Here is a 72,089-nt window from a genome sequence, read left to right as displayed (position 1 = left end):
ATTTAATAAACCTATTTAATAAGCCTATTTAATAAGCCTATTTAATAAGCCTATTTAATAAGTCTATTTAATAAGTCTATTTAATAAGCCTATTTAATAAGTATTTAATGAGCCTATTTAATAAGCCAATTTATTGAGCCTATTTAATAAGCCAATTTATTGAGCCTATTTAATTATCCTATTTAATAAGCCTATTTAATGAGTCTATTTTATAAGCCTATTTAATACGCCTATTTAATAAGCCTATTTAATAAGCCTAAGTTGCTGAATAAGCCTATTTAATAAGCCTAAGTTGCTGAAATAAGCCTATTTAATAAGTCTAAGTTGCTGAAATAAGGCTATTTAATAAGCCTAAGTTGGTGAAATAAGCCTATTTAATAAGCCTAAGTTGCTGAAATAAGGCTATTTAATAAGTATAAGTTACTGAAATAAGCCTATTTAATAAGTCTAAGTTGCTGAAATAAGCCTATTTAATAAGTTTAAGTTGCTGAAATAAGGCTATTTAATAAGTCTAAGTTGCTGAAATAAGCCTATTTAATCAGCGTAAGTTGCTAAAATAAGCCTATTTAATAAGCCCAAGTTGCTGAAATAAGCCTATTTAATAAGGCTATTTAATAAGCCTAAGTTGCTGAAAGAGCCTATTTAATAAGTCTATTTAATAAGCCTGTTTAATAAGCCTATTTAATAAGTATTTAATGAGCCTATTTAATAAGCCTAAGTTGCTGAAATAAGCCTATTTAATAAGTCTAAGTTGCTGAAATAACGCTATTTAATAAGCCTAAGTTGCTGAAATAAGCCTATTTAATAAGCCTAATTTGCTGAAATAAGGCTATTTAATAAGTATAAGTGGCTGAAATAAGCCTATTTAATAAGCCTATGTTGCTGAAATAAGTAAATTTAATAAGCATAAGTTGCTGAAATGAGCCTATTTAATCAGCGTAAGTTGCTGAAATAAGCCTATTTAATAAGCCTAAGTTACTGAAATAAGCCTATTTAATAAGTCTAAGTTGCTGAAATAAGGCTATTTAATAAGCTTAAGTTGCTGAAATGAGCCTATTTAATAAGCCTAAGTTGCTGAAATAAGGCTATTTAATAAGTCTAAGTTGCTGAAATAAGCCTATTTAATAAGCCTAAGTTGCTAAAATAAGCCTATTTAATGAGGCTATTTAATAAGTCTATTTAATAAGCCTATTTAATAAGCCTATTTAATAAGCCTATTTAATAAGCCTATTTAATAAATCTATTTAATAAGTCTATTTAATAAGCCTATTTAAAGAGTATTCAATGAGACTATTTATTAAGCCTATTTATTGAGCCTATTTAATAAGCCTATTTAATAAGCCTATTTAATAAGCCTATTTAATAAGCCTATTCATTAAGCCGATTTAATGAGCTTATTTAATAAGCCTATTTATTGAGCCTATTTAATAAGTCTATTTAATAAGCCTGTTTAATAAGCCTATTTAATAAGTATTTAATGAGGCTATTTAATAAGCCTAAGTTGCTGAATAAGCCTATTTAATAAGCCTGAGTTGCTGAAATAAGCCTATTTAATAAGCCTATTTAATAAGCCTAAGTTGCTGAATAAGCCTATTTAATAAGCCTAAGTTGCTGAAATAAGCCTATTTAATAAGTCTAAGTTGCTGAAATAACGCTATTTAATAAGCCTAAGTTGCTGAAAAAAGCCTATTTAATAAGCCTAAGTTGCTGAAATAAGGCTATTTAATAAGTCTAAGTTGCTGAAATAAGCCTATTTAATAAGCGTAAGTTGATGAAATAAGGCTATTTAATAAGTCTAAGTTGCTGGAATAAGCCTATTTAATAAGCCTAAGTTGCTGAAATAAGCCTATTTAATAGGCCTATCTAATACGTCTAAGTTGCAGAAATAAGCATATTTCATAAGCCTATTTAATGAGCCTAATTTGCTGAAATGTCTATTTAACTAGTCGATTTAATAAGTCTAAGTTGCTAAAATAAGCCTATTTAATAAGGCTATTTAATAAACCTAAGTTGGTGAAATAAGCCTATTTAATGAGCCTAATTTGCTGAAATAAGCCTATTTAATAAGCCTAAGTTTCTGAACTAAGCCTATTTAAAAAGGTCTATTTAATAAGTCTAAGTTGCTGAAATAAACCTATTTAAAAATGCTATTTAATACGCATAAGTTGCTGAAATAAACCTGATTAATAAGGCTATTTAATAAGCATAAGTTGCTGAAATAAGCCTATTTAATAAGCCTACGTTGCTGAAGTAAGCCTATATAAAAAGGTCTATTTAATAAGTCTAAGTTGCTTAAATAAACCTATTTAAAAATGCTATTTAATAAGCCTAAATTGCTGAAATAAACCTGTTTAATAAGGCTATTTAATAAGCATAAATTGCTGAAATAAGCCTATTTAATAAGCCCAAGTTGCTGAAATAAGCCTATTTAATAAGGCTATTTAATAAGCCTAAGTTGCTGAAATAAGCCTATTTAATAAGCGTAAGTTGATGAAATAAGGCTATTTAATAAGTCTAAGTTGCTGGAATAAGGCTATTTAATAAGCCTAAGTTGCTGAATAAGCCTATTTAATAAGTCTACGTTGCTGAAATAAGGCTATTTAATAAGCCTAAGTTTCTGAAATGAGCCTTTTTAATAAGCCTAAGTTGCTGAAATAAGGCTATTTAATAAGCCTATTTAATAAGCCTAAGTTGCTGAATAAGCCTATTTTTATTAAGCCTAAGTTGCTGAAATACGCCTATTTAATAAGCGCAAGTTGCTGAAATAAGCCTATTTAATAAGGCTATTTAATAAGCCTAAGTTGCTGAAATAAGCCTATTTAATAAGCGTAACTTGATGAAATAAGGCTATTTAATAAGTCTAAGTTGCTGGAAAAAGCCTATTTAATAAGCCTAAGTTGCTGAAATAAGCCTATTTAATAAATCTAAGTTGCTGAAATAAGCCTATTTAATAAGCCTAAGTTGCTAAAATAAGCCTATTTAATGAGGTTATTTAATAAGTCTATTTAATAAGCCTATTTAATAAGCCTATTTAATAAGCCTATTTAATAAGTATTTAATGAGCCTATTTAATAAGCCAATTTATTGAGCCTATTTAATAAGCCAATTTATTGAGCCTATTTAATTATCCTATTTAATAAGCCTATTTAATGAGTCTATTTTATAAGCCTATTTAATATGCCTATTTAATAAGCCTATTTAATAAGTATTTAATGAACTATTTAATAAGCCTAAGTTGCTGAATAAGCCTATTTAATTAGCCTAAGTTGCTGAAATAAGCCTATTTAATAAGCCTATTTAATAAGCCTAAGTTGCTGAATAAGCCTATTTAATAAGCCTAAGTTGCTGAAATAAGCCTATTTAATAAGTCTAAGTTGCTGAAATAAGGCTATTTAATAAGCCTAAGTTGGTGAAATAAGCCTATTTAATAAGCCTAAGTTGCTGAAATAAGGCTATTTAATAAGTCTAAGTTACTGAAATAAGCCTATTTAATAAGTCTAAGTTGCTGAAATAAGCCTATTTAATAAGTCTAAGTTGCTGAAATAAGGCTATTTAATAAGTCTAAGTTGCTGAAATAAGCCTATTTAATCAGCGTAAGTTGCTAAAATAAGCCTATTTAATAAGCCCAAGTTGCTGAAATAAGCCTATTTAATAAGGCTATTTAATAAGCCTAAGTTGCTGAAAGAGCCTATTTAATAAGTCTATTTAATAAGCCTGTTTAATAAGCCTATTTAATAAGTATTTAATGAGCCTATTTAATAAGCCTAAGTTGCTGAAATAAGCCTATTTAATAAGTCTAAGTTGCTGAAATAACGCTATTTAATAAGCCTAAGTTGCTGAAATAAGCCTATTTAATAAGCCTAAGTTGCTGAAATAAGGCTATTTAATAAGTATAAGTGGCTGAAATAAGCCTATTTAATAAGCCTATGTTGCTGAAATAAGTATATTTAATAAGCATAAGTTGCTGAAATGAGCCTATTTAATCAGCGTAAGTTGCTGAAATAAGCCTATTTAATAAACCTAAGTTACTGAAATAAGCCTATTTAATAAGTCTAAGTTGCTGAAATAAGGCTATTTAATAAGCTTAAGTTGCTGAAATTAGCCTATTTAATAAGCCTAAGTTGCTGAAATAAGGCTATTTAATAAGTCTAAGTTGCTGAAATAAGCCTATTTAATAAGCCTAAGTTGCTAAAATAAGCCTATTTAATGAGGCTATTTAATAAGTCTATTTAATAAGCCTATTTAATAAGCCTATTTAATAAGCCTATTTAATAAGCCTATTTAATAAATCTATTTAATAAGTCTATTTAATAAGCCTATTTAAAGAGTATTCAATGAGACTATTTATTAAGCCTATTTATTGAGCCTATTTAATAAGCCTATTTAATAAGCCTATTTAATAAGCCTATTTAATAAGCCTATTTATTAAGCCGATTTAATGAGCTTATTTAATAAGCCTATTTATTGAGCCTATTTAATAAGTCTATTTAATAAGCCTGTTTAATAAGCCTATTTAATAAGTATTTAATGAGGCTATTTAATAAGCCTAAGTTGCTGAATAAGCCTATTTAATAAGCCTGAGTTGCTGAAATAAGCCTATTTAATAAGCCTAAGTTGCTAAAATAAGCCTATTTAATGAGGTTATTTAATAAGTCTATTTAATAAGCCTATTTAATAAGCCTATTTAATAAGCCTATTTAATAAGCCTATTTAATAAATCTATTTAATAAGTCTATTTAATAAGCCTATTTAAAGATTATTCAATGAGCCTATTTATTAAGCCTATTTATTGAGCCTATTTAATAAGCCTATTTAATAAGCAAATTTAATAAACCTATTTAATAAGCCTATTTATTAAGCCGATTTAATGAGCCTATTTAATAAGCCTATTTATTGAGTCTATTTAATAAGTCTATTTAATAAGCCTGTTTAATAAGCCTATTTAATAAGTATTTAATGAGCCTATTTAATAAGCCTAAGTTGCTGAATAAGCCTATTTAATAAGCCTAAGTTGCTGAAATAAGTCTATTTAATAAGCCTATTTAATAAGCCTAAGTTGCTGAATAAGCCTATTTTTATTAAGCCTAAGTTGCTGAAATAAGCCTATTTAATAAGCCCAAGTTGCTGAAATAAGCCTATTTAATAAGGCTATTTAATAAGCCTAAGTTGCTGAAATAAGCATATTTAATAAGCGTAAGTTGATGAAATAAGGCTATTTAATAAGTCTAAGTTGCTGGAATAAGCCTATTTAATAAGCCTGAGTTGCTGAAATAAGCCTATTTAATAGGCCTATCTAATAAGTCTAAGTTGCAGAAATAAGCATATTTCATAAGCCTATTTAATGAGCCTAAGTTGCTGAAATGTCTATTTAATAAGTCGATTTAATAAGTCAAAGTTGCTAAAATAAGCCTATTTAATAAGGCTATTTAATAAGCCTAAGTTGCTGAAATAAGCCTATTTAATGAGGCTATTTAATGAGCCTAAGTTGCTGAAATAAGCCGATTTAATATGCCTAAGTTTCTGAACTAAGCCTATTTAAAAAGGTCTATTTAATAAGTCTAAGTTGCTGAAATAAGCCGATTTAATAAGGCTATTTAATAAGTCTAAGTTGCTGAAATAAACCTATTTAATAAGCCTAATTTGCTAAAATAAGCCTATTTAATGAGGCTATTTAATAAGTCCATTTAATAAGCCTATTTAACAAGCCTATTTAATACGCCTATTTAACAAGCCTATTTAATACGCCTATTTAATAAACCTATTTAATAAATATTTAATGAGCCTATTTATTCAGTCTATTTAATAAGCCTTTTTAATAAGCCTATTTAATAAGTCTATTTAATAAGCCTATTTAATAGGCCTATTTAATAAGTCTAAGTTGCTTAAATAAGCCTATTTAATAAGCCTAAGTTGCTGAATAAACCAATTTATTAAGTCTAAGTTGCTGAAATAAGCCGATTTAATACGCCCAAGTTGCTGAAATAAACCTGATTAATAAGGCTATTTAATAAGCGTAAGTTGCTGAAATAAGCCTATTTAATAAGCCTAAGTTGCTGAAATAAGCCTATTTAATAAGGCTATTTAATAAGTCTAAGTTGCTGAAATAAACCTATTTAATAAGCCTAATTTGCTAAAATAAGCCTATTTAATGAGGCTATTTAATAAGTCCATTTAATAAGCCTATTTAACAAGCCTATTTAATACGCCTATTTAACAAGCCTATTTAATACGCCTATTTAATAAACCTATTTAATAAATATTTAATGAGCCTATTTATTCAGTCTATTTAATAAGCCTTTTTAATAAGCCTATTTAATAAGTCTATTTAATAAGCCTATTTAATAGGCCTATTTAATAAGTCTAAGTTGCTTAAATAAGCCTATTTAATAAGCCTAAGTTGCTGAATAAACCAATTTATTAAGTCTAAGTTGCTGAAATAAGGCTATTTAATAGGCCTAAGTTGCTGAAATGAGCCTATTTAATAAGCCTAAGTTGCTGAAATAAGGCTATTCAATAAGCCTAAGTTGCTGAAATAAGCCTATTTAATAAACCTAAGTTGCTAAAATAAGCCTATTTAATGAGGCTATTTAATAAGTCTATTTAATAAACCTATTTAATAAGCCTATTTAATAAGCCTATTTAATAAGCCTATTTAATAAGTCTATTTAATAAGTCTATTTAATAAGCCTATTTAATAAGTATTTAATGAGCCTATTTAATAAGCCAATTTATTGAGCCTATTTAATAAGCCAATTTATTGAGCCTATTTAATTATCCTATTTAATAAGCCTATTTAATGAGTCTATTTTATAAGCCTATTTAATACGCCTATTTAATAAGCCTATTTAATAAGCCTAAGTTGCTGAATAAGCCTATTTAATAAGCCTAAGTTGCTGAAATAAGCCTATTTAATAAGTCTAAGTTGCTGAAATAAGGCTATTTAATAAGCCTAAGTTGGTGAAATAAGCCTATTTAATAAGCCTAAGTTGCTGAAATAAGGCTATTTAATAAGTCTAAGTTACTGAAATAAGCCTATTTAATAAGTCTAAGTTGCTGAAATAAGCCTATTTAATAAGTTTAAGTTGCTGAAATAAGGCTATTTAATAAGTCTAAGTTGCTGAAATAAGCCTATTTAATCAGCGTAAGTTGCTAAAATAAGCCTATTTAATAAGCCCAAGTTGCTGAAATAAGCCTATTTAATAAGGCTATTTAATAAGCCTAAGTTGCTGAAAGAGCCTATTTAATAAGTCTATTTAATAAGCCTGTTTAATAAGCCTATTTAATAAGTATTTAATGAGCCTATTTAATAAGCCTAAGTTGCTGAAATAAGCCTATTTAATAAGTCTAAGTTGCTGAAATAACGCTATTTAATAAGCCTAAGTTGCTGAAATAAGCCTATTTAATAAGCCTAATTTGCTGAAATAAGGCTATTTAATAAGTATAAGTGGCTGAAATAAGCCTATTTAATAAGCCTATGTTGCTGAAATAAGTATATTTAATAAGCATAAGTTGCTGAAATGAGCCTATTTAATCAGCGTAAGTTGCTGAAATAAGCCTATTTAATAAGCCTAAGTTACTGAAATAAGCCTATTTAATAAGTCTAAGTTGCTGAAATAAGGCTATTTAATAAGCTTAAGTTGCTGAAATGAGCCTATTTAATAAGCCTAAGTTGCTGAAATAAGGCTATTTAATAAGTCTAAGTTGCTGAAATAAGCCTATTTAATAAGCCTAAGTTGCTAAAATAAGCCTATTTAATGAGGCTATTTAATAAGTCTATTTAATAAGCCTATTTAATAAGCCTATTTAATAAGCCTATTTAATAAGCCTATTTAATAAATCTATTTAATAAGTCTATTTAATAAGCCTATTTAAAGAGTATTCAATGAGACTATTTATTAAGCCTATTTATTGAGCCTATTTAATAAGCCTATTTAATAAGCCTATTTAATAAGCCTATTTAATAAGCCTATTCATTAAGCCGATTTAATGAGCTTATTTAATAAGCCTATTTATTGAGCCTATTTAATAAGTCTATTTAATAAGCCTGTTTAATAAGCCTATTTAATAAGTATTTAATGAGGCTATTTAATAAGCCTAAGTTGCTGAATAAGCCTATTTAATAAGCCTGAGTTGCTGAAATAAGCCTATTTAATAAGCCTATTTAATAAGCCTAAGTTGCTGAATAAGCCTATTTAATAAGCCTAGTTGCTGAAATAAGCCTATTTAATAAGTCTAAGTTGCTGAAATAACGCTATTTAATAAGCCTAAGTTGCTGAAAAAAGCCTATTTAATAAGCCTAAGTTGCTGAAATAAGGCTATTTAATAAGTCTAAGTTGCTGAAATAAGCCTATTTAATAAGCGTAAGTTGATGAAATAAGGCTATTTAATAAGTCTAAGTTGCTGGAATAAGCCTATTTAATAAGCCTAAGTTGCTGAAATAAGCCTATTTAATAGGCCTATCTAATACGTCTAAGTTGCAGAAATAAGCATATTTCATAAGCCTATTTAATGAGCCTAATTTGCTGAAATGTCTATTTAACTAGTCGATTTAATAAGTCTAAGTTGCTAAAATAAGCCTATTTAATAAGGCTATTTAATAAACCTAAGTTGGTGAAATAAGCCTATTTAATGAGCCTAAGTTGCTGAAATAAGCCTATTTAATAAGCCTAAGTTTCTGAACTAAGCCTATTTAAAAAGGTCTATTTAATAAGTCTAAGTTGCTGAAATAAACCTATTTAAAAATGCTATTTAATACGCATAAGTTGCTGAAATAAACCTGATTAATAAGGCTATTTAATAAGCATAAGTTGCTGAAATAAGCCTATTTAATAAGCCTACGTTGCTGAAGTAAGCCTATATAAAAAGGTCTATTTAATAAGTCTAAGTTGCTTAAATAAACCTATTTAAAAATGCTATTTAATAAGCCTAAATTGCTGAAATAAACCTGTTTAATAAGGCTATTTAATAAGCATAAGTTGCTGAAATAAGCCTATTTAATAAGCCCAAGTTGCTGAAATAAGCCTATTTAATAAGGCTATTTAATAAGCCTAAGTTGCTGAAATAAGCCTATTTAATAAGCGTAAGTTGATGAAATAAGGCTATTTAATAAGTCTAAGTTGCTGGAATAAGGCTATTTAATAAGCCTAAGTTGCTGAATAAGCCTATTTAATAAGTCTACGTTGCTGAAATAAGGCTATTTAATAAGCCTAAGTTTCTGAAATGAGCCTTTTTAATAAGCCTAAGTTGCTGAAATAAGGCTATTTAATAAGCCTATTTAATAAGCCTAAGTTGCTGAATAAGCCTATTTTTATTAAGCCTAAGTTGCTGAAATACGCCTATTTAATAAGCGCAAGTTGCTGAAATAAGCCTATTTAATAAGGCTATTTAATAAGCCTAAGTTGCTGAAATAAGCCTATTTAATAAGCGTAACTTGATGAAATAAGGCTATTTAATAAGTCTAAGTTGCTGGAAAAAGCCTATTTAATAAGCCTAAGTTGCTGAAATAAGCCTATTTAATAAATCTAAGTTGCTGAAATAAGCCTATTTAATAAGCCTAAGTTGCTAAAATAAGCCTATTTAATGAGGTTATTTAATAAGTCTATTTAATAAGCCTATTTAATAAGCCTATTTAATAAGCCTATTTAATAAGTATTTAATGAGCCTATTTAATAAGCCAATTTATTGAGCCTATTTAATAAGCCAATTTATTGAGCCTATTTAATTATCCTATTTAATAAGCCTATTTAATGAGTCTATTTTATAAGCCTATTTAATATGCCTATTTAATAAGCCTATTTAATAAGTATTTAATGAACTATTTAATAAGCCTAAGTTGCTGAATAAGCCTATTTAATAAGCCTAAGTTGCTGAAATAAGCCTATTTAATAAGCCTATTTAATAAGCCTAAGTTGCTGAATAAGCCTATTTAATAAGCCTAAGTTGCTGAAATAAGCCTATTTAATAAGTCTAAGTTGCTGAAATAAGGCTATTTAATAAGCCTAAGTTGGTGAAATAAGCCTATTTAATAAGCCTAAGTTGCTGAAATAAGGCTATTTAATAAGTCTAAGTTACTGAAATAAGCCTATTTAATAAGTCTAAGTTGCTGAAATAAGCCTATTTAATAAGTCTAAGTTGCTGAAATAAAGCTATTTAATAAGTCTAAGTTGCTGAAATAAGCCTATTTAATCAGCGTAAGTTGCTAAAATAAGCCTATTTAATAAGCCCAAGTTGCTGAAATAAGCCTATTTAATAAGGCTATTTAATAAGCCTAAGTTGCTGAAAGAGCCTATTTAATAAGTCTATTTAATAAGCCTGTTTAATAAGCCTATTTAATAAGTATTTAATGAGCCTATTTAATAAGCCTAAGTTGCTGAAATAAGCCTATTTAATAAGTCTAAGTTGCTGAAATAACGCTATTTAATAAGCCTAAGTTGCTGAAATAAGCCTATTTAATAAGCCTAAGTTGCTGAAATAAGGCTATTTAATAAGTATAAGTGGCTGAAATAAGCCTATTTAATAAGCCTATGTTGCTGAAATAAGTATATTTAATAAGCATAAGTTGCTGAAATGAGCCTATTTAATCAGCGTAAGTTGCTGAAATAAGCCTATTTAATAAACCTAAGTTACTGAAATAAGCCTATTTAATAAGTCTAAGTTGCTGAAATAAGGCTATTTAATAAGCTTAAGTTGCTGAAATTAGCCTATTTAATAAGCCTAAGTTGCTGAAATAAGGCTATTTAATAAGTCTAAGTTGCTGAAATAAGCCTATTTAATAAGCCTAAGTTGCTAAAATAAGCCTATTTAATGAGGCTATTTAATGAGTCTATTTAATAAGCCTATTTAATAAGCCTATTTAATAAGCCTATTTAATAAGCCTATTTAATAAATCTATTTAATAAGTCTATTTAATAAGCCTATTTAAAGAGTATTCAATGAGACTATTTATTAAGCCTATTTATTGAGCCTATTTAATAAGCCTATTTAATAAGCCTATTTAATAAGCCTATTTAATAAGCCTATTTATTAAGCCGATTTAATGAGCTTATTTAATAAGCCTATTTATTGAGCCTATTTAATAAGTCTATTTAATAAGCCTGTTTAATAAGCCTATTTAATAAGTATTTAATGAGGCTATTTAATAAGCCTAAGTTGCTGAATAAGCCTATTTAATAAGCCTGAGTTGCTGAAATAAGCCTATTTAATAAGCCTATTTAATAAGCCTAAGTTGCTGAATAAGCCTATTTAATAAGCCTAAGTTGCTGAAATAAGCCTATTTAATAAGTCTAAGTTGCTGAAATAACGCTATTTAATACGCCTAAGTTGCTGAAAAAAGCCTATTTAATAAGCCTACGTTGCTGAAATAAGGCTATTTAATAAGTCTAAGTTGCTGAAATAAGCCTATTTAATAAGCGTAAGTTGATGAAATAAGGCTATTTAATAAGTCTAAGTTGCTGGAATAAGCCTATTTAATAAGCCTAAGTTGCTGAAATAAGCCTATTTAATAGGCCTATCTAATAAGTCTAAGTTGCAGAAATAAGCATATTTCATAAGCCTATTTAATGAGCCTAATTTGCTGAAATGTCTATTTAACTAGTCGATTTAATAAGTCTAAGTTGCTAAAATAAGCCTATTTAATAAGGCTATTTAATAAACCTAAGTTGGTGAAATAAGCCTATTTAATGAGCCTAAGTTGCTGAAATAAGCCTATTTAATAAGCCTAAGTTTCTGAACTAAGCCTATTTAAAAAGGTCTATTTAATAAGTCTAAGTTGCTGAAATAAACCTATTTAAAAATGATATTTAATACGCATAAGTTGCTGAAATAAACCTGATTAATAAGACTATTTAATAAGCATAAGTTGCTGAAATAAGCCTATTTAATAAGCCTACGTTGCTGAAGTAAGCCTATATAAAAAGGTCTATTTAATAAGTCTAAGTTGCTGAAATAAACCTATTTAAAAATGCTATTTAATAAGCCTAAATTGCTGAAATAAACCTGTTTAATAAGGCTATTTAATAAGCATAAGTTGTTGAAATAAGCCTATTTAATAAGCCCAAGTTGCTGAAATAAACCTATTTAATAAGGCTATTTAATAAGCCTAAGTTGCTGAAATAAGCCTATTTAATAAGCGTAAGTTGATGAAATAAGGCTATTTAATAAGTCTAAGTTGCTGGAATAAGGCTATTTAATAAGCCTAAGTTGCTGAATAAGCCTATTTAATAAGTCTACGTTGCTGAAATAAGGCTATTTAATAAGCCTAAGTTGCTGAAATGAGCCTTTTAATAAGCCTAAGTTGCTGAAATAAGGCTATTTAATAAGCCTATTTAATAAGCCTAAGTTGCTGAATAAGCCTATTTTTATTAAGCCTAAGTTGCTGAAATAAGCCTATTTAATAAGCCCAAGTTGCTGAAATAAGCCTATTTAATAAGGCTATTTAATAAGCCTAAGTTGCTGAAATAAGCCTATTTAATAAGCGTAAGTTGATGAAATAAGGCTATTTAATAAGTCTAAGTTGCTGGAAAAAGCCTATTTAATAAGCCTAAGTTGCTGAAATAAGCCTATTTAATAAATCTAAGTTGCGGAAATAAGCCTATTTAATAAGCCTAAGTTGCTAAAATAAGCCTATTTAATGAGGTTATTTAATAAGTCTATTTAATAAGCCTATTTAATAAGCCTATTTACTAAGCCTATTTAATAAGCCTATTTAATAAATCTATTTAATAAGTCTATTTAATAAGCCTATTTAAAGATTATTCAATGAGCCTATTTATTAAGCCTATTTATTGAGCCTATTTAATAAGCCTATTTAATAAGCCAATTTAATAAACCTATTTAATAAGCCTATTTATTAAGCCGATTTAATGAGCCTATTTAATAAGCCTATTTATTGAGTCTATTTAATAAGTCTATTTAATAAGCCTGTTTAATAAGCCTATTTAATAAGTATTTAATGAGCCTATTTAATAAGCCTAAGTTGCTGAATAAGCCTATTTAATAAGCCTAAGTTGCTGAAATAAGCCTATTTAATAAGCCTAAGTTGCTGAAATAAGGCTATTTAATAAGTATAAGTGGCTGAAATAAGCCTATTTAATAAGCCTATGTTGCTGAAATAAGTATATTTAATAAGCATAAGTTGCTGAAATGAGCCTATTTAATCAGCGTAAGTTGCTGAAATAAGCCTATTTAATAAACCTAAGTTACTGAAATAAGCCTATTTAATAAGTCTAAGTTGCTGAAATAAGGCTATTTAATAAGCTTAAGTTGCTGAAATTAGCCTATTTAATAAGCCTAAGTTGCTGAAATAAGGCTATTTAATAAGTCTAAGTTGCTGAAATAAGCCTATTTAATAAGCCTAAGTTGCTAAAATAAGCCTATTTAATGAGGCTATTTAATAAGTCTATTTAATAAGCCTATTTAATAAGCCTATTTAATAAGCCTATTTAATAAGCCTATTTAATAAATCTATTTAATAAGTCTATTTAATAAGCCTATTTAAAGAGTATTCAATGAGACTATTTATTAAGCCTATTTATTGAGCCTATTTAATAAGCCTATTTAATAAGCCTATTTAATAAGCCTATTTAATAAGCCTATTTATTAAGCCGATTTAATGAGCTTATTTAATAAGCCTATTTATTGAGCCTATTTAATAAGTCTATTTAATAAGCCTGTTTAATAAGCCTATTTAATAAGTATTTAATGAGGCTATTTAATAAGCCTAAGTTGCTGAATAAGCCTATTTAATAAGCCTGAGTTGCTGAAATAAGCCTATTTAATAAGCCTATTTAATAAGCCTAAGTTGCTGAATAAGCCTATTTAATAAGCCTAAGTTGCTGAAATAAGCCTATTTAATAAGTCTAAGTTGCTGAAATAACGCTATTTAATACGCCTAAGTTGCTGAAAAAAGCCTATTTAATAAGCGTAAGTTGATGAAATAAGGCTATTTAATAAGTCTAAGTTGCTGGAATAAGCCTATTTAATAAGCCTAAGTTGCTGAAATAAGCCTATTTAATAGGCCTATCTAATACGTCTAAGTTGCAGAAATAAGCATATTTCATAAGCCTATTTAATGAGCCTAATTTGCTGAAATGTCTATTTAACTAGTCGATTTAATAAGTCTAAGTTGCTAAAATAAGCCTATTTAATAAGGCTATTTAATAAACCTAAGTTGGTGAAATAAGCCTATTTAATGAGCCTAAGTTGCTGAAATAAGCCTATTTAATAAGCCTAAGTTTCTGAACTAAGCCTATTTAAAAAGGTCTATTTAATAAGTCTAAGTTGCTGAAATAAACCTATTTAAAAATGATATTTAATACGCATAAGTTGCTGAAATAAACCTGATTAATAAGACTATTTAATAAGCATAAGTTGCTGAAATAAGCCTATTTAATAAGCCTACGTTGCTGAAGTAAGCCTATATAAAAAGGTCTATTTAATAAGTCTAAGTTGCTGAAATAAACCTATTTAAAAATGCTATTTAATAAGCCTAAATTGCTGAAATAAACCTGTTTAATAAGGCTATTTAATAAGCATAAGTTGTTGAAATAAGCCTATTTAATAAGCCCAAGTTGCTGAAATAAACCTATTTAATAAGGCTATTTAATAAGTCTAAGTTGCTGGAATAAGGCTATTTAATAAGCCTAAGTTGCTGAATAAGCCTATTTAATAAGTCTACGTTGCTGAAATAAGGCTATTTAATAAGCCTAAGTTGCTGAAATGAGCCTTTTAATAAGCCTAAGTTGCTGAAATAAGGCTATTTAATAAGCCTATTTAATAAGCCTAAGTTGCTGAATAAGCCTATTTTTATTAAGCCTAAGTTGCTGAAATAAGCCTATTTAATAAGCCCAAGTTGCTGAAATAAGCCTATTTAATAAGGCTATTTAATAAGCCTAAGTTGCTGAAATAAGCCTATTTAATAAGCGTAAGTTGATGAAATAAGGCTATTTAATAAGTCTAAGTTGCTGGAAAAAGCCTATTTAATAAGCCTAAGTTGCTGAAATAAGCCTATTTAATAAATCTAAGTTGCGGAAATAAGCCTATTTAATAAGCCTAAGTTGCTAAAATAAGCCTATTTAATGAGGTTATTTAATAAGTCTATTTAATAAGCCTATTTAATAAGCCTATTTAATAAGCCTATTTAATAAGCCTATTTAATAAATCTATTTAATAAGTCTATTTAATAAGCCTATTTAAAGATTATTCAATGAGCCTATTTATTAAGCCTATTTATTGAGCCTATTTAATAAGCCTATTTAATAAGCCAATTTAATAAACCTATTTAATAAGCCTATTTATTAAGCCGATTTAATGAGCCTATTTAATACGCCTATTTATTGAGTCTATTTAATAAGTCTATTTAATAAGCCTGTTTAATAAGCCTATTTAATAAGTATTTAATGAGCCTATTTAATAAGCCTAAGTTGCTGAATAAGCCTATTTAATAAGCCTAAGTTGCTGAAATAAGTATATTTAATAAGCCTATTTAATAAGCCTAAGTTGCTGAATAAGCCTATTTTTATTAAGCCTAAGTTGCTGAAATAAGCCTATTTAATAAGGCTATTTAATAAGCCTAAGTTGCTGAAATAAGCATATTTAATAAGCGTAAGTTGATGAAATAAGGCTATTTAATAAGTCTAAGTTGCTGGAATAAGCCTATTTAATAAGCCTGAGTTGCTGAAATAAGCCTATTTAATAGGCCTATCTAATACGTCTAAGTTGCAGAAATAAGCATATTTCATAAGCCTATTTAATGAGCCTAATTTGCTGAAATGTCTATTTATCTAGTCGATTTAAAAAGTCTAAGTTGCTAAAATAAGCCTATTTAATAAGGCTATTTAATAAACCTAAGTTGGTGAAATAAGCCTATTTAATGAGCCTAAGTTGCTGAAATAAGCCTATTTAATAAGCCTAAGTTTCTGAACTAAGCCTATTTAAAAAGGTCTATTTAATAAGTCTAAGTTGCTGAAATAAACCTATTTAAAAATGATATTTAATACGCATAAGTTGCTGAAATAAACCTGATTAATAAGACTATTTAATAAGCATAAGTTGCTGAAATAAGCCTATTTAATAAGCCTACGTTGCTGAAGTAAGCCTATATAAAAAGGTCTATTTAATAAGTCTAAGTTGCTGAAATAAACCTATTTAAAAATGCTATTTAATAAGCCTAAATTGCTGAAATAAACCTGTTTAATAAGGCTATTTAATAAGCATAAGTTGTTGAAATAAGCCTATTTAATAAGCCCAAGTTGCTGAAATAAACCTATTTAATAAGGCTATTTAATAAGCCTAAGTTGCTGAAATAAGCCTATTTAATAAGCGTAAGTTGATGAAATAAGGCTATTTAATAAGTCTAAGTTGCTGGAATAAGGCTATTTAATAAGCCTAAGTTGCTGAATAAGCCTATTTAATAAGTCTACGTTGCTGAAATAAGGCTATTTAATAAGCCTAAGTTGCTGAAATGAGCCTTTTAATAAGCCTAAGTTGCTGAAATAAGGCTATTTAATAAGCCTATTTAATAAGCCTAAGTTGCTGAATAAGCCTATTTTTATTAAGCCTAAGTTGCTGAAATAAGCCTATTTAATAAGCCCAAGTTGCTGAAATAAGCCTATTTAATAAGGCTATTTAATAAGCCTAAGTTGCTGAAATAAGCCTATTTAATAAGCGTAAGTTGATGAAATAAGGCTATTTAATAAGTCTAAGTTGCTGGAAAAAGCCTATTTAATAAGCCTAAGTTGCTGAAATAAGCCTATTTAATAAATCTAAGTTGCGGAAATAAGCCTATTTAATAAGCCTAAGTTGCTAAAATAAGCCTATTTAATGAGGTTATTTAATAAGTCTATTTAATAAGCCTATTTAATAAGCCTATTTAATAAGCCTATTTAATAAGCCTATTTAATAAATCTATTTAATAAGTCTATTTAATAAGCCTATTTAAAGATTATTCAATGAGCCTATTTATTAAGCCTATTTATTGAGCCTATTTAATAAGCCTATTTAATAAGCCAATTTAATAAACCTATTTAATAAGCCTATTTATTAAGCCGATTTAATGAGCCTATTTAATAAGCCTATTTATTGAGTCTATTTAATAAGTCTATTTAATAAGCCTGTTTAATAAGCCTATTTAATAAGTATTTAATGAGCCTATTTAATAAGCCTAAGTTGCTGAATAAGCCTATTTAATAAGCCTAAGTTGCTGAAATAAGTCTATTTAATAAGCCTATTTAATAAGCCTAAGTTGCTGAATAAGCCTATTTTTATTAAGCCTAAGTTGCTGAAATAAGCCTATTTAATAAGCCCAAGTTGCTGAAATAAGCCTATTTAATAAGGCTATTTAATAAGCCTAAGTTGCTGAAATAAGCATATTTAATAAGCGTAAGTTGATGAAATAAGGCTATTTAATAAGTCTAAGTTGCTGGAATAAGCCTATTTAATAAGCCTGAGTTGCTGAAATAAGCCTATTTAATAGGCCTATCTAATACGTCTAAGTTGCAGAAATAAGCATATTTCATAAGCCTATTTAATGAGCCTAATTTGCTGAAATGTCTATTTATCTAGTCGATTTAAAAAGTCTAAGTTGCTAAAATAAGCCTATTTAATAAGGCTATTTAATAAACCTAAGTTGGTGAAATAAGCCTATTTAATGAGCCTAAGTTGCTGAAATAAGCCTATTTAATAAGCCTAAGTTTCTGAACTAAGCCTATTTTAAAAGGTCTATTTAATAAGTCTAAGTTGCTGAAATAAACCTATTTAAAAATGCTATTTAATACGCCTAAGTTGCTGAAATAAACCTGATTAATAAGGCTATTTAATAAGCATAAGTTACTGAAATAAGCCTATTTAATAAGCCTACGTTGCTGAACTAAGCCTATATAAAAAGGTCTATTTAATAAGTCTAAGTTGCTGAAATAAACCTATTTAAAAATGATATTTAATACGCATAAGTTGCTGAAATAAACCTGATTAATAAGACTATTTAATAAGCATAAGTTGCTGAAATAAGCCTATTTAATAAGCCTACGTTGCTGAAGTAAGCCTATATAAAAAGGTCTATTTAATAAGTCTAAGTTGCTGAAATAAACCTATTTAAAAATGCTATTTAATAAGCCTAAATTGCTGAAATAAACCTGTTTAATAAGGCTATTTAATAAGCATAAGTTGTTGAAATAAGCCTATTTAATAAGCCCAAGTTGCTGAAATAAAACTATTTAATAAGGCTATTTAATAAGCCTAAGTTGCTGAAATAAGCCTATTTAATAAGCGTAAGTTGATGAAATAAGGCTATTTAATAAGTCTAAGTTGCTGGAATAAGGCTATTTAATAAGCCTAAGTTGCTGAATAAGCCTATTTAATAAGTCTACGTTGCTGAAATAAGGCTATTTAATAAGCCTAAGTTGCTGAAATGAGCCTTTTAATAAGCCTAAGTTGCTGAAATAAGGCTATTTAATAAGCCTATTTAATAAGCCTAAGTTGCTGAATAAGCCTATTTTTATTAAGCCTAAGTTGCTGAAATAAGCCTATTTAATAAGCCCAAGTTGCTGAAATAAGCCTATTTAATAAGGCTATTTAATAAGCCTAAGTTGCTGAAATAAGCCTATTTAATAAGCGTAAGTTGATGAAATAAGGCTATTTAATAAGTCTAAGTTGCTGGAAAAAGCCTATTTAATAAGCCTAAGTTGCTGAAATAAGCCTATTTAATAAATCTAAGTTGCGGAAATAAGCCTATTTAATAAGCCTAAGTTGCTAAAATAAGCCTATTTAATGAGGTTATTTAATAAGTCTATTTAATAAGCCTATTTAATAAGCCTATTTAATAAGCCTATTTAATAAGCCTATTTAATAAATCTATTTAATAAGTCTATTTAATAAGCCTATTTAAAGATTATTCAATGAGCCTATTTATTAAGCCTATTTATTGAGCCTATTTAATAAGCCTATTTAATAAGCCAATTTAATAAACCTATTTAATAAGCCTATTTATTAAGCCGATTTAATGAGCCTATTTAATAAGCCTATTTATTGAGTCTATTTAATAAGTCTATTTAATAAGCCTGTTTAATAAGCCTATTTAATAAGTATTTAATGAGCCTATTTAATAAGCCTAAGTTGCTGAATAAGCCTATTTAATAAGCCTAAGTTGCTGAAATAAGTCTATTTAATAAGCCTATTTAATAAGCCTAAGTTGCTGAATAAGCCTATTTTTATTAAGCCTAAGTTGCTGAAATAAGCCTATTTAATAAGCCCAAGTTGCTGAAATAAGCCTATTTAATAAGGCTATTTAATAAGCCTAAGTTGCTGAAATAAGCATATTTAATAAGCGTAAGTTGATGAAATAAGGCTATTTAATAAGTCTAAGTTGCTGGAATAAGCCTATTTAATAAGCCTGAGTTGCTGAAATAAGCCTATTTAATAGGCCTATCTAATACGTCTAAGTTGCAGAAATAAGCATATTTCATAAGCCTATTTAATGAGCCTAATTTGCTGAAATGTCTATTTATCTAGTCGATTTAAAAAGTCTAAGTTGCTAAAATAAGCCTATTTAATAAGGCTATTTAATAAACCTAAGTTGGTGAAATAAGCCTATTTAATGAGCCTAAGTTGCTGAAATAAGCCTATTTAATAAGCCTAAGTTTCTGAACTAAGCCTATTTTAAAAGGTCTATTTAATAAGTCTAAGTTGCTGAAATAAACCTATTTAAAAATGCTATTTAATATGCCTAAGTTGCTGAAATAAACCTGATTAATAAGGCTATTTAATAAGCATAAGTTACTGAAATAAGCCTATTTAATAAGCCTACGTTGCTGAACTAAGCCTATATAAAAAGGTCTATTTAATAAGTCTAAGTTGCTGAAATAAACCTATTTAAAAATGCTATTTAATAAGCCTAAATTGCTGAAATAAACCTGTTTAATAAGGCTATTTAATAAGCATAAGTTGCTGAAATAAGCCTATTTAATAAGCCTAAGTTGCTGAAATAAGCATATTTAATAAGCCTAAGTTGCTGAAATAAGGCTTTTTAATAAGTCTAATTTGCTGAAATAAGCCTATTTAATAAGCCTAAGTTGCTAAAATATCCCTATTGAATAAGGCTATTTAATAAGCCTAAGTTGCTGAATAAGCCTATTTAATAAGTCTACGTTGCTGAAATAAGGCTATTTAATAAGCCTAAGTTGCTGAAATGAGCCTTTTTAATAAGCCTAAGTTGCTAAAATGAGGTTATTTAATAAGCCTATTTAATAAGCCTAAGTTGCTGAATAAGCCTATTTTTATTAAGCCTAAGTTGCTGAAATAAGCCTATTTAATAAGCCCAAGTTGCTGAAATAAGCCTATTTAATAAGGCTATATAATAAGCCTAAGTTGCTGAAATAAGCCTATTTAATAAGCGTAAGTTGATGAAATAAGGCTATTTAATAAGTCTAAGTTGCTGGAATAAGCCTATTTAATAAGCCTAAGTTGCTGAAATAAGCCTATTTAATAAGTCTAAGTTGCTGAAATAAGCCTATTTAATAAGCATAAGTTGCTAAAATAAGCCTATTTAATGAGGTTATTTAATAAGTCTATTTAATAAGCCTATTTAATAAGCCTATTTAATAAGCCTATTTAATAAGCCTATTTAATAAATCTATTTAATAAGTCTATTTAATAAGCCTATTTGAAGAGTATTCAATGAGCCTATTTATTAAGCCTATTTATTGAGCTTATTTAATAAGCCTATTTAATAAGCCGATTTAATAAACCTATTTAATAAGCCTATTTATTAAGCCGATTTAATGAGCCTATTTAATAAGCCTATTTATTGAGTTTATTTAATAAGTCTATTTAATAAGCCTGTTTAATAAGCCTATTTAATAAGTATTTAATGAGCCTATTTAATAAGCCTAAGTTGCTGAATAAGCCTATTTAATAAGCCTAAGTTGCTGAAATAAGTCTATTTAATAAGCCTATTTAATAAGCCTAAGTTGCTGAATAAGCCTATTTTTATTAAGCCTAAGTTGCTGAAATAAGCCTATTTAATAAGCCCAAGTTGCTGAAATAAGCCTATTTAATAAGGCTATTTAATAAGCCTAAGTTGCTGAAATAAGCCTATTTAATAAGTCTAAGTTGCTGAAATAACGCTATTTAATAAGCCTAAGTTGCTGAAATAAGCCTATTTAATAAGCCTAAGTTGCTGAAATAAGGCTATTTAATAAGTATAAGTGGCTGAAATAAGCCTATTTAATAAGCCTATGTTGCTGAAATAAGTATATTTAATAAGCATAAGTTGCTGAAATGAGCCTATTTAATCAGCGTAAGTTGCTGAAATAAGCCTATTTAATAAGCCTAAGTTACTGAAATAAGCCTATTTAATAAGTCTAAGTTGCTGAAATAAGGCTATTTAATAAGCTTAAGTTGCTGAAATGAGCCTATTTAATAAGCCTAAGTTGCTGAAATAAGGCTATTTAATAAGTCTAAGTTGCTGAAATAAGCCTATTTAATAAGCCTAAGTTGCTAAAATAAGCCTATTTAATGAGGCTATTTAATAAGTCTATTTAATACGCCTATTTAATAAGCCTATTTAATAAGCCTATTTAATAAGCCTATTTAATAAATCTATTTAATAAGCCTATTTAATAAGCCTATTTATTAAGCCGATTTAATGAGCTTATTTAATAAGCCTATTTATTGAGCCTATTTAATAAGTCTATTTAATAAGCCTATTTAATAAGCCTATTTAATAAGCCTATTTATTAAGCCGATTTAATGAGCTTATTTAATAAGCCTATTTATTGAGCCTATTTAATAAGTCTATTTAATAAGCCTGTTTAATAAGCCTATTTAATAAGTATTTAATGAGGCTATTTAATAAGCCTAAGTTGCTGAATAAGCCTATTTAATAAGCCTGAGTTGCTGAAATAAGCCTATTTAATAAGCCTATTTAATAAGCCTAAGTTGCTGAATAAGCCTATTTAATAAGCCTAAGTTGCTGAAATAAGCCTATTTAATAAGTTTAAGTTGCTGAAATAACGCTATTTAATAAGCCTAAGTTGCTGAAAAAAGCCTATTTAATAAGCCTAAGTTGCTGAAATAAGGCTATTTAATAAGTCTAAGTTGCTGAAATAAGCCTATTTAATAAGCGTAAGTTGATGAAATAAGGCTATTTAATAAGTCTAAGTTGCTGGAATAAGCCTATTTAATAAGCCTAAGTTGCTGAAATAAGCCTATTTAATAGGCCTATCTAATACGTCTAAGTTGCAGAAATAAGCATATTTCATAAGCCTATTTAATGAGCCTAATTTGCTGAAATGTCTATTTAACTAGTCGATTTAATAAGTCTAAGTTGCTAAAATAAGCCTATTTAATAAGGCTATTTAATAAACCTAAGTTGGTGAAATAAGCCTATTTAATGAGCCTAAGTTGCTGAAATAAGCCTATTTAATAAGCCTACGTTTCTGAACTAAGCCTATTTAAAAAGGTCTATTTAATAAGTCTAAGTTGCTGAAATAAACCTATTTAAAAATGCTATTTAATACGCATAAGTTGCTGAAATAAACCTGATTAATAAGACTATTTAATAAGCATAAGTTGCTGAAATAAGCCTATTTAATAAGCCTACGTTGCTGAAGTAAGCCTATATAAAAAGGTCTATTTAATAAGTCTAAGTTGCTGAAATAAACCTATTTAAAAATGCTATTTAATAAGCCTAAATTGCTGAAATAAACCTGTTTAATAAGGCTATTTAATAAGCATAAGTTGCTGAAATAAGCCTATTTAATAAGCCCAAGTTGCTGAAATAAGCCTATTTAATAAGGCTATTTAATAAGCCTAAGTTGCTGAAATAAGCCTATTTAATAAGCGTAAGTTGATGAAATAAGGCTATTTAATAAGTCTAAGTTGCTGGAATAAGGCTATTTAATAAGCCTAAGTTGCTGAATAAGCCTATTTAATAAGTCTACATTGCTGAAATAAGGCTATTTAATAAGCCTAAGTTGCTGAAATGAGCCTTTTTAATAAGCCTAAGTTGCTGAAATAAGGCTATTTAATAAGCCTATTTAATAAGCCTAAGTTGCTGAATAAGCCTATTTTTATTAAGCCTAAGTTGCTGAAATAAGCCTATTTAATAAGCCCAAGTTGCTGAAATAAGCCTATTTAATAAGGCTATTTAATAAGCCTAAGTTGCTGAAATAAGCCTATTTAATAAGCGTAAGTTGATGAAATAAGGCTATTTAATAAGTCTAAGTTGCTGGAAAAAGCCTATTTAATAAGCCTAAGTTGCTGAAATAAGCCTATTTAATAAATCTAAGTTGCTGAAATAAGCCTATTTAATAAGCCTAAGTTGCTAAAATAAGCCTATTTAATGAGGTTATTTAATAAGTCTATTTAATAAGCCTATTTAATAAGCCTATTTAATAAGCCTATTTAATAAGCCTATTTAATAAATCTATTTAATAAGTCTATTTAATAAGCCTATTTAAAGATTATTCAATGAGCCTATTTATTAAGCCTATTTATTGAGCCTATTTAATAAGCCTATTTAATAAGCCAATTTAATAAACCTATTTAATAAGCCTATTTATTAAGCCGATTTAATGAGCCTATTTAATAAGCCTATTTATTGAGTCTATTTAATAAGTCTATTTAATAAGCCTGTTTAATAAGCCTATTTAATAAGTATTTAATGAGCCTATTTAATAAGCCTAAGTTGCTGAATAAGCCTATTTAATAAGCCTAAGTTGCTGAAATAAGTCTATTTAATAAGCCTATTTAATAAGCCTAAGTTGCTGAATAAGCCTATTTTTATTAAGCCTAAGTTGCTGAAATAAGCCTATTTAATAAGCCCAAGTTGCTGAAATAAGCCTATTTAATAAGGCTATTTAATAAGCCTAAGTTGCTGAAATAAGCATATTTAATAAGCGTAAGTTGATGAAATAAGGCTATTTAATAAGTCTAAGTTGCTGGAATAAGCCTATTTAATAAGCCTGAGTTGCTGAAATAAGCCTATTTAATAGGCCTATCTAATACGTCTAAGTTGCAGAAATAAGCATATTTCATAAGCCTATTTAATGAGCCTAATTTGCTGAAATGTCTATTTATCTAGTCGATTTAAAAAGTCTAAGTTGCTAAAATAAGACTATTTAATAAGACTATTTAATAAACCGAAATTGGTGAAATAAGCCTATTTAATGAGCCTAAGTTGCTGAAATAAGCCTATTTAATAAGCCTAAGTTTCTGAACTAAGCCTATTTAAAAAGGTCTATTTAATAAGTCTAAGTTGCTGAAATAAACCTATTTAAAAATGCTATTTAATACGCCTAAGTTGCTGAAATAAACCTGATTAATAAGGCTATTTAATAAGCATAAGTTACTGAAATAAGCCTATTTAATAAGCCTACGTTGCTGAACTAAGCCTATATAAAAAGGTCTATTTAATAAGTCTAAGTTGCTGAAATAAACCTATTTAAAAATGCTATTTAATAAGCCTAAATTGCTGAAATAAACCTGTTTAATAAGGCTATTTAATAAGCATAAGTTGCTGAAATAAGCCTATTTAATAAGCCTAAGTTGCTGAAATAAGCATATTTAATAAGCCTAAGTTGCTGAAATAAGGCTTTTTAATAAGTCTAATTTGCTGAAATAAGCCTATTTAATAAGCCTAAGTTGCTAAAATATGCCTATTTAATAAGGCTATTTAATAAGCCTAAGTTGCTGAATAAGCCTATTTAATAAGTCTACGTTGCTGAAATAAGGCTATTTAATAAGCCTAAGTTGCTGAAATGAGCCTTTTTAATAAGCCTAAGTTGCTAAAATGAGGTTATTTAATAAGCCTATTTAATAAGCCTAAGTTGCTGAATAAGCCTATTTTTATTAAGCCTAAGTTGCTGAAATAAACCTATTTAATAAGCCCAAGTTGCTGAAATAAGCCTATTTAATAAGGCTATATAATAAGCCTAAGTTGCTGAAATAAGCCTATTTAATAAGCGTAAGTTGATGAAATAAGGCTATTTAATATGTCTAAGTTGCTGGAATAAGCCTATTTAATAAGCCTAAGTTGCTGAAATAAGCCTATTTAATAAGTCTAAGTTGCTGAAATAAGCCTATTTAATAAGCATAAGTTGCTAAAATAAGCCTATTTAATGAGGTTATTTAATAAGTCTATTTAATAAGCCTATTTAATAAGCCTATTTAATAAGCCTATTTAATAAGCCTATTTAATAAATCTATTTAATAAGTCTATTTAATAAGCCTATTTAAAGATTATTCAATGAGCCTATTTATTAAGCCTATTTATTGAGCCTATTTAATAAGCCTATTTAATAAGCCAATTTAATAAACCTATTTAATAAGCCTATTTATTAAGCCGATTTAATGAGCCTATTTAATAAGCCTATTTATTGAGTCTATTTAATAAGTCTATTTAATAAGCCTGTTTAATAAGCCTATTTAATAAGTATTTAATGAGCCTATTTAATAAGCCTAAGTTGCTGAATAAGCCTATTTAATAAGCCTAAGTTGCTGAAATAAGTCTATTTAATAAGCCTATTTAATAAGCCTAAGTTGCTGAATAAGCCTATTTTTATTAAGCCTAAGTTGCTGAAATAAGCCTATTTAATAAGCCCAAGTTGCTGAAATAAGCCTATTTAATAAGGCTATTTAATAAGCCTAAGTTGCTGAAATAAGCATATTTAATAAGCGTAAGTTGATGAAATAAGGCTATTTAATAAGTCTAAGTTGCTGGAATAAGCCTATTTAATAAGCCTGAGTTGCTGAAATAAGCCTATTTAATAGGCCTATCTAATACGTCTAAGTTGCAGAAATAAGCATATTTCATAAGCCTATTTAATGAGCCTAATTTGCTGAAATGTCTATTTATCTAGTCGATTTAAAAAGTCTAAGTTGCTAAAATAAGCCTATTTAATAAGGCTATTTAATAAACCTAAGTTGGTGAAATAAGCCTATTTAATGAGCCTAAGTTGCTGAAATAAGCCTATTTAATAAGCCTAAGTTTCTGAACTAAGCCTATTTTAAAAGGTCTATTTAATAAGTCTAAGTTGCTGAAATAAACCTATTTAAAAATGCTATTTAATACGCCTAAGTTGCTGAAATAAACCTGATTAATAAGGCTATTTAATAAGCATAAGTTACTGAAATAAGCCTATTTAATAAGCCTACGTTGCTGAACTAAGCCTATATAAAAAGGTCTATTTAATAAGTCTAAGTTGCTGAAATAAACCTATTTAAAAATGATATTTAATACGCATAAGTTGCTGAAATAAACCTGATTAATAAGACTATTTAATAAGCATAAGTTGCTGAAATAAGCCTATTTAATAAGCCTACGTTGCTGAAGTAAGCCTATATAAAAAGGTCTATTTAATAAGTCTAAGTTGCTGAAATAAACCTATTTAAAAATGCTATTTAATAAGCCTAAATTGCTGAAATAAACCTGTTTAATAAGGCTATTTAATAAGCATAAGTTGTTGAAATAAGCCTATTTAATAAGCCCAAGTTGCTGAAATAAAACTATTTAATAAGGCTATTTAATAAGCCTAAGTTGCTGAAATAAGCCTATTTAATAAGCGTAAGTTGATGAAATAAGGCTATTTAATAAGTCTAAGTTGCTGGAATAAGGCTATTTAATAAGCCTAAGTTGCTGAATAAGCCTATTTAATAAGTCTACGTTGCTGAAATAAGGCTATTTAATAAGCCTAAGTTGCTGAAATGAGCCTTTTAATAAGCCTAAGTTGCTGAAATAAGGCTATTTAATAAGCCTATTTAATAAGCCTAAGTTGCTGAATAAGCCTATTTTTATTAAGCCTAAGTTGCTGAAATAAGCCTATTTAATAAGCCCAAGTTGCTGAAATAAGCCTATTTAATAAGGCTATTTAATAAGCCTAAGTTGCTGAAATAAGCCTATTTAATAAGCGTAAGTTGATGAAATAAGGCTATTTAATAAGTCTAAGTTGCTGGAAAAAGCCTATTTAATAAGCCTAAGTTGCTGAAATAAGCCTATTTAATAAATCTAAGTTGCGGAAATAAGCCTATTTAATAAGCCTAAGTTGCTAAAATAAGCCTATTTAATGAGGTTATTTAATAAGTCTATTTAATAAGCCTATTTAATAAGCCTATTTAATAAGCCTATTTAATAAGCCTATTTAATAAATCTATTTAATAAGTCTATTTAATAAGCCTATTTAAAGATTATTCAATGAGCCTATTTATTAAGCCTATTTATTGAGCCTATTTAATAAGCCTATTTAATAAGCCAATTTAATAAACCTATTTAATAAGCCTATTTATTAAGCCGATTTAATGAGCCTATTTAATAAGCCTATTTATTGAGTCTATTTAATAAGTCTATTTAATAAGCCTGTTTAATAAGCCTATTTAATAAGTATTTAATGAGCCTATTTAATAAGCCTAAGTTGCTGAATAAGCCTATTTAATAAGCCTAAGTTGCTGAAATAAGTCTATTTAATAAGCCTATTTAATAAGCCTAAGTTGCTGAATAAGCCTATTTTTATTAAGCCTAAGTTGCTGAAATAAGCCTATTTAATAAGCCCAAGTTGCTGAAATAAGCCTATTTAATAAGGCTATTTAATAAGCCTAAGTTGCTGAAATAAGCATATTTAATAAGCGTAAGTTGATGAAATAAGGCTATTTAATAAGTCTAAGTTGCTGGAATAAGCCTATTTAATAAGCCTGAGTTGCTGAAATAAGCCTATTTAATAGGCCTATCTAATACGTCTAAGTTGCAGAAATAAGCATATTTCATAAGCCTATTTAATGAGCCTAATTTGCTGAAATGTCTATTTATCTAGTCGATTTAAAAAGTCTAAGTTGCTAAAATAAGCCTATTTAATAAGGCTATTTAATAAACCTAAGTTGGTGAAATAAGCCTATTTAATGAGCCTAAGTTGCTGAAATAAGCCTATTTAATAAGCCTAAGTTTCTGAACTAAGCCTATTTTAAAAGGTCTATTTAATAAGTCTAAGTTGCTGAAATAAACCTATTTAAAAATGCTATTTAATATGCCTAAGTTGCTGAAATAAACCTGATTAATAAGGCTATTTAATAAGCATAAGTTACTGAAATAAGCCTATTTAATAAGCCTACGTTGCTGAACTAAGCCTATATAAAAAGGTCTATTTAATAAGTCTAAGTTGCTGAAATAAACCTATTTAAAAATGCTATTTAATAAGCCTAAATTGCTGAAATAAACCTGTTTAATAAGGCTATTTAATAAGCATAAGTTGCTGAAATAAGCCTATTTAATAAGCCTAAGTTGCTGAAATAAGCATATTTAATAAGCCTAAGTTGCTGAAATAAGGCTTTTTAATAAGTCTAATTTGCTGAAATAAGCCTATTTAATAAGCCTAAGTTGCTAAAATATCCCTATTGAATAAGGCTATTTAATAAGCCTAAGTTGCTGAATAAGCCTATTTAATAAGTCTACGTTGCTGAAATAAGGCTATTTAATAAGCCTAAGTTGCTGAAATGAGCCTTTTTAATAAGCCTAAGTTGCTAAAATGAGGTTATTTAATAAGCCTATTTAATAAGCCTAAGTTGCTGAATAAGCCTATTTTTATTAAGCCTAAGTTGCTGAAATAAGCCTATTTAATAAGCCCAAGTTGCTGAAATAAGCCTATTTAATAAGGCTATATAATAAGCCTAAGTTGCTGAAATAAGCCTATTTAATAAGCGTAAGTTGATGAAATAAGGCTATTTAATAAGTCTAAGTTGCTGGAATAAGCCTATTTAATAAGCCTAAGTTGCTGAAATAAGCCTATTTAATAAGTCTAAGTTGCTGAAATAAGCCTATTTAATAAGCATAAGTTGCTAAAATAAGCCTATTTAATGAGGTTATTTAATAAGTCTATTTAATAAGCCTATTTAATAAGCCTATTTAATAAGCCTATTTAATAAGCCTATTTAATAAATCTATTTAATAAGTCTATTTAATAAGCCTATTTGAAGAGTATTCAATGAGCCTATTTATTAAGCCTATTTATTGAGCTTATTTAATAAGCCTATTTAATAAGCCGATTTAATAAACCTATTTAATAAGCCTATTTATTAAGCCGATTTAATGAGCCTATTTAATAAGCCTATTTATTGAGTTTATTTAATAAGTCTATTTAATAAGCCTGTTTAATAAGCCTATTTAATAAGTATTTAATGAGCCTATTTAATAAGCCTAAGTTGCTGAATAAGCCTATTTAATAAGCCTAAGTTGCTGAAATAAGTCTATTTAATATGCCTATTTAATAAGCCTAAGTTGCTGAATAAGCCTATTTTTATTAAGCCTAAGTTGCTGAAATAAGCCTATTTAATAAGCCCAAGTTGCTGAAATAAGCCTATTTAATAAGGCTATTTAATAAGCCTAAGTTGCTGAAATAAGCCTATTTAATAAGTCTAAGTTGCTGAAATAACGCTATTTAATAAGCCTAAGTTGCTGAAATAAGCCTATTTAATAAGCCTAAGTTGCTGAAATAAGGCTATTTAATAAGTATAAGTGGCTGAAATAAGCCTATTTAATAAGCCTATGTTGCTGAAATAAGTATATTTAATAAGCATAAGTTGCTGAAATGAGCCTATTTAATCAGCGTAAGTTGCTGAAATAAGCCTATTTAATAAGCCTAAGTTACTGAAATAAGCCTATTTAATAAGTCTAAGTTGCTGAAATAAGGCTATTTAATAAGCTTAAGTTGCTGAAATGAGCCTATTTAATAAGCCTAAGTTGCTGAAATAAGGCTATTTAATAAGTCTAAGTTGCTGAAATAAGCCTATTTAATAAGCCTAAGTTGCTAAAATAAGCCTATTTAATGAGGCTATTTAATAAGTCTATTTAATACGCCTATTTAATAAGCCTATTTAATAAGCCTATTTAATAAGCCTATTTAATAAATCTATTTAATAAGCCTATTTAATAAGCCTATTTATTAAGCCGATTTAATGAGCTTATTTAATAAGCCTATTTATTGAGCCTATTTAATAAGTCTATTTAATAAGCCTATTTAATAAGCCTATTTAATAAGCCTATTTATTAAGCCGATTTAATGAGCTTATTTAATAAGCCTATTTATTGAGCCTATTTAATAAGTCTATTTAATAAGCCTGTTTAATAAGCCTATTTAATAAGTATTTAATGAGGCTATTTAATAAGCCTAAGTTGCTGAATAAGCCTATTTAATAAGCCTGAGTTGCTGAAATAAGCCTATTTAATAAGCCTATTTAATAAGCCTAAGTTGCTGAATAAGCCTATTTAATAAGCCTAAGTTGCTGAAATAAGCCTATTTAATAAGTTTAAGTTGCTGAAATAACGCTATTTAATAAGCCTAAGTTGCTGAAAAAAGCCTATTTAATAAGCCTAAGTTGCTGAAATAAGGCTATTTAATAAGTCTAAGTTGCTGAAATAAGCCTATTTAATAAGCGTAAGTTGATGAAATAAGGCTATTTAATAAGTCTAAGTTGCTGGAATAAGCCTATTTAATAAGCCTAAGTTGCTGAAATAAGCCTATTTAATAGGCCTATCTAATACGTCTAAGTTGCAGAAATAAGCATATTTCATAAGCCTATTTAATGAGCCTAATTTGCTGAAATGTCTATTTAACTAGTCGATTTAATAAGTCTAAGTTGCTAAAATAAGCCTATTTAATAAGGCTATTTAATAAACCTAAGTTGGTGAAATAAGCCTATTTAATGAGCCTAAGTTGCTGAAATAAGCCTATTTAATAAGCCTACGTTTCTGAACTAAGCCTATTTAAAAAGGTCTATTTAATAAGTCTAAGTTGCTGAAATAAACCTATTTAAAAATGCTATTTAATACGCATAAGTTGCTGAAATAAACCTGATTAATAAGACTATTTAATAAGCATAAGTTGCTGAAATAAGCCTATTTAATAAGCCTACGTTGCTGAAGTAAGCCTATATAAAAGGTCTATTTAATAAGTCTAAGTTGCTGAAATAAACCTATTTAAAAATGCTATTTAATAAGCCTAAATTGCTGAAATAAACCTGTTTAATAAGGCTATTTAATAAGCATAAGTTGCTGAAATAAGCCTATTTAATAAGCCCAAGTTGCTGAAATAAGCCTATTTAATAAGGCTATTTAATAAGCCTAAGTTGCTGAAATAAGCCTATTTAATAAGCGTAAGTTGATGAAATAAGGCTATTTAATAAGTCTAAGTTGCTGGAATAAGGCTATTTAATAAGCCTAAGTTGCTGAATAAGCCTATTTAATAAGTCTACATTGCTGAAATAAGGCTATTTAATAAGCCTAAGTTGCTGAAATGAGCCTTTTTAATAAGCCTAAGTTGCTGAAATAAGGCTATTTAATAAGCCTATTTAATAAGCCTAAGTTGCTGAATAAGCCTATTTTTATTAAGCCTAAGTTGCTGAAATAAGCCTATTTAATAAGCCCAAGTTGCTGAAATAAGCCTATTTAATAAGGCTATTTAATAAGCCTAAGTTGCTGAAATAAGCCTATTTAATAAGCGTAAGTTGATGAAATAAGGCTATTTAATAAGTCTAAGTTGCTGGAAAAAGCCTATTTAATAAGCCTAAGTTGCTGAAATAAGCCTATTTAATAAATCTAAGTTGCTGAAATAAGCCTATTTAATAAGCCTAAGTTGCTAAAATAAGCCTATTTAATGAGGTTATTTAATAAGTCTATTTAATAAGCCTATTTAATAAGCCTATTTAATAAGCCTATTTAATAAGCCTATTTAATAAATCTATTTAATAAGTCTATTTAATAAGCCTATTTAAAGATTATTCAATGAGCCTATTTATTAAGCCTATTTATTGAGCCTATTTAATAAGCCTATTTAATAAGCCAATTTAATAAACCTATTTAATAAGCCTATTTATTAAGCCGATTTAATGAGCCTATTTAATAAGCCTATTTATTGAGTCTATTTAATAAGTCTATTTAATAAGCCTGTTTAATAAGCCTATTTAATAAGTATTTAATGAGCCTATTTAATAAGCCTAAGTTGCTGAATAAGCCTATTTAATAAGCCTAAGTTGCTGAAATAAGTCTATTTAATAAGCCTATTTAATAAGCCTAAGTTGCTGAATAAGCCTATTTTTATTAAGCCTAAGTTGCTGAAATAAGCCTATTTAATAAGCCCAAGTTGCTGAAATAAGCCTATTTAATAAGGCTATTTAATAAGCCTAAGTTGCTGAAATAAGCATATTTAATAAGCGTAAGTTGATGAAATAAGGCTATTTAATAAGTCTAAGTTGCTGGAATAAGCCTATTTAATAAGCCTGAGTTGCTGAAATAAGCCTATTTAATAGGCCTATCTAATACGTCTAAGTTGCAGAAATAAGCATATTTCATAAGCCTATTTAATGAGCCTAATTTGCTGAAATGTCTATTTATCTAGTCGATTTAAAAAGTCTAAGTTGCTAAAATAAGACTATTTAATAAGGCTATTTAATAAACCGAAATTGGTGAAATAAGCCTATTTAATGAGCCTAAGTTGCTGAAATAAGCCTATTTAATAAGCCTAAGTTTCTGAACTAAGCCTATTTAAAAAGGTCTATTTAATAAGTCTAAGTTGCTGAAATAAACCTATTTAAAAATGCTATTTAATACGCCTAAGTTGCTGAAATAAACCTGATTAATAAGGCTATTTAATAAGCATAAGTTACTGAAATAAGCCTATTTAATAAGCCTACGTTGCTGAACTAAGCCTATATAAAAAGGTCTATTTAATAAGTCTAAGTTGCTGAAATAAACCTATTTAAAAATGCTATTTAATAAGCCTAAATTGCTGAAATAAACCTGTTTAATAAGGCTATTTAATAAGCATAAGTTGCTGAAATAAGCCTATTTAATAAGCCTAAGTTGCTGAAATAAGCATATTTAATAAGCCTAAGTTGCTGAAATAAGGCTTTTTAATAAGTCTAATTTGCTGAAATAAGCCTATTTAATAAGCCTAAGTTGCTAAAATATGCCTATTTAATAAGGCTATTTAATAAGCCTAAGTTGCTGAATAAGCCTATTTAATAAGTCTACGTTGCTGAAATAAGGCTATTTAATAAGCCTAAGTTGCTGAAATGAGCCTTTTTAATAAGCCTAAGTTGCTAAAATGAGGTTATTTAATAAGCCTATTTAATAAGCCTAAGTTGCTGAATAAGCCTATTTTTATTAAGCCTAAGTTGCTGAAATAAACCTATTTAATAAGCCCAAGTTGCTGAAATAAGCCTATTTAATAAGGCTATATAATAAGCCTAAGTTGCTGAAATAAGCCTATTTAATAAGCGTAAGTTGATGAAATAAGGCTATTTAATATGTCTAAGTTGCTGGAATAAGCCTATTTAATAAGCCTAAGTTGCTGAAATAAGCCTATTTAATAAGTCTAAGTTGCTGAAATAAGCCTATTTAATAAGCATAAGTTGCTAAAATAAGCCTATTTAATGAGGTTATTTAATAAGTCTATTTAATAAGCCTATTTAATAAGCCTATTTAATAAGCCTATTTAATAAGCCTATTTAATAAATCTATTTAATAAGTCTATTTAATAAGCCTATTTGAAGAGTATTCAATGAGCCTATTTATTAAGCCTATTTATTGAGCTTATTTAATAAGCCTATTTAATAAGCCGATTTAATAAACCTATTTAATAAGCCTATTTATTAAGCCGATTTAATGAGCCTATTTAATAAGCCTATTTATTGAGTTTATTTAATAAGTCTATTTAATAAGCCTGTTTAATAAGCCTATTTAATAAGTATTTAATGAGCCTATTTAATAAGCCTAAGTTGCTGAATAAGCCTATTTAATAAGCCTAAGTTGCTGAAATAAGTCTATTTAATAAGCCTATTTAATAAGCCTAAGTTGCTGAATAAGCCTATTTTTATTAAGCCTAAGTTGCTGAAATAAGCCTATTGAATAAGCCCAAGTTGCTGAAATAAGCCTATTTAATAAGGCTATTTAATAAGCCTAAGTTGCTGAAATAAGCCTATTTAATAAGTCTAAGTTGCTGAAATAACGCTATTTAATAAGCCTAAGTTGCTGAAATAAGCCTATTTAATAAGCCTAAGTTGCTGAAATAAGGCTATTTAATAAGTATAAGTGGCTGAAATAAGCCTATTTAATAAGCCTATGTTGCTGAAATAAGTATATTTAATAAGCATAAGTTGCTGAAATGAGCCTATTTAATCAGCGTAAGTTGCTGAAATAAGCCTATTTAATAAGCCTAAGTTACTGAAATAAGCCTATTTAATAAGTCTAAGTTGCTGAAATAAGGCTATTTAATAAGCTTAAGTTGCTGAAATGAGCCTATTTAATAAGCCTAAGTTGCTGAAATAAGGCTATTTAATAAGTCTAAGTTGCTGAAATAAGCCTATTTAATAAGCCTAAGTTGCTAAAATAAGCCTATTTAATGAGGCTATTTAATAAGTCTATTTAATAAGCCTATTTAATAAGCCTATTTAATAAGCCTATTTAATAGGCCTATTTAATAAATCTATTTAATAAGTCTATTTAATAAGCCTATTTAATGAGCTTATTTAATAAGCCTATTTATTGAGCCTATTTAATAAGCCTATTTAATAAGCCTATTTAATAAGCCTATTTAATAAGCCTATTTATTAAGCCGATTTAATGAGCTTATTTAATAAGCCTATTTATTGAGCCTATTTAATAAGTCTATTTAATAAGCCTGTTTAATAAGCCTATTTAATAAGTATTTAATGAGGCTATTTAATAAGCCTAAGTTGCTGAATAAGCCTATTTAATAAGCCTGAGTTGCTGAAATAAGCCTATTTAATAAGCCTATTTAATAAGCCTAAGTTGCTGAATAAGCCTATTTAATAAGCCTAAGTTGCTGAAATAAGCCTATTTAATAAGTCTAAGTTGCTGAAATAACGCTATTTAATAAGCCTAAGTTGCTGAATAAGCCTATTTAATAAGCCTAAGTTGCTGAAATAAGCCTATTTAATAAGTCTAAGTTGCTGAAAAAAGCCTATTTAATAAGCCTAAGTTGCTGAAATAAGGCTATTTAATAAGTCTAAGTTGCTGAAATAAGCCTATTTAATAAGCGTAAGTTGATGAAATAAGGCTATTTAATAAGTCTAAGTTGCTGGAATAAGCCTATTTAATAAGCCTAAGTTGCTGAAATAAGCCTATTTAATAGGCCTATCTAATACGTCTAAGTTGCAGAAATAAGCATATTTCATAAGCCTATTTAATGAGCCTAATTTGCTGAAATGTCTATTTAACTAGTCGATTTAATAAGTCTAAGTTGCTAAAATAAGCCTATTTAATAAGGCTATTTAATAAACCTAAGTTGGTGAAATAAGCCTATTTAATGAGCCTAAGTTGCTGAAATAAGCCTATTTAATAAGCCTAAGTTTCTGAACTAAGCCTATTTAAAAAGGTCTATTTAATAAGTCTAAGTTGCTGAAATAAACCTATTTAAAAATGCTATTTAATACGCATAAGTTGCTGAAATAAACCTGATTAATAAGCCTATTTAATAAGCCTACGTTGCTGAAGTAAGCCTATATAAAAAGGTCTATTTAATAAGTCTAAGTTGCTGAAATAAACCTATTTAAAAATGCTATTTAATAAGCCTAAATTGCTGAAATAAACCTGTTTAATAAGGCTATTTAATAAGCATAAGTTGCTGAAATAAGCCTATTTAATAAGCCCAAGTTGCTGAAATAAGCCTATTTAATAAGGCTATTTAATAAGCCTAAGTTGCTGAAATAAACCTATTTAATAAGCGTAAGTTGATGAAATAAGGCTATTTAATAAGTCTAAGTTGCTGGAATAAGGCTATTTAATAAGCCTAAGTTGCGGAATAAGCCTATTTAATAAGTCTACATTGCTGAAATAAGGCTATTTAATAAGCCTAAGTTGCTGTAATGAGCCTTTTTAATAAGCCTAAGTTGCTGAAATAAGGCTATTTAATAAGCCTATTTAATAAGCCTAAGTTGCTGAATAAGCCTATTTTTATTAAGCCTAAGTTGCTGAAATAAGCCTATTTAATAAGCCCAAGTTGCTGAAATAAGCCTATTTAATAAGGCTATTTAATAAGCCTAAGTTGCTGAAATAAGCCTATTTAATAAGCGTAAGTTGATGAAATAAGGCTATTTAATAAGTCTAAGTTGCTGGAAAAAGCCTATTTAATAAGCCTAAGTTGCTGAAATAAGCCTATTTAATAAATCTAAGTTGCTGAAATAAGCCTATTTAATAAGCCTAAGTTGCTAAAATAAGCCTATTTAATGAGGTTATTTAATAAGTCTATTTAATAAGCCTATTTAATAAGCCTATTTAATAAGCCTATTTAATAAGCCTATTTAATAAATCTATTTAATAAGTCTATTTAATAAGCCTATTTAAAGATTATTCAATGAGCCTATTTATTAAGCCTATTTATTGAGCCTATTTAATAAGCCTATTTAATAAGCCAATTTAATAAACCTATTTAATAAGCCTATTTATTAAGCCGATTTAATGAGCCTATTTAATAAGCCTATTTATTGAGTCTATTTAATAAGTCTATTTAATAAGCCTGTTTAATAAGCCTATTTAATAAGTCTACGTTGCTGAAATAAGGCTATTTAATAAGCCTAAGTTGCTGAAATGAGCCTTTTTAATAAGCCTAAGTTGCTGAAATAAGGCTATTTAATAAGTCTAAGTTGCTGAAATAAGCCTATTTAATAAGCCTAAGTTGCTAAAATAAGCCTATGTAATGAGGCTATTTAATAAGTCTATTTAATAAGCCTATTTAATAAGCCTATTTAATAAGCCTATTTAATATGCCTATTTAATAAGTCTATTTAATAAGTTTATTGAGCCTATTTAATAAGCCTATTTATTAAGCCTATTTAATAAGCCTATTTAATAAGCCTATTTAATAAGTCTATTTAATAAGCCTATTTAATAAGCCTATTTAATAAGTATTTAATTAGCCTATTTAATAAGCCTGAGTTGCTGAAATAAGCCTATTTAATAAGCCTAAGTTGCTGAAATAAGGCTATTTAATAAGTCTAAGTTGCTGAAATAAGCCTATTTAATAAGCCTAAGTTGCTAAAATAAGCCTATTTAATGAGGCTATTTAATAAGTCTATTTAATAAGCCTATTTAATAAGCCTATTTAATAAGCCTATTTAATAAGCCTATTTAATAAGTCTATTTAATAAGTCTAAGTTGCAGAAATAAACCTATTTAATAATGCTATTTAATACGCCTACGTTGCTGAAATAAGCATATTTAATAAGCCTAAGTTGCTGAAATCAGGCTTTTTAATAAGTCTAATTTGCTGAAATAAGCCTATTTAATAAGCCTAAGTTGATAAAATATGCCTATTTAATAAGGCTATTTAATAAGCCTAAGTTGCTGAATAAGCCTATTTAATAAGTCTACGTTGCTGAAATAAGGCTATTTAATAAGCCTAAGTTGCTGAAATGAGCCTTTTTAATAAGCCTAAGTTGCTGAAATAAGGCTATTTAATAAGTCTAAGTTGCTGAAATAAGCCTATTTAATAAGCCTAAGTTGCTAAAATAAGCCTATTTAATGAGGCTATTTAATAAGTCTATTTAATAAGCCTATTTAATAAGCCTATTTAATAAGCCTATTTAATATGCCTATTTAATAAGTCTATTTAATAAGTTTATTGAGCCTATTTAATAAGCCTATTTATTAAGCCTATTTAATAAGCCTATTTAATAAGCCTATTTAATAAGTCTATTTAATAAGCCTAAGTTGCTGAATAAGCCTATTTAATAAGCCTAAGTTGCTGAAATAAGTCTATTTAATAAGCATATTTAATAAGCCTAAGTTGCTGAATAAGCCTATTTTTATTAAGCCTAAGTTGCTGAAATAAGCCTATTTAATAAGCCCAAGTTGCTGAAATAAGCCTATTTAATAAGGCTATTTAATAAGCCTAAGTTGCTGAAATAAGCATATTTAATAAGCGTAAGTTGATGAAATAAGGCTATTTAATAAGTCTAAGTTGCTGGAATAAGCCTATTTAATAAGCCTGAGTTGCTGAAATAAGCCTATTTAATAGGCCTATCTAATACGTCTAAGTTGCAGAAATAAGCATATTTCATAAGCCTATTTAATGAGCCTAATTTGCTGAAATGTCTATTTTTCTAGTCGATTTAAAAAGTCTAAGTTGCTAAAATAAGCCTATTTAATAAGGCTATTTAATAAACCTAAGTTGGTGAAATAAGCCTATTTAATGAGCCTAAGTTGCTGAAATAAGCCTATTTAATAAGCCTAAGTTTCTGAACTAAGCCTATTTAAAAAGGTCTATTTAATAAGTCTAAGTTGCTGAAATAAACCTATTTAAAAATGCTATTTAATACGCCTAAGTTGCTGAAATAAACCTGATTAATAAGGCTATTTAATAAGCATAAGTTACTGAAATAAGCCTATTTAATAAGCCTACGTTGCTGAACTAAGCCTATATAAAAAGGTCTATTTAATAAGTCTAAGTTGCTGAAATAAACCTATTTTAAAATGCTATTTAATAAGCCTAAATTGCTGAAATAAACCTGTTTAATAAGGCTATTTAATAAGCATAAGTTGCTGAAATAAGCCTATTTAATAAGCCTAAGTTGCTGAAATAAGCATTTTTAATAAGCCTAAGTTGCTGAAATAAGCATTTTTAATAAGCCTAAGTTGCTGAAATAAGGCTATTTAATAAGTCTAAGTTGCTGAAATAAGCCTATTTAATAAGCCTAAGTTGCTAAAATAAGCCTATTTAATGAGGCTATTTAATAAGTCTATTTAATAAGCCTATTTAATAAGCCTATTTAATAAGCCTATTTAATAAGCCTATTTAATAAGTCTATTTAATAAGTCTAAGTTGCAGAAATAAACCTATTTAATAATGCTATTTAATACGCCTACGTTGCTGAAATAAGCATATTTAATAAGCCTAAGTTGCTGAAATCAGGCTTTTTAATAAGTCTAATTTGCTGAAATAAGCCTATTTAATAAGCCTAAGTTGATAAAATATGCCTATTTAATAAGGCTATTTAATAAGCCTAAGTTGCTGAATAAGCCTATTTAATAAGTCTACGTTGCTGAAATAAGGCTATTTAATAAGCCTAAGTTGCTGAAATGAGCCTTTTTAATAAGCCTAAGTTGCTGAAATAAGGCTATTTAATAAGTCTAAGTTGCTGAAATAAGCCTATTTAATAAGCCTAAGTTGCTAAAATAAGCCTATTTAATGAGGCTATTTAATAAGTCTATTTAATAAGCCTATTTAATAAGCCTATTTAATAAGCCTATTTAATATGCCTATTTAATAAGTCTATTTAATAAGTTTATTGAGCCTATTTAATAAGCCTATTTATTAAGCCTATTTAATAAGCCTATTTAATAAGCCTATTTAATAAGTCTATTTAATAAGCCTAAGTTGCTGAATAAGCCTATTTAATAAGCCTAAGTTGCTGAAATAAGTCTATTTAATAAGCATATTTAATAAGCCTAAGTTGCTGAATAAGCCTATTTTTATTAAGCCTAAGTTGCTGAAATAAGCCTATTTAATAAGCCCAAGTTGCTGAAATAAGCCTATTTAATAAGGCTATTTAATAAGCCTAAGTTGCTGAAATAAGCATATTTAATAAGCGTAAGTTGATGAAATAAGGCTATTTAATAAGTCTAAGTTGCTGGAATAAGCCTATTTAATAAGCCTGAGTTGCTGAAATAAGCCTATTTAATAGGCCTATCTAATACGTCTAAGTTGCAGAAATAAGCATATTTCATAAGCCTATTTAATGAGCCTAATTTGCTGAAATGTCTATTTTTCTAGTCGATTTAAAAAGTCTAAGTTGCTAAAATAAGCCTATTTAATAAGGCTATTTAATAAACCTAAGTTGGTGAAATAAGCCTATTTAATGAGCCTAAGTTGCTGAAATAAGCCTATTTAATAAGCCTAAGTTTCTGAACTAAGCCTATTTAAAAAGGTCTATTTAATAAGTCTAAGCTGCTGAAATAAACCTATTTAAAAATGCTATTTAATACGCCTAAGTTGCTGAAATAAACCTGATTAATAAGGCTATTTAATAAGCATAAGTTACTGAAATAAGCCTATTTAATAAGCCTACGTTGCTGAACTAAGCCTATATAAAAAGGTCTATTTAATAAGTCTAAGTTGCTGAAATAAACCTATTTTAAAATGCTATTTAATAAGCCTAAATTGCTGAAATAAACCTGTTTAATAAGGCTATTTAATAAGCATAAGTTGCTGAAATAAGCCTATTTAATAAGTCTAAGTTGCTGAAATAAGCATTTTTAATAAGCCTAAGTTGCTGAAATAAGGCTTTTTAATAAGTCTAATTTGCTGAAATAAGCCTATTTAATAAGCCTAAGTTGCTAAAATATGCCTATTTAATAAGGCTATTTAATAAGCCTAAGTTGCTGAATAAGCCTATTTAATAAGTCTACGTTGCTGAAATAAGGCTATTTAATAAGCCTAAGTTGCTGAAATGAGCCTTTTAATAAGCCTAAGTTGCTGAAATAAGGCTATTTAATAAGCCTATTTAATAAGCCTAAGTTGCTGAATAAGCCTATTTTTATTAAGCCTAAGTTGCTGAAATAAGCCTATTTCATAAGACTAAGTTGCTGAAATAAGGCTTTTTAATAAGTCTAAGTTGCTAAAATAAGCCTATTTAATGAGGCTATTTAATAAGTCTATTTAATAAGCCTATTTAATAAGCCTATTTAATAAGCCTATTTAATATGCCTATTTAATAAGTCTATTTAATAAGTCTATTTAATACGCCTATTTAATAAGTATTTAATGAGCCTATTTAATAAGCCTGAGTTGCTGAAATAAGCCTATTTAATAAGCCTATTTAATAAGCCTAAGTTGCAGAATAAGCCTATTTAATAAGCCTAAGTTGCTGAAAAAAGCCTATTTAATAAGTCTAAGTTGCTGAAATAACGCTATTTAATAAGCCTAAGTTGCTGAAATAAGCCTATTTAATAAGCCTAAGTTGCTGAAATAAGGCTATTTAATAAGTCTAAGTTGCTGAAATAAGCCTATTTAATAAGCCTAAGTTGCTAAAATAAGCCAATTTAATGAGGCTATTTAATAAGTCTATTTAATAAGCCTATTTAATAAGCCTATTTTATAAGCCTATTTAATAAGCCTATTTAATAAGTCTATTTAATAAGCCTAAGTTGCTAAAATATGCCTATTTAATAAGGCTATTTAATAAGCCTAAGTTGCTGAATAAGCCTATTTAATAAGTCTACGTTGCTGAAATAAGGCTATTTAATAAGCCTAAGTTGCTGAAATAAGCCTATTTCATAAGACTAAGTTGCTGAAATAAGGCTTTTTAATAAGTCTAAGTTGCTGAAATAAGCCTATTTAATAAGCCTAAGTTACTCAAATAAGTATATTTTATAAGGCTATTTGATAAGCCTAAGTTGCTGAATAAGTCTATTTAATAAGTCTAAGTTGCTGAAATAAGGCTATTTAATAAGCCTAAGTTGCTGAAATGAGCCTTTTTAATAAGCCTAAGTTGCTGAAATAAGTCTATTTAATAAGTCTAAGTTGCTGAAATAAGCCTATTTAATAAGTCTAAGTTGCTAAAATAAGCCTATTTAATGAGGCTATTTAATAAGTCTATTTAATAAGCCTATTTAATAAGCCTATTTAATAAGCCTATTTAATATGCCTATTTAATAAGTCTATTTAATAAGTCTATTTAATACGCCTATTTAATAAGTATTTAATGAGCCTATTTAATAAGCCTATTTATTGAGCCTATTTAATAAGCCTATTTATTAAGCCTATTTAATAAGCCTATTTAATAAGCCTATTTAATAAGTCTATTTAATGAGCCTATTTAATAAGCCTAGTTGATAAGCCTATTTATTAAGCATATTTAATGAGCCTATTTAATACGCCTATTTATTGAGCCTTTTTAATAAGTCTATTTAATAAGCCTGTTTAATGAGCCTATTTAATAAGTATTTAATAAGCCTATTTAATAAGCCTAAGTTGCTGAATAAGCCTATTTAATAAGCCTAAGTTGCTGAAATAAGCCTATTTAATAAGCCTATTTAATAAGCCTAAGTTGCTGAATAAGCCTATTTAATAAGCCTAAGTTGCTGAAATAAGCCTATTTAATAAGTCTAAGTTGCTGAAATAACGCTATTTAATAAGCCTAAATTGCTGAGATAAGCCTATCTAATAAGCCTAAGTTGCTGAAATAAGGCTATTTAATAAGTCTAAGTTGATGAAATAAGCCTATTTAATAAGCCTAAGTTGATGAAATAAGTATATTTAATAAGCATAAGTTGCTGAAATAAGCCTATTTAATAAGTCTAAGTTGCTGAAATAAGGCTATTTAATAAGTCTAAGTTGCTGAAATGAGCCTATTTAATCAGCGTAAGTTGCTGAAATAAGCCTATTTAATAAGTCTAAGTTGCTAAAATAAGGCTATTTAATAAGCTTAAGTTGCTGAAATGAGCCTATTTAATCAGCGTAAGTTGCTGAAATAAGCCTATTTAATAAGTCTAAGTTGCTAAAATAAGGTTATTTAATAAGCTTAAGTTGCTGAAATGAGCCTATTTAATAAGCCTAAGTTGCTGAAATAAGGCTATTTAATAAGTCTAAGTTGCTGAAATAAGCCTATTTAATAAGCCTAAGTTGCTAAAATAAGCCTATTTAATGAGGCTATTTAATAAGTCTATTTAATAAGCCTATTTAATAAGCCTATTTAATAAGCCTATTTAATAAGCCTATTTAATAAGTCTATTTAATAAGTCTAAGTTGCAGAAATAAACCTATTTAATAATGCTATTTAATACGCCTACGTTGCTGAAATAAACATATTTAATAAGCCTAAGTTGCTGAATAAGCCTATTTAATAAGTCTACGTTGCTGAAATAAGGCGATTTAATAAGCCTAAGTTGCTGAAATGAGCCTTTTTAATAAGCCTAAGTTGCTGAAATAAGGCTATTTAATTAGCGTAAGTTGCTGAAATATGCCTATTTAATAAGCCTAAGTTGCTGAAATAAGCCTATTTAATAAGGCTATTTAATAAGTCTAAGTTGCTGAAATAAACCTATTTAATAAGCCTAAGTTGCTAAAATAAGCCTATTTAATGAGGCTATTTAATAAGTCCATTTAATAAGCCTATTTAATAAGCCTATTTAATACGACTATTTAATAAGCCTATTTAATACGCCTATTTAATAAACCTATTTCATAAGTATTTAATGAGCCTATTTATTAATTCTATTTAATAAGCCTTATTAATAAGCCTATTTAATAAAGTCTATTTAATGAGCCTATTTAATAAACCTATTTATTGAGCCTATTTAATAAGCCTATTTATTGAGCCTATTTAATAAGCCTATTTATTGAGACTATTTAGTAAGCCTATTTATTGAGCCTAATTAATAAGCCTATTTAATAAGCCTATTTAATAAGCCTATTTAATAAGCCTATTTAATAAGCCTATTTATTGAGCCTATTTAATAAGTTTATTTAATAAGCCTATTTAATAAGCCTATTTAATAAGTATTTAATGAGCCTATTTAATAAGTCTATTTAATAAGCCTATTTAATAGGCCTATTTAATAAGTCTAAGTTGCTGAAATAAGCTTATTTATTAAGCCTAAGTTGCTGAAATAAGCCTATATAATAAGGCTGTTTAATAAGCATAAGTTGCTGAATTAAGCCTATTTAATAAGCCTAAGTTGCTAAAATAAGCCTATTTAATGAGGCTATTTAATAAGTCTATTTAATAAGCCTATTTAATAAGCCTATTTAATAAGCCTATTTAATGAGCCTATTTAATACGCCTATTTAATAAACCTATTTAATAAGTCTATTTAATAAGCCTTTTTAATAAGCCTATTTAATAAGTCTAATTAATAAGCCTATTTAATAAGTCTATTTAATAAGTCTAATTAATAAGCCTATTTAATAAGTATTTAATGCGCCTATTTAATAAGCCTATTTATTGAGCCTATTTAATGAGCCTATTTATTGAGCCTATTTAATAAGCCTATTTATTGAGCCCATTTCATACGCCTATTTAATAAGTCTATTTAATAAGCCTATTTAATAAGCCTATTTAATAAGTCTAAGTTGCTGAAATAAGCCTATTTAATAAGCCCAAGTTGCTGAAATAAGCCTATTTAATAAGGCTGTTTAATAAGCCTAAGTTGCTGAAATAAGCCTATTTCATAAGACTAAGTTGCTGAAATAAGGCTTTTTAATAAGTCTAAGTTGCTGAAATAAGCCTATTTAATAAGCCTAAGTTACTCAAATAAGTCTATTTAATAAGGCTATTTGATAAGCCTAAGTTGCTGAATAAGCCTATTTAATAAGTCTAAGTTGCTGAAATAAGGCTATTTAATAAGCCTAAGTTGCTGAAATGAGCCTTTTTAATAAGCCTAAGTTGCTGAAATAAGTCTATTTAATAAGTATAAGTTGCTGAAATAAGCCTATTTAATAAGTCTAAGTTGCTAAAATAAGCCTATTTAATGAGGCTATTTAATAAGTCTATTTAATAAGCCTATTTAATAAGCCTATTTAATAAGCCTATTTAATATGCCTATTTAATAAGTCTATTTAATAAGTCTATTTAATACGCCTATTTAATAAGTATTTAATGAGCCTATTTAATAAGCCTATTTATTGAGCCTATTTAATAAGCCTATTTATTAAGCCTATTTAATAAGTCTATTTAATAAGCCTATTTAATAAGCCTATTTTATAAGCCTATTTAATAAGCCTATTTAATAAGTCTATTTAATAAGCCTAAGTTGCTAAAATATGCCTATTTAATAAGGCTATTTAATAAGCCTAAGTTGCTGAATAAGCCTATTTAATAAGTCTACGTTGCTGAAATAAGGCTATTTAATAAGCCTAAGTTGCTGAAATAAGCCTATTTCATAAGACTAAGTTGCTGAAATAAGGCTTTTTAATAAGTCTAAGTTGCTGAAATAAGCCTATTTAATAAGCCTAAGTTACTCAAATAAGTCTATTTTATAAGGCTATTTGATAAGCCTAAGTTGCTGAATAAGCCTATTTAATAAGTCTAAGTTGCTGAAATAAGGCTATTTAATAAGCCTAAGTTGCTGAAATGAGCCTTTTTAATAAGCCTAAGTTGCTGAAATAAGTCTATTTAATAAGTCTAAGTTGCTGAAATAAGCCTATTTAATAAGTCTAAGTTGCTAAAATAAGCCTATTTAATGAGGCTATTTAATAAGTCTATTTAATAAGCCTATTTAATAAGCCTATTTAATAAGCCTATTTAATATGCCTATTTAATAAGTCTATTTAATAAGTCTATTTAATACGCCTATTTAATAAGTATTTAATGAGCCTATTTAATAAGCCTATTTATTGAGCCTATTTAATAAGCCTATTTATTAAGCCTATTTAATAAGCCTATTTAATAAGCCTATTTAATAAGTCTATTTAATGAGCCTATTTAATAAGCCTAGTTGATAAGCCTATTTATTAAGCATATTTAATGAGCCTATTTAATACGCCTATTTATTGAGCCTATTTAATAAGTCTATTTAATAAGCCTGTTTAATGAGCCTATTTAATAAGTATTTAATAAGCCTATTTAATAAGCCTAAGTTGCTGAATAAGCCTATTTAATAAGCCTAAGTTGCTGAAATAAGCCTATTTAATAAGCCTAAGTTGCTGAATAAGCCTATTTAATAAGCCTAAGTTGCTGAAATAAGCCTATTTAATAAGTCTAAGTTGCTGAAATAACGCTATTTAATAAGCCTAAATTGCTGAGATAAGCCTATCTAATAAGCCTAAGTTGCTGAAATAAGGCTATTTAATAAGTCTAAGTTGATGAAATAAGCCTATTTAATAAGCCTAAGTTGATGAAATAAGTATATTTAATAAGCATAAGTTGCTGAAATAAGCCTATTTAATAAGTCTAAGTTGCTGAAATAAGGCTATTTAATAAGTCTAAGTTGCTGAAATGAGCCTATTTAATCAGCGTAAGTTGCTGAAATAAGCCTATTTAATAAGTCTAAGTTGCTAAAATAAGGCTATTTAATAAGCTTAAGTTGCTGAAATGAGCCTATTTAATCAGCGTAAGTTGCTGAAATAAGCCTATTTAATAAGTCTAAGTTGCTAAAATAAGGTTATTTAATAAGCTTAAGTTGCTGAAATGAGCCTATTTAATAAGCCTAAGTTGCTGAAATAAGGCTATTTAATAAGTCTAAGTTGCTGAAATAAGCCTATTTAATAAGCCTAAGTTGCTAAAATAAGCCTATTTAATGAGGCTATTTAATAAGTCTATTTAATAAGCCTATTTAATAAGCCTATTTAATAAGCCTATTTAATAAGCCTATTTAATAAGTCTATTTAATAAGTCTAAGTTGCAGAAATAAACCTATTTAATAATGCTATTTAATACGCCTACGTTGCTGAAATAAGCATATTTAATAAGCCTAAGTTGCTGAATAAGCCTATTTAATAAGTCTACGTTGCTGAAATAAGGCGATTTAATAAGCCTAAGTTGCTGAAATGAGCCTTTTTAATGAGCCTAAGTTGCTGAAATAAGGCTATTTAATTAGCATAAGTTGCTGAAATATGCCTATTTAATAAGCCTAAGTTGCTGAAATAAGCCTATTTAATAAGGCTATTTAATAAGTCTAAGTTGCTGAAATAAACCTATTTAATAAGCCTAAGTTGCTAAAATAAGCCTATTTAATGAGGCTATTTAATAAGTCCATTTAATAAGCCTATTTAATAAGCCTATTTAATACGACTATTTAATAAGCCTATTTAATACGCCTATTTAATAAACCTATTTCATAAGTATTTAATGAGCCTATTTATTAATTCTATTTAATAAGCCTTATTAATAAGCCTATTTAATAAAGTCTATTTAATGAGCCTATTTAATAAACCTATTTATTGAGCCTATTTAATAAGCCTATTTATTGAGCCTATTTAATAAGCCTATTTATTGAGACTATTTAGTAAGCCTATTTATTGAGCCTATTTAATAAGCCTATTTAATAAGCCTATTTAATAAGCCTATTTAATAAGCCTATTTAATAAGCCTATTTATTGAGCCTATTTAATAAGTTTATTTAATAAGCCTATTTAATAAGCCTATTTAATAAGTATTTAATGAGCCTATTTAATAAGTCTATTTAATAAGCCTATTTAATAGGCCTATTTAATAAGTCTAAGTTGCTGAAATAAGCTTATTTATTAAGCCTAAGTTGCTGAAATAAGCCTATATAATAAGGCTATTTAATAAGCATAAGTTGCTGAATTAAGCCTATTTAATAAGCCTAAGTTGCTAAAATAAGCCTATTTAATGAGGCTATTTAATAAGTCTATTTAATAAGCCTATTTAATAAGCCTATTTAATAAGCCTATTTAATGAGCCTATTTAATACGCCTATTTAATAAACCTATTTAATAAGTCTATTTAATAAGCCTTTTTAATAAGCCTATTTAATAAGTCTAATTAATAAGCCTATTTAATAAGTCTATTTAATAAGTCTAATTAATAAGCCTATTTAATAAGTATTTAATGCGCCTATTTAATAAGCCTATTTATTGAGCCTATTTAATGAGCCTATTTATTGAGCCTATTTAATAAGCCTATTTATTGAGCCCATTTCATACGCCTATTTAATAAGTCTATTTAATAAGCCTATTTAATAACCCTATTTAATAAGTCTAAGTTGCTGAAATAAGCCTATTTAATAAGCCCAAGTTGCTGAAATAAGCCTATTTAATAAGGCTGTTTAATAAGCCTAAGTTGCTGAAATAAGCCTATTTCATAAGACTAAGTTGCTGAAATAAGGCTTTTTAATAAGTCTAAGTTGCTGAAATAAGCCTATTTAATAAGCCTAAGTTACTCAAATAAGTCTATTTAATAAGGCTATTTGATAAGCCTAAGTTGCTGAATAAGCCTATTTAATAAGTCTAATTTGCTGAAATAAGGCTATTTAATAAGCCTAAGTTGCTGAAATGAGCCTTTTTAATAAGCGTAAGTTGCTGAAATAAGTCTATTTAATAAGTATAAGTTGCTGAAATAAGCCTATTTAATAAGTCTAAGTTGCTAAAATAAGCCTATTTAATGAGGCTATTTAATAAGTCTATTTAATAAGCCTATTTAATAAGCCTATTTAATAAGCCTATTTAATATGCCTATTTAATAAGTCTATTTAATAAGTCTATTTAATACGCCTATTTAATAAGTATTTAATGAGCCTATTTAATAAGCCTATTTATTGAGCCTATTTAATAAGCCTATTTATTAAGCCTATTTAATAAGCCTATTTAATAAGCCTATTTAATAAGTCTATTTAATAAGCCTATTTAATGAGCCTATTTAATAAGCCTAGTTGATAAGCCTATTTATTAAGCATATTTAATGAGCCTATTTAATACGCCTATTTATTGAGCCTATTTAATACGTCTATTTAATAAGCCTGTTTAATGAGCCTATTTAATAAGTATTTAATTAGCCTATTTAATAAGCCTAAGTTGCTGAAATAAGCCTATTTAATAAGCCTATTTAATAAGCCTAAGTTGCTGAATAAGCCTATTTAATAAGCCTAAGTTGCTAAAATAAGCCTATTTAATAAGTCTAAGTTGCTGAAATAACGCGATTTAATAAGCCTAAGTTGCTGAGATAAGCCTATCTAATAAGCCTAAGTTGCTGAAATAAGGCTATTTAATAAGTCTAAGTTGATGAAATAAGCCTATTTAATAAGCCTAAGTTGCTGAAATAAGTATATTTAATAAGCATAAGTTGCTGAAATAAGACTATTTAATAAGTCTAAGTTGCTGAAATAAGGCTATTTAATAAGTCTAAGTTGCTGAAATGAGCCTATTTAATCAGCGTAAGTTGCTGAAATAAGCCTATTTAATAAGTCTAATTTGCTAAAATAAGGCTATTTAATAAGCTTAAGTTGCTGAAATGAGCCTATTTAATAAGCCTAAGTTGCTGAAATAAGGCTATTTAATAAGTCTAAGTTGCTGAAATAAGCCTATTTAATAAGCCTAAGTTGCTAAAATAAGCCTATTTAATGAGGCTATTTAATAAGTCTATTTAATAAGCCTATTTAATAAGCCTATTTAATAAGCCTATTTAATAAGCCTATTTAATAAGTCTATTTAATAAGTCTAAGTTGCAGAAATAAACCCATTTAATAATGCTATTTAATATGCCTACGTTGCTGAAATAAGCATATTTAATAAACCTAAGTTGCTGAAATAAGGCTTTTTAAATAAGTCTAATTTGCTGAAATAAGCCTATTTAATAAGCCTAAGTTGCTAAAATATGCCTATTTAATAAGGCTATTTAATACGCCTAAGTTGCTGAATAAGCCTATTTAATAAGTCTACGTTGCTGAAATAAGGCTATTTAATAAGCCTAAGTTGCTGAAATGAGCCTTTTTAATAAGCCTAAGTTGCTGAAATAAGGCTATTTAATAAGTCTAAGTTGCTGAAATAAGCCTATTTAATAAGCCTAAGTTGCTAAAATAAGCCTATGTAATGAGGCTATTTAATAAGTCTATTTAATAAGCCTATTTAATAAGCCTATTTAATAAGCCTATTTAATATGCCTATTTAATAAGTCTATTTAATAAGTTTATTGAGCCTATTTAATAAGCCTATTTATTAAGCCTATTTAATAAGCCTATTTAATAAGCCTATTTAATAAGTCTATTTAATAAGCCTATTTAATAAGCCTATTTAATAAGTATTTAATGAGCCTATTTAATAAGCCTGAGTTGCTGAAATAAGCCTATTTAATAAGCCTAAGTTGCTGAAATAAGGCTATTTAATAAGTCTAAGTTGCTGAAATAAGCCTATTTAATAAGCCTAAGTTGCTAAAATAAGCCTATTTAATTAGGCTATTTAATAAGTCTATTTAATAAGCCTATTTAATAAGCCTATTTAATAAGCCTATTTAATAAGCCTATTTAATAAGTCTATTTAATAAGTCTAAGTTGCAGAAATAAACCTATTTAATAATGCTATTTAATACGCCTAAGTTGCTGAAATAAGCATATTTAATAAGCCCAAGTTGCTGAAATAAGGCTTTTTAATAAGTCTAATTTGCTGAAATAAGCCTATTTAATAAGCATAAGTTGCTAAAATATGCCTATTTAATAAGGCTATTTAATAAGCCTAAGTTGCTGAATAAGCCAATTTAATAAGTCAACGTTGCTGAAATAAGGCTATTTAATAAGCCTAAGTTGCTGAAATGAGCCTTTTTAATAAGCCTAAGTTGCTGAAATAAGGCTATTTAATAAGTCTAAGTTGCTGAAATAAGCCTATTTAATAAGCCTAAGTTGCTAAAATAAGCCTATTTAATGAGGCTATTTAATAAGTCTATTTAATAAGCCTATTTAATAAGCCTATTTAATAAGCCTATTTAATATGCCTATTTAATAAGTCTATTTAATAATTTTATTGAGCCTATTTAATAAGCCTATTTATTAAGCCTATTTAATAAGCCTATTTAATATGCCTATTTAATAAGTCTATTTAATAAGCCTATTTAATAAGCCTATTTAATAAGCCTATTTATTAAGCATATTTAATGAGCCTATTTAATAAGCCTATTTATTGAGCCTATTTAATAAGTCTATTTAATAAGCCTGTTTAATAAGCCTATTTAATAAGTATTTAATGAGCCTATTTAATATGCCTAAGTTGCTGAATAAGCCTATTTAATAAGCCTGAGTTGCTGAAATAAGCCTATTTAATAAGCCTATTTAATAAGCCTAAGTTGCTGAATAAGCCTATTTAATAAGCCTAAGTTGCTGAAATAAGCCTATTTAATAAGTCTAAGTTGCTGAAATAACGCTATTTAATAAGCCTAAGTTGCTGAAATAAGCCTATTTAATAAGCCTAAGTTGCTGAAATAAGGCTATTTAATAAGTCTAAGTTGCTGAAATAAGCCTATTTAATAAGCCTATGTTGCTGAAATAAGTATATTTAATAAGCCTAGGTTGCTGAAATAAGCCTATTTAATAAGTCTAAGTTGCTGAAATAAGGCCATTTAATAAGTCTAAGTTGCTGAAATGAGCCTATTTAATCAGCCTAAGTTGCTGAAATAAGGATATTTAATAAGCTTAAGTTGCTGAAATGAGCCTATTTAATCAGGCTAAGTTGCTGAAATAAGGCTATTTAATAAGTCTAAGTTGCTGAAATAAGCCTATTTAATAACCCTAAGCTGCTAAAATAAGCCTATTTAATTACGCTATTTAATAAGTCTATTTAATAAACCTATTTAATAAGCCTATTTAATAAGCCTAATTAATAAGCCTATTTAATAAGTCTATTTAATAAGTCTATTTAATAAGCCTATTTAAAGAGTATTCAATGAGCCTATTTATTAAGCCTATTTATTGAGCCTATTTAATAAGCCTATTTAATAAGCCAATTTAATAAACCTATTTAATAAGCCTATTTATTACGCCGATTTAATGAGCCTATTTAATAAGCCTATTTATTGAGCCTATTTAATAAATCTATTTAATAAGCCTGTTTAATAAGCCTATTTAATAAGTATTTAATGAGCCTATTTAATAAGCCTAAGTTGCTGAATAAGCCTATTTAATAAGCCTAAGTTGCTGAAATAAGTCTATTTAATTAGCCTATTTAATGAGCCTAAGTTGCTGAATAAGCCTATTTTTATCAAGCCTAAGTTGCTGAAATAAGCCTATTTAATAAGCCCAAGTTGCTGAAATAAGCCTATTTAATAAGGCTATTTAATAAGCCTAAGTTGCTGAAATAAGCCTATTTAATAAGCGTAAGTTGATGAAATAAGGCTATTTAATAAGTCTAAGTTGCTGGAATAAGCCTATTTAGTAAGCCTAAGTTGCTGAAATAAGCCTATTTAATAGGCCTATCTAATACGTCTAAGTTGCAGAAATAAGCATATTTCATAAGCCTATTTAATGAGCCTAAGTTGCTGAAATGTCTATTTAACTAGTCGATTTAATAAGTCTAAGTTGCTAAAATAAGCCTATTTAATAAGGCTATTTAATAAACCTAAGTTGCTGAAATAAGCCTATTTAATGAGCCTAAGTTGCTGAATAAGCCTATTTAATAAGCCTAAGTTTCTGAACTAAGCCTATTTAAAAAGGTCTATTTAATAAGTCTAAGTTGCTGAAATAAACCTATTTAAAAATGCTATTTAATACGCCTAAGTTGCTGAAATAAACCTGATTAATAAGGCTATTTAATAAGCCTACATTGGTGAACTAAGCCTATTTAATAAGCCTACATTGGTGAACTAAGCCTATATAAAAAGGTCTATTTAATAAGTCTAAGTTGCTGAAATAAACCTATTTAAAAATTCTATTTAATGAGCCTAAGTTGCTGAAATAAGCCTATTTAATAAGACGAAGTTTCTGAACTAAGCCTATTTAAAAGGTATATTTAATAAGTCTAAGTTGCTGAAATAAACCTATTTTAAAATGCTATTTAATAAGCCTAAGTTGCTGAAATAAACCTGTTAATAAGGCTATTTAATAAGCATAAGTTGCTGAAATAAGCCTATTTAATAAGCCTATGTTGCTGAAATAAACCTATTAAATAAGGCTATTTAATAAGCCTAAGTTGCTGAAATGAGCCTTTTTAATAAGCCTAAGTTGCTGAAATAAGGCTATTTAATAAGTCTAAGTTGCTGAAATAAGCCTATTTAATAAGCCTAAGTTGCTAAAATAAGCCTATGTAATGAGGCTATTTAATAAGTCTATTTAATAAGCCTATTTAATAAGCCTATTTAATAAGCCTATTTAATATGCCTATTTAATAAGTCTATTTAATAAGTTTATTGAGCCTATTTAATAAGCCTATTTATTAAGCCTATTTAATAAGCCTATTTAATAAGCCTATTTAATAAGTCTATTTAATAAGCCTATTTAATAAGCCTATTTAATAAGTATTTAATGAGCCTATTTAATAAGCCTGAGTTGCTGAAATAAGCCTATTTAATAAGCCTAAGTTGCTGAAATAAGGCTATTTAATAAGTCTAAGTTGCTGAAATAAGCCTATTTAATAAGCCTAAGTTGCTAAAATAAGCCTATTTAATTAGGCTATTTAATAAGTCTATTTAATAAGCCTATTTAATAAGCCTATTTAATAAGCCTATTTAATAAGCCTATTTAATAAGTCTATTTAATAAGTCTAAGTTGCAGAAATAAACCTATTTAATAATGCTATTTAATACGCCTACGTTGCTGAAATAAGCATATTTAATATACCTAAGTTGCTGAAATAAGGCTTTTTAATAAGTCTAATTTGCTGAAATAAGCCTATTTAATAAGCCTAAGTTGCTAAAATATGCCTATTTAATAAGGCTATTTAATAAGCCTAAGTTGCTGAATAAGCCTATTTAATAAGTCTACGTTGCTGAAATAAGCCTATTTAATAAGCCTAAGTTGCTGAAATGAGCCTTTTTAATAAGCCTAAGTTGCTGAAATAAGGCTATTTAATAAGTCTAAGTTGCTGAAATAAGCCTATTTAATAAGCCTAAGTTGCTAAAATAAGCCTATTTAATGAGGCTATTTAATAAGTCTATTTAATAAGCCTATTTAATAAGCCTATTTAATAAGCCTATTTAATATGCCTATTTAATAAGTCTATTTAATAAGTTTATTGAGCCTATTTAATAAGCCTATTTATTAAGCCTATTTAATAAGCCTATTTAATAAGCCTATTTAATAAGTCTATTTAATAAGCCTATTTAATGAGCCTATTTAATACGCCTATTTAATAAGCCTATTTATTAAGCATATTTAATGAGCCTATTTAATAAGCCTATTTATTGAGCCTATTTAATAAGTCTATTTAATAAGCCTGTTTAATAAGCCTATTTAATAAGTATTTAATGAGCCTATTTAATAAGCCTGAGTTGCTGAAATAAGCCTATTTAATAAGCCTATTTAATAAGCCTAAGTTGACGAATAAGCCTATTTAATAAGCCTAAGTTGCTGAAAAAAGCCTATTTAATAAGTCTAAGTTGCTGAAATAACGCTATTTAATAAGCCTAAGTTGCTGAAATAAGCCTATTTAATAAGCCTAAGTTGCTGAAATAAGGCTATTTAATAAGTCTAAGTTGCTGAAATAAGCCTATTTAATAAGCCTAAGTTGCTAAAATAAGCCAATTTAATGAGGCTATTTAATAAGTCTATTTAATAAGCCTATTTAATAAGCCTATTTTATAAGCCTATTTAATAAGCCTATTTAATAAGTCTATTTAATAAGCCTAAGTTTCTAAAATATGCCTATTTAATAAGGCTATTTAATAAGCCTAAGTTGCTGAATAAGCCTATTTAATAAGTCTACGTTGCTGAAATAAGGCTATTTAATAAGCCTAAGTTGCTGAAATAAGCCTATTTCATAAGACTAAGTTGCTGAAATAAGGCTTTTTAATAAGTCTAAGTTGCTGAAATAAGCCTATTTAATAAGCCTAAGTTACTCAAATAAGTATATTTTATAAGGCTATTTGATAAGCCTAAGTTGCTGAATAAGCCTATTTAATAAGTCTAAGTTGCTGAAATAAGGCTATTTAATAAGCCTAAGTTGCTGAAATGAGCCTTTTTAATAAGCCTAAGTTGCTGAAATAAGTCTATTTAATAAGTCTAAGTTGCTGAAATAAGCCTATTTAATAAGTCTAAGTTGCTAAAATAAGCCTATTTAATGAGGCTATTTAATAAGTCTATTTAATAAGCCTATTTAATAAACCTATTTAATAAGCCTATTTAATATGCCTATTTAATAAGTCTATTTAATAAGTCTATTTAATACGCCTATTTAATAAGTATTTAATGAGCCTATTTAATAAGCCTATTTATTGAGCCTATTTAATAAGCCTATTTATTAAGCCTATTTAATAAGCCTATTTAATAAGCCTATTTAATAAGTCTATTTAATGAGCCTATTTAATAAGCCTAGTTGATAAGCCTATTTATTAAGCATATTTAATGAGCCTATTTAATACGCCTATTTATTGAGCCTATTTAATAAGTCTATTTAATAAGCCTGTTTAATGAGCCTATTTAATAAGTATTTAATAAGCCTATTTAATAAGCCTAAGTTGCTGAATAAGCCTATTTAATAAGCCTAAGTTGCTGAAATAAGCCTATTTAATAAGCCTATTTAATAAGCCTAAGTTGCTGAATAAGCCTATTTAATAAGCCTAAGTTGCTGAAATAAGCCTATTTAATAAGTCTAAGTTGCTGAAATAACGCTATTTAATAAGCCTAAATTGCTGAGATAAGCCTATCTAATAAGCCTAAGTTGCTGAAATAAGGCTATTTAATAAGCCTAAGTTGATGAAATAAGTATATTTAATAAGCATAAGTTGCTGAAATAAGCCTATTTAATAAGTCTAAGTTGCTGAAATAAGGCTATTTAATAAGTCTAAGTTGCTGAAATGAGCCTATTTAATCAGCGTAAGTTGCTGAAATAAGCCTATTTAATAAGTCTAAGTTGCTAAAATAAGGCTATTTAATAAGCTTAAGTTGCTGAAATGAGCCTATTTAATCAGCGTAAGTTGCTGAAATAAGCCTATTTAATAAGTCTAAGTTGCTAAAATAAGGTTATTTAATAAGCTTAAGTTGCTGAAATGAGCCTATTTAATAAGCCTAAGTTGCTGAAATAAGGCTATTTAATAAGTCTAAGTTGCTGAAATAAGCCTATTTAATAAGCCTAAGTTGCTAAAATAAGCCTATTTAATGAGGCTATTTAATAAGTCTATTTAATAAGCCTATTTAATAAGCCTATTTAATAAGCCTATTTAATAAGCCTATTTAATAAGTCTATTTAATAAGTCTAAGTTGCAGAAATAAACCTATTTAATAATGCTATTTAATACGCCTACGTTGCTGAAATAAGCATATTTAATAAGCCTAAGTTGCTGAAATAAGGCTTTTTAAATAAGTCTAATTTGCTGAAATAAGCCTATTTAATAAGCCTAAGTTGCTAAAATATGCCTATTTAATAAGGCTATTTAATAAGCCTAAGTTGCTAAAATAAGCCTATTTAATGAGGCTATTTAATAAGTCTATTTAATAAGCCTATTTAATAAGCCTATTTAATAAGCCTATTTAATATGCCTATTTAATAAGTCTATTTAATAAGTTTATTGAGCCTATTTAATAAGCCTATTTATTAAGCCTATTTAATAAGCCTATTTAATAAGCCTATTTAATAAGTCTATTTAATAAGCCTATTTAATAAGCCTATTTAATACGCCTATTTATAAAGCCTATTTATTAAGCATATTTAATGAGCCTATTTAATAAGCCTATTTATTGAGCCTATTTAATAAGTCTATTTAATAAGCCTGTTTAATAAGCCTATTTAATAAGTATTTAATGAGCCTATTTAATAAGCCTGAGTTGCTGAAATAAGCCTATTTAATAAGCCTATTTAATAAGCCTAAGTTGCAGAATAAGCCTATTTAATAAGCCTAAGTTGCTGAAAAAAGCCTATTTAATAAGTCTAAGTTGCTGAAATAACGCTATTTAATAAGCCTAAGTTGCTGAAATAAGCCTATTTAATAAGCCTAAGTTGCTGAAATAAGGCTATTTAATAAGTCTAAGTTGCTGAAATAAGCCTATTTAATAAGCCTAAGTTGCTAAAATAAGCCAATTTAATGAGGCTATTTAATAAGTCTATTTAATAAGCCTATTTAATAAGCCTATTTTATAAGCTTATTTAATAAGCCTATTTAATAAGTCTATTTAATAAGCCTAAGTTGCTAAAATATGCCTATTTAATAAGGCTATTTAATAAGCCTAAGTTGCTGAATAAGCCTATTTAATAAGTCTACGTTGCTGAAATAAGGCTATTTAATAAGCCTAAGTTGCTGAAATAAGCCTATTTCATAAGACTAAGTTGCTGAAATAAGGCTTTTTAATAAGTCTAAGTTGCTGAAATAAGCCTATTTAATAAGCCTAAGTTACTCAAATAAGTCTATTTAATAAGGCTATTTAATAAGCCTAAGTTGCTGAATAAGCCTATTTAATAAGTTTAAGTTGCTGAAATAAGGCTATTTAATAAGCCTAAGTTGCTGAAATGAGCCTTTTTAATAAGCCTAAGTTGCTGAAATAAGTCTATTTAATAAGTCTAAGTTGCTGAAATAAGCCTATTTAATAAGTCTAAGTTGCTAAAATAAGCCTATTTAATGAGGCTATTTAATAAGTCTATTTAATAAGCCTATTTAATAAGCCTATTTAATAAGCCTATTTAATATGCCTATTTAATAAGTCTATTTAATAAGTCTATTTAATACGCCTATTTAATAAGTATTTAATGAGCCTATTTAATAAGCCTATTTATTGAGCCTATTTAATAAGCCTATTTATTAAGCCTATTTAATAAGCCTATTTAATAAGCCTATTTAATAAGTCTATTTAATGAGCCTATTTAATAAGCCTAGTTGATAAGCCTATTTATTAAGCATATTTAATGAGCCTATTTAATACGCCTATTTATTGAGCCTATTTAATAAGTCTATTTAATAAGCCTGTTTAATGAGCCTATTTAATAAGTATTTAATAAGCCTATTTAATAAGCCTAAGTTGCTGAATAAGCCTATTTAATAAGCCTAAGTTGCTGAAATAAGCCTATTTAATAAGCCTATTTAATAAGCCTAAGTTGCTGAATAAGCCTATTTAATAAGCCTAAGTTGCTGAAATAAGCCTATTTAATAAGTCTAAGTTGCTGAAATAACGCTATTTAATAAGCCTAAATTGCTGAGATAAGCCTATCTAATAAGCCTAAGTTGCTGAAATAAGGCTATTTAATAAGTCTAAGTTGATGAAATAAGCCTATTTAATAAGCCTAAGTTGATGAAATAAGTATATTTAATAAGCATAAGTTGCTGAAATAAGCCTATTTAATAAGTCTAAGTTGCTGAAATAAGGCTATTTAATAAGTCTAAGTTGCTGAAATGAGCCTATTTAATCAGCGTAAGTTGCTGAAATAAGCCTATTTAATAAGTCTAAGTTGCTAAAATAAGGCTATTTAATAAGCTTAAGTTGCTGAAATGAGCCTATTTAATCAGCGTAAGTTGCTGAAATAAGCCTATTTAATAAGTCTAAGTTGCTAAAATAAGGTTATTTAATAAGCTTAAGTTGCTGAAATGAGCCTATTTAATAAGCCTAAGTTGCTGAAATAAGGCTATTTAATAAGTCTAAGTTGCTGAAAAAAGCCTATTTAATAAGCCTAAGTTGCTAAAATAAGCCTATTTAATGAGGCTATTTAATAAGTCTATTTAATAAGCCTATTTAATAAGCCTATTTAATAAGCCTATTTAATAAGCCTATTTAATAAGTCTATTTAATAAGTCTAAGTTGCAGAAATAAACCTATTTAATAATGCTATTTAATACGCCTACGTTGCTGAAATAAGCATATTTAATAAGCCTAAGTTGCTGAAATAAGGCTTTTTAAATAAGTCTAAGTTGCTGAAATAAGCCTATTTAATAAGCCTAAGTTGCTGAATAAGCCTATTTAATAAGTCTACGTTGCTGAAATAAGGCTATTTAATAAGCCTAAGTTGCTGAAATGAGCCTTTTTAATAAGTCTAAGTTGCTGAAATAAGCCTATTTAATAAGCCTAAGTTGCTAAAATAAGCCTATTTAATGAGGCTATTTAATAAGTCTATTTAATAAGCCTATTTAATAAGCCTATTTAATAAGCCTATTTAATATGCCTATTTAATAAGTCTATTTAATAAGTTTATTGAGCCTATTTAATAAGCCTATTTATTAAGCCTATTTAATAAGCCTATTTAATAAGCCTATTTAATAAGTCTATTTAATAAGCCTATTTAATAAGCCTATTTAATACGCCTATTTAATAAGCCTATTTATTATGCATATTTAATGAGCCTATTTAATAAGCCTATTTATTGAGCCTATTTAATAAGTCTATTTAATAAGCCTGTTTAATAAGCCTATTTAATAAGTATTTAATGAGCCTATTTAATAAGCCTGAGTTGCTGAAATAAGCCTATTTAATAAGCCTAAGTTGCTGAAATAAGGCTATTTAATAAGTCTAAGTTGCTGAAATAAGCCTATTTAATAAGCCTAAGTTGCTAAAATAAGCCTATTTAATGAGGCTATTTAATAAGTCTATTTAATAAGCCTATTTAATAAGCCTATTTAATATGCCTATTTAATAAGTCTATTTAATACGTTTATTGAGCCTATTTAATAAGCCTATTTATTAAGCCTATTTAATGAGCCCATTTATTAAGCATATTTAATGAGCCTATTTAATAAGCCTATTTAATAAGCATGTTTAATAAGCCTATTTAATAAGTATTTAATGAGCCTATTTAATAAGCCTGAGTTGCTGAAATAAGCCTATTTAATAAGCCTATTTAATAAGCCTAAGTTGCAGAATAAGCCTATTTAATAAGTCTAAGTTGCTGAAATAATGCTATTTAATAAGCCTAAGTTGCTGAAATAAGCCTATTTAATAAGCCTAAGTTGCTGAAATAAGGCAATTTAATAAGCCTAAGTTGCTGAAATAAGCCTATTTAATGAGGCTATTTAATAAGTCTATTTAATAAGTCTAAGTTGCAGAAATAAACCTATTTAATAATGCTATTTAATACGCCTAAGTTGCTGAAATAAGCATATTTAATAAGCCCAAGTTGCTGAAATAAGGCTTTTTAATAAGTCTAATTTGCTGAAATAAGCCTATTTAATAAGCATAAGTTGCTAAAATATGCCTATTTAATAAGGCTATTTAATAAGCCTAAGTTGCTGAATAAGCCAATTTAATAAGTCAACGTTGCTGAAATAAGGCTATTTAATAAGCCTAAGTTGCTGAAATGAGCCTTTTTAATAAGCCTAAGTTGCTGAAATAAGGCTATTTAATAAGTCTAAGTTGCTGAAATAAGCCTATTTAATAAGCCTAAGTTGCTAAAATAAGCCTATTTAATGAGGCTATTTAATAAGTCTATTTAATAAGCCTATTTAATAAGCCTATTTAATAAGCCTATTTAATATGCCTATTTAATAAGTCTATTTAATAAGTTTATTGAGCCTATTTAATAAGCCTATTTATTAAGCCTATTTAATAAGCCTATTTAATAAGTCTATTTAATAAGCCTATTTAATAAGCCTATTTAATAAGCCTATTTATTAAGCATATTTAATGAGCCTATTTAATAAGCCTATTTATTGAGCCTATTTAATAAGTCTATTTAATAAGCCTGTTTAATAAGCCTATTTAATAAGTATTTAATGAGCCTATTTAATAAGCCTAAGTTGCTGAATAAGCCTATTTAATAAGCCTGAGTTGCTGAAATATGCCTATTTAATAAGCCTATTTAATAAGCCTAAGTTGCTGAATAAGCCTATTTAATAAGCCTAAGTTGCTGAAATAAGCCTATTTAATAAGTCTAAGTTGCTGAAATAACGCTATTTAATAAGCCTAAGTTGCTGAAATAAGCCTATTTAATAAGCCTAAGTTGCTGAAATAAGGCTATTTAATAAGTCTAAGTTGCTGAAATAAGCCTATTTAATAAGCCTATGTTGCTGAAATAAGTATATTTAATAAGCCTAGGTTGCTGAAATAAGCCTATTTAATAAGTCTAAGTTGCTGAAATAAGGCCATTTAATAAGTCTAAGTTGCTGAAATGAGCCTATTTAATCAGCCTAAGTTGCTGAAATAAGGATATTTAATAAGCTTAAGTTGCTGAAATGAGCCTATTTAATCAGCCTAAGTTGCTGAAATAAGGCTATTTAATAAGTCTAAGTTGCTGAAATAAGCCTATTTAATAACCCTAAGCTGCTAAAATAAGCCTATTTAATTACGCTATTTAATAAGTCTATTTAATAAACCTATTTAATAAGCCTATTTAATAAGCCTAATTAATAAGCCTATTTAATAAGTCTATTTAATAAGTCTATTTAATAAGCCTATTTAAAGAGTATTCAATGAGCCTATTTATTAAGCCTATTTATTGAGCCTATTTAATAAGCCTATTTAATAATCCAATTTAATAAACCTATTTAATAAGCCTATTTATTACGCCGATTTAATGAGCCTATTTAATAAGCCTATTTATTGAGCCTATTTAATAAGTCTATTTAATAAGCCTGTTTAATAAGCCTATTTAATAAGTATTTAATGAGCCTATTTAATAAGCCTAAGTTGCTGAATAAGCCTATTTAATAAGCCTAAGTTGCTGAAATAAGTCTATTTAATTAGCCTATTTAATGAGCCTAAGTTGCTGAATAAGCCTATTTTTATCAAGCCTAAGTTGCTGAAATAAGCCTATTTAATAAGCCCAAGTTGCTGAAATAAGCCTATTTAATAAGGCTATTTAATAAGCCTAAGTTGCTGAAATAAGCCTATTTAATAAGCGTAAGTTGATGAAATAAGGCTATTTAATAAGTCTAAGTTGCTGGAATAAGCCTATTTAGTAAGCCTAAGTTGCTGAAATAAGCCTATTTAATAGGCCTATCTAATACGTCTAAGTTGCAGAAATAAGCATATTTCATAAGCCTATTTAATGAGCCTAAGTTGCTGAAATGTCTATTTAACTAGTCGATTTAATAAGTCTAAGTTGCTAAAATAAGCCTATTTAATAAGGCTATTTAATAAACCTAAGTTGCTGAAATAAGCCTATTTAATAAGCCTAAGTTTCTGAACTAAGCCTATTTAAAAAGGTCTATTTAATAAGTCTAAGTTGCTGAAATAAACCTATTTAAAAATGCTATTTAATACGCCTAAGTTGCTGAAATAAACCTTATTAATAAGGCTATTTAATAAGCCTACATTGGTGAACTAAGCCTATTTAATAAGCCTACATTGGTGAACTAAGCCTATATAAAAAGGTCTATTTAATAAGTCTAAGTTGCTGAAATAAACCTATTTAAAAATGCTATTTAATACGCCTAAGTTGCTGAAATAAACCTGATTAATAAGGCTATTTAATAAGCATAAGTTGCTGAAATAAGCCTATTTAATAAGCCTACGTTGCTGAACTAAGCCTATATAAAAAGGTCTATTTAAAAAGTCTAAGTTGCTGAAATAAACCTATTTAAAAATGCAATTTAATAAGCCTAAATTGCTGAAATAAACCTGTTTAATAAGGCTATTTAATAAGCATAAGTTGCAGAAATAAGCCTATTTAATAAGCCTAAGTTGCTGAAATAAGCCTATTTAATAAGGCTATTTAATAAGTCTAAGTTGCAGAAATAAACCTATTTAATAATGTTATTTAATACGCCTAAGTTGCTGAAATAAGCATATTTAATAAGCCTAAGTTGCTAAAATAAGCCTATTTAATAAGGCTATTTAATAAACCTAAGTTGCTGAAATAAGCCTATTTAATGAGCCTAAGTTGCTGAATAAGCCTATTTAATAAGCCTAAGTTTCTGAACTAAGCCTATTTAAAAAGGTCTATTTAATAAGTCTAAGTTGCTGAAATTAACCTATTTAAAAATGCTATTTAATACGCCTAAGTTGCTGAAATAAACCTGATTAATAAGGCTATTTAATAAGCCTACATTGGTGAACTAAGCCTATTTAATAAGCCTACATTGGTGAACTAAGCCTATATAAAAAGGTCTATTTAATAAGTCTAAGTTGCTGAAATAAACCTATTTAAAAATTCTATTTAATGAGCCTAAGTTGCTGAAATAAGCCTATTTAATAAGACGAAGTTTCTGAACTAAGCCTATTTAAAAGGTATATTTAATAAGTCTAAGTTGCTGAAATAAACCTATTTTAAAATGCTATTTAATAAGCCTAAGTTGCTGAAATAAACCTGTTAATAAGGCTATTTAATAAGCATAAGTTGCTGAAATAAGCCTATTTAATAAGCCTATGTTGCTGAAATAAACCTATTTAATAAGGCTATTTAATTAGTCTAAGTTGCAGAAATAAACCTATTTAAAAAGCCTAAGTTGTTAAAATAAGCCTATTTAATGAGGTTATTTAATAAGTCTATTTAATAAGCCTATTTAATAAGCATATTTAATAAGCCTATTTAATAAGCCTATTTATTGAACCTATTTAATAAGCCTATTTAATAAGCCTATTTAATAAGCCTATTTATTGAGCCTATTTAATAAGTCTATTTAATAAGCCTATTTAATATGCCTATTTAATAAGTATTTAATGAGCCTATTTAATCAGTCTATTTAATAAGCCTATTTAATAGGCCTATTTAATAAGTCTAAGTTGCTGAAATAAGCCTATTTAATAAGCCTAAGTTGCTGAATAAGCCTATTTAATAAGTCTACGTTGCTGAAATAAGCCTTTTTAATAAGTCTAAGTTGCTGAAATAAGCCTATTTAATAAGCCTAAGTTGCTGAAATAAGCCTATTTAAGAAGGCTATTTAATAAGCCTAAGTTCCTGAATAAGCCTATTTAATAAGTCTAAGTTGCTGAAATAAGACTATTTAATAAGCCTAAGTTGCTGAAATAAGCCTATTTAATAAGCCTAAGTTGCTGAAATAAGCCTATTTAATAGGCCTATCTAATAAGTCTAAGTTGCAGAAATAAGCATATTTCATTAGCCTATTTAATGAGCCTAAGTTGCTGAAATGTCTATTTAATAAGTCGATTGAATAAGTCTAAGTTGCTAAAATAAGCCTATTTAATGAGGCTATTTAATGAGCCTAAGTTGCTGAAATAAGCCTATTTAAAAAGCCTAAGTTTCTGAACTAAGCCTATTTAAAAAGGTCTATTTAATAAGTCTAAGTTGCTGAAATAAACCTATTTAAAAATGCTATTTAATACGCCTAAGTTTCTGAAATAAACCTGATTAATAAGGCTATTTAATAAGCATAAGTTGCTGAAATAAGCCTATTTAATAAGCCTACGTTGCTGAACTAAGCCTATATAAAAAGGTCTATTTAAAAAGTCTAAGTTGCTGAAATAAACCTATTTAAAAATGCTATTTAATAAGCCTAAATTGCTGAAATAAACCTGTTAAATAAGGCTATTTAATAAGCATAAGTTGCTGAAATAAGCCTATTTAATAAGCCTAAGTTGCTGAAATAAGCCTATTTAATAAGGCTATTTAATAAGTCTAAGTTGCAGAAATAAACCTATTTAATAATGTTATTTAATACGCCTAAGTTGCTGAAATAAGCATATTTAATAAGCCTAAGTTGCTAAAATAAGCCTATTTAATAAGGCTATTTAATAAGTCTAAGTTGCTGAAATAAACCTATTTAATAAGCCTAAGTTGCTAAAATAAGCCTATTTAATGAGGCTATTTAATAAGTCCATTTAATAAGCCTATTTAATAAGCCTATTTAATACACCTATTTAATAAGCCTATTTAATACGCCTATTTAATAAACCTATTTATTAAATATTTAATGAGCCTATTTATTAATTCTATTTAATAAGCCTTATTAATAAGCCTATTTAATAAAGTCTATTTAATAAGCCTATTTAATAAGTCTATTTAATTAGTCTATTTAATAAGCCTATTTAATAAGTATTTAATGAGCCTATTTAATAAGCCTATTTATTGAGCCTATTTAATAAGCCTATTTATTGAGCCTATTTAATAAGCCTATTTATTGAGCCTATTTAGTAAGCCTATTTATTGAGCCTATTTAATAAGCCTATTTAATAAGCCTATTTAATAAGCCTATTTAATAAGCCTATTTATTAAGCCTATTTAATAAGTCTATTTAATAAGCCTATTTAATAAGTCTATTTAATAAGTCTAATTAATAAGCCTATTTAATAAGTATTTAATGAGCCTATTTAATAAGTCTATTTAATAAGCCTTTTTAATTAGCCTATTTAATAAGTCTATTTAATAAGCCTATTTAATAAGTCTATTTAATAAGTCTAATTAATAAGCCTATTTAATAAGTATTTAATGTGCCTATTTAATAAGCCTATTTATTGAGCCTATTTAATGAGCCTATTTATTGAGCATATTTAATGGGCCTATTTAATAAGCCTATTTATTGTGCCTATTTAATAAGTCTATTTAATAAGCCTGTTTAATGAGCCTATTTAATAAGTATTTAATGAGCCTATTTAATAAGCCTAAGTTGCTGAATAAGCCTATTTAATAAGCCTAAGTTGCTGAAATAAGCCTATTTAATAAGTCTAAGTTGCAGAAATAACGCTATTTAATAAGCCTAAGTTGCTGAGATAAGCCTATCTAATAAGCCTAAGTTGCTGAAATAAGGCTATTTAATAAGTCTAAGTTGCTGAAATAAGCCTATTTAATAAGCCTAAGTTGCTTAAATAAGTATATTTAATAAGCATAAGTTGCTGAAATAAGCCTATTTAATAAGTCTAAGTTGCTGAAATAAGGCTATTTAATAAGTCTAAGTTGCTGAAATGAGCCTATTTAATCAGCGTAAGTTGCTGAAATAAGCCTATTTAATAAGTCTAAGTTGCTGAAATAAGGCTATTTAATAAGCTTAAGTTGCTGAAATGAGCCTATTTAATAAGCCTAAGTTGCTGAAATGAGCCTATTTAATAAGCCTAAGTTGCTGAAATAAGGCTATTTAATAAGTCTAAGTTGCTGAAATAAGCCTATTTAATAAGCCTAAGTTGCTAAAATAAGCCTATTTAATGAGGCTATTTAATAAGTCTATTTAATAAGCATATTTAATAAGCCTATTTAATAAGCCTATTTAATAAGCCTATTAAATAAGTCTATTTAATAAGTCTATGTTGCAGAAATAAACCTATTTAATAATGCTATTTAATACGCCTAAGTTGCTGAAATAAGCATATTTAATAAGCCTAAGTTGCTAAAATAAGTATATTTAATAGGCCTATCTAATAAGTCTAAGTTGAAGAAATAAGCATATTTCATAAGCCTATTTAATGAGCCTAAGTTGCTGAAATGTCTATTTAATAAGTCGATTTAATAAGTCTAAGTTGCTAAAATAATCCTATTTAATAAGGCTATTTAATAAGCCTAAGTTGCTGAAATAGGCCTATTTAATAAGGCGATTTAATGAGCCTAAGTTGCTGAAATAAGCCTATTTAATAAGACGAAGTTTCTGAACTAAGCCTATTTAAAAGGTATATTTAATAAGTCTAAGTTGCTGAAATAAACCTATTTTAAAATGCTATTTAATAAGCCTAAGTTGCTGAAATAAACCTGTTAATAAGGCTATTTAATAAGCATAAGTTGCTGAAATAAGCCTATTTAATAAGCCTAAGTTGCTGAAATAAACCTATTTAATAAGGCTATTTAATTAGTCTAAGTTGCAGAAATAAACCTATTTAAAAAGCCTAAGTTGTTAAAATAAGCCTATTTAATGAGGTTATTTAATAAGTCTATTTAATAAGCCTATTTAATAAGCATATTTAATAAGCCTATTTAATAAGCCTATTTATTGAACCTATTTAATAAGCCTATTTAATAAGCCTATTTAATAAGCCTATTTATTGAGCCTATTTAATAAGTCTATTTAATAAGCCTATTTAATAAGCCTATTTAATAAGTATTTAATGAGCCTATTTAATCAGTCTATTTAATAAGCCTATTTAATAGGCCTATTTAATAAGTCTAAGTTGCTGAAATAAGCCTATTTAATAAGCCTAAGTTGCTGAATAAGCCTATTTAATAAGTCTACGTTGCTGAAATAAGCCTTTTTAATAAGTCTAAGTTGCTGAAATAAGCCTATTTAATAAGCCTAAGTTGCTGAAATAAGCCTATTTAAGAAGGCTATTTAATAAGCCTAAGTTCCTGAATAAGCCTATTTAATAAGTCTAAGTTGCTGAAATAAGGCTATTTAATAAGCCTAAGTTGCTGAAATAAGCCTATTTAATAAACCTAAGTTGCTGAATTAAGCCTATTTAATAGGCCTATCTAATAAGTCTAAGTTGCAGAAATAAGCATATTTCATTAGCCTATTTAATGAGCCTAAGTTGCTGAAATGTCTATTTAATAAGTCGATTGAATAAGTCTAAGTTGCTAAAATAAGCCTATTTAATGAGGCTATTTAATGAGCCTAAGTTGCTGAAATAAGCCTATTTAAAAAGCCTAAGTTTCTGAACTAAGCCTATTTAAAAAGGTCTATTTAATAAGTCTAAGTTGCTGAAATAAACCTATTTAAAAATGCTATTTAATACGCCTAAGTTGCTGAAATAAACCTGATTAATAAGGCTATTTAATAAGCATAAGTTGCTGAAATAAGCCTATTTAATAAGCCTACGTTGCTGAACTAAGCCTATATAAAAAGGTATATTTAAAAAGTCTAAGTTGCTGAAATAAACCTATTTAAAAATGCTATTTAATAAGCCTAAATTGCTGAAATAAACCTGTTTAATAAGGCTATTTAATAAGCATAAGTTGCTGAAATAAGCCTATTTAATAAGCCTAAGTTGCTGAAATAAGCCTATTTAATAAAGCTATTTAATAAGTCTAAGTTGCAGAAATAAACCTATTTAATAATGTTATTTAATACGCCTAAGTTGCTGAAATAAGCATATTTAATAAGCCTAAGTTGCTAAAATAAGCCTATTTAATAAGGCTATTTAATAAGTCTAAGTTGCTGAAATAAACCTATTTAATAAGCCTAAGATGCTAAAATAAGCCTATTTAATGAGGCTATTTAATAAGTCCATTTAATAAGCCTATTTAATAAGCCTATTTAATACGCCTATTTAATAAGCCTATTTAATACGCCTATTTAATAAACCTATTTATTAAGTATTTAATGAGCCTATTTATTAATTCTATTTAATAAGCCTTATTAATAAGCCTATTTAATAAAGTCTATTTAATAAGCCTATTTAATAAGTCTATTTAATTAGTCTATTTAATAAGCCTATTTAATAAGTATTTAATGAGCCTATTTAATAAGCCTATTTATTGAGCCTATTTAATAAGCCTATTTATTGAGCCTATTTAATAAGCCTATTTATTGAGCCCATTTAGTAAGCCTATTTATTGAGCCTATTTAATAAGCCTATTTAATAAGCCTATTTAATAAGCCTATTTAATAAGCCTATTTATTAAGCCTATTTAATAAGTCTATTTAATAAGCCTATTTAATAAGTCTATTTAATAAGTCTAATTAATAAGCCAATTTAATAAGTATTTAATGTGCCTATTTAATAAGTCTATTTAATAAGCCTTTTTAATTAGCCTATTTAATAAGTCTATTTAATAAGCCTATTTAATAAGTCTATTTAATAAGTCTAATTAATAAGCCTATTTAATAAGTATTTAATGTGCCTATTTAATAAGCCTATTTTTTGAGCCTATTTAATTAGCCTATTTATTGAGCATATTTAATGAGCCTATTTAATAAGCCTATTTATTGTGCCTATTTAATAAGTCTATTTAATAAGCCTGTTTAATGAGCCTATTTAATAAGCCTAAGTTGCTGAATAAGCCTATTTAATAAGCCTAAGTTGCTGAAATAAGCCTATTTAATGAGCCTATTTAATAAGCCTAAGTTGCTGAATAAGCCTATTTAATAAGTCTAAGTTGCAGAAATAACGCTATTTAATAAGCCTAAGTTGCTGAGATAAGCCTATCTAATAAGCCTAAGTTGCTGAAATAAGGCTATTTAATAAGTCTAAGTTGCTGAAATAAGCCTATTTAATAAGCCTAAGTTGCTTAAATAAGTATATTTAATAAGCATAAGTTGCTGAAATAAGCCTATTTAATAAGTCTAAGTTGCTGAAATAAGGCTATTTAATAAGTCTAAGTTGCTGAAATGAGCCTATTTAATCAGCGTAAGTTGCTGAAATAAGCCTATTTAATAAGTCTAAGTTGCTGAAATAAGGCTATTTAATAAGCTTAAGTTGCTGAAATGAGCCTATTTAATAAGCCTAAGTTGCTGAAATGAGCCTATTTAATAAGCCTAAGTTGCTGAAATAAGGCTATTTAATATGTCTAAGTTGCTGAAATAAGCCTATTTAATAAGCCTAAGTTGCTAAAATAAGCCTATTTAATGAGGCTATTTAATAAGTCTATTTAATAAGCATATTTAATAAGCCTATTTAATAAGCCTATTTAATAAGCCTATTAAATAAGTCTATTTAATAAGTCTATGTTGCAGAAATAAACCTATTTAATAATGCTATTTAATACGCCTAAGTTGCTGAAATAAGCATATTTAATAAGCCTAAGTTGTTAATATAAGTATATTTAATAGGCCTATCTAATAAGTCTAAGTTGAAGAAATAAGCATATTTCATAAGCCTATTTAATGAGCCTAATTTGCTGAAATGTCTATTTAATAAGTCGATTTAATAAGTCTAAGTTGCTAAAATAATCCTATTTAATAAGGCTATTTAATAAGCCTAAGTTGCTGAAATAGGCCTATTTAATAAGGCTATTTAATGAGCCTAAGTTGCTGAAATAAGCCTATTTAATAAGACGAAGTTTCTGAACTAAGCCTATTTAAAAGGTATATTTAATAAGTCTAAGTTGCTGAAATAAACCTATTTTAAAATGCTATTTAATAAGCCTAAGTTGCTGAAATAAACCTGTTAATAAGGCTATTTAATAAGCATAATTTTGCTGAAATAAGCCTATTTAATAAGCCTAAGTTGCTGAAATAAGGCTATTTAATAAGTCTAAGTTGCTGAAATAAGCCTATTTAATAACCCTAAGCTGCTAAAATAAGCCTATTTAATTAGGCTATTTAATAAGTCTATTTAATAAACCTATTTAATAAGCCTTTTTTAATAAGCCTATTTAATAAGCCTATTTAAAGAGTATTCAATGAGCCTATTTATTAAGCCTATTTATTGAGCCTATTTAATAAGCCTATTTAATAAGCCAATTTAATAAACCTATTTAATAAGCCTATTTATTACACCGATTTAATGAGCCTATTTAATAAGCCTATTTATTGAGCCTATTTAACAAGTCTATTTAATAAGCCTGTTTAATACGCCTATTTAATAAGTATTTAATGAGCCTATTTAATAAGCCTAAGTTGCTGAATAAGCCTATTTAATAAGCCTAAGTTGCTGAAATAAGTCTATTTAATTAGCCTATTTAATGAGCCTAAGTTGCTGAATAAGCCTATTTTTATTAAGCCTAAGTTGCTGAAATAAGCCTATTTAATAAGCCCAAGTTGCTGAAATAAGCCTATTTAATAAGGCTATTTAATAAGCCTAAGTTGCTGAAATAAGCCTATTTAATAAGCGTAAATTGATGAAATAAGGCTATTTAATAAGTCTAAGTTGCTGGAATAAGCCTATTTAATAGGCCTATCTAATACGTCTAAGTTGCAGAAATAAGCATATTTCATAAGCCTATTTAATGAGCCTAAGTTGCTGAAATGTCTTTAACTAGTCGATTTAATAAGTCTAAGTTGCTAAAATAAGCCTATTTAATAAGGCTATTTAATAAACCTAAGTTGCTGAAATAAGCCTATTTAATGAGCCTAAGTTGCTGAAATAAGCCTATTTAATAGGCCTATCTAATACGTCTAAGTTGCAGAAATAAGCATATTTCATAAGCCTATTTAATGAGCCTAAGTTGCTGAAATGTCTATTTAACTAGTCGATTTAATAAGTCTAAGTTGCTAAAATAAGCCTATTTAATGAGGCTATTTAATAAACCTAAGTTGCTGAAATAAGCCTATTTAATGAGCCTAAGTTGCTGAAATAAGCCTATTTAATAAGCCTAAGTTTCTGAACTAAGCCTTTTTAAAAAGGTATATTTAATAAGTCTAAGTTGCTGAAATAAACCTATTTAAAAATGCTATTTAATACGCCTAAGTTGCTGAAATAAACCTGATTAATAAGGCTATTTAATAAGCATAAGTTGCTGAAATAAGCCTATTTAATAAGCCTACGTTGCAGAACTAAGCCTATATAAAAAGGTCTATTTAAAAAGTCTAAGTTGCTGAAATAAACCTATTTAAAAATGCTATTTAATAAGCCTAAGTTGCTGAAATAGGCCTATTTAATAAGGCTATTTAATGAGCCTAAGTTGCTGAAATAAGCCTATTTAATAAGACGAAGTTTCTGAACTAAGCCTATTTAAAAGGTATATTTAATAAGTCTAAGTTGCTGAAATAAACCTATTTTAAAATGCTATTTAATAAGCCTAAGTTGCTGAAATAAACCTGTTAATAAGGCTATTTAATAAGCATAATTTGCTGAAATAAGCCTATTTAATAAGCCTAAGTTGCTGAAATAAGGCTATTTAGTAAGTCTAAGTTGCTGAAATAAGCCTATTTAATAACCCTAAGCTGCTAAAATAAGCCTATTTAATTAGGCTATTTAATAAGTCTATTTAATAAGCCTATTTAATAAGCCTTTTTTAATAAGCCTATTTAATAAGCCTATTTAATAAGTCTATTTAATAAGTCTATTTAATAAGCCTATTTAAAGAGTATTCAATGAGCCTATTTATTAAGCCTATTTATTGAGCCTATTTAATACGCCTATTTAATAAGCCAATTTAATAAACCTATTTAATAAGCCTATTTATTACGCCGATTTAATGAGCCTATTTAATAAGCCTATTTATTGAGCCTATTTAATAAGTCTATTTAATAAGCCTGTTTAATAAGCCTATTTAATAAGTATTTAATGAGCCTATTTAATAAGCCTAAGTTGCTGAATAAGCCTATTTAATAAGCCTAAGTTGCTGAAATAAGTCTATTTAATTAGCCTATTTAATGAGCCTAAGTTGCTGAATAAGCCTATTTTTATTAAGCCTAAGTTGCTGAAATAAGCCTATTTAATAAGCCCAAGTTGCTGAAATAAGCCTATTTAATAAGGCTATTTAATAAGCCTAAGTTGCTGAAATAAGCCTATTTAATAAGCGTAAGTTGATGAAATAAGGCTATTTAATAAGTCTAAGTTGCTGGAATAAGCCTATTTAGTAAGCCTAAGTTGCTGAAATAAGCCTATTTAATAGGCCTATCTAATACGTCTAAGTTGCAGAAATAAGCATATTTCATAAGCCTATTTAATGAGCCTAAGTTGCTGAAATGTCTATTTAACTAGTCGATTTAATAAGTCTAAGTTGCTAAAATAAGCCTATTTAATAAGGCTATTTAATAAACCTAAGTTGCTGAAATAAGCCTATTTAATGAGCCTAAGTTGCTGAAATAAGCCTATTTAATAAGCCTAAGTTTCTGAACTAAGCCTTTTTAAAAAGGTCTATTTAATAAGTCTAAGTTGCTGAAATAAA

The sequence above is a fragment of the Petromyzon marinus genome, unplaced genomic scaffold, assembly GCF_048934315.1.
Source record: "Petromyzon marinus isolate PM22_M1 ecotype Great Lakes invasive population unplaced genomic scaffold, UKy_Petmar_22M1.pri1.0 PM_G_Scaffold_1, whole genome shotgun sequence".
Classification (NCBI taxonomy): domain Eukaryota; kingdom Metazoa; phylum Chordata; class Hyperoartia; order Petromyzontiformes; family Petromyzontidae; genus Petromyzon; species Petromyzon marinus.
The sequence above is the reverse complement of the archived record's forward strand: the minus strand, read 5'-3'. Positions refer to the sequence as shown.